This window comes from Nerophis lumbriciformis, linkage group LG33, assembly GCF_033978685.3.
Source record: "Nerophis lumbriciformis linkage group LG33, RoL_Nlum_v2.1, whole genome shotgun sequence".
Classification (NCBI taxonomy): Eukaryota; Metazoa; Chordata; class Actinopteri; order Syngnathiformes; family Syngnathidae; genus Nerophis; species Nerophis lumbriciformis.
This window is the reverse complement of record NC_084580.2, coordinates 1,901,110-1,955,000: the sequence shown is the minus strand read 5'-3', so window position 1 is coordinate 1,955,000 and position 53,891 is coordinate 1,901,110. Positions and strand designations below refer to the sequence as shown.

General features: G+C 40.3%; 3 protein-coding genes across 8 annotated transcripts in view; 1 reads left to right on the top strand and 2 right to left on the bottom strand.

Annotated features, from left to right (window-relative positions):
- Positions 1 to 7,434, bottom strand: part of ark2cb (arkadia (RNF111) C-terminal like ring finger ubiquitin ligase 2Cb) — a 40,666-nt gene extending 33,232 nt beyond the window's left edge. For all 3 annotated transcript variants that reach the window (XM_061928867.2, XM_061928868.2, XM_061928869.2), the window contains exon 1: positions 7,226 to 7,434. In XM_061928867.2, coding sequence (XP_061784851.1) covers positions 7,226 to 7,286 — 61 coding nt within the window. In that variant the 5' untranslated portion in view covers positions 7,287 to 7,434. The remainder of the gene's footprint in view (positions 1 to 7,225) is intronic.
- Positions 7,435 to 22,502: 15,068 nt separating this feature from the next.
- On the top strand, positions 22,503 to 32,130 carry LOC133575653 (ATP synthase subunit alpha, mitochondrial-like). Its single transcript, XM_061928350.1, has 11 exons — positions 22,503 to 22,668; positions 23,131 to 23,206; positions 25,550 to 25,719; positions 25,787 to 25,960; positions 26,044 to 26,210; positions 28,516 to 28,816; positions 28,885 to 29,109; positions 29,183 to 29,290; positions 29,358 to 29,502; positions 31,705 to 31,855; positions 31,927 to 32,130. The coding sequence occupies exons 1-11, from the start codon at positions 22,609 to 22,611 to the stop codon at positions 32,003 to 32,005; spliced, it is 1,656 nt and encodes a 551-aa protein (XP_061784334.1). The 5' UTR covers positions 22,503 to 22,608; the 3' UTR covers positions 32,006 to 32,130.
- Positions 32,131 to 36,683: 4,553 nt separating this feature from the next.
- Positions 36,684 to 53,276, bottom strand: LOC133575885 (phospholipid phosphatase 1-like). Of its 4 annotated transcripts, none has more exons than XM_061928784.1 (7): positions 52,800 to 53,276; positions 49,060 to 49,211; positions 46,285 to 46,565; positions 43,807 to 43,864; positions 42,034 to 42,210; positions 41,829 to 41,965; positions 36,684 to 36,726 (listed from the first exon to the last, which is right to left on the bottom strand). In XM_061928784.1, the coding sequence occupies exons 1-6, from the start codon at positions 52,855 to 52,857 to the stop codon at positions 41,840 to 41,842; spliced, it is 852 nt and encodes a 283-aa protein (XP_061784768.1). In that variant the 5' UTR covers positions 52,858 to 53,276; the 3' UTR covers positions 36,684 to 36,726; positions 41,829 to 41,839. The 4 variants fall into 4 exon arrangements, with proteins under 4 accessions (XP_061784768.1, XP_061784767.1, XP_061784769.1 ...); XM_061928783.1 differs by lacking the exon at positions 36,684 to 36,726 and adding an exon at positions 39,510 to 39,770; XM_061928785.1 differs by lacking the exon at positions 36,684 to 36,726 and adding an exon at positions 39,510 to 39,767.
- Positions 53,277 to 53,891: the final 615 nt, after the last annotated feature.

The window sequence follows — 53,891 nt, the reverse complement described above, 5'->3', positions numbered from 1 at the left end:
AATGTGAGCTCTGAAGTGATGTTTGTTTTAATGTATCTAACATTTAGGGGGGGAAAGTATATACAGTCACGATCAAAAGTTTACATACACTTGTAAAGAACACAATGTCATGGCTGTCTTGAGTTTCCAATCATTTCTACAAGTCTTATTTTTTTGTGACATCACATGGACAAAGATAAGACCTTCTGGAAAAAAGTTATGTGGTCAGATGAAACACAAATTGAGCTGTTTGGCCACAATACCCAGCAAAATGTTTGGAGGAGAAAGGGTGAGGCCTTTAATCTCAGGATCACCATGCCTACCGTCAAGCATGGTGGTGGTAGTATTATGCTCTGGGAACTGTTTTGATGCCAATGGAACTGGTGCTTTACAGAGAGTAAATGGGACAATGAAAAAAGAGGATTACCTCCAAATTCTTCAGGACAACCTAAAATCATCAGCGCGGAGGTCGGGTCTTGGGCGCAGTTGGGTGTTCCGACAGGACAATGACCCCAAACACACGTCAAAAGTGGTAAAGGAATGGCTAAATCTGGCTAGAATTAAGGTTTTAGAATGGCCTTTCACAAAGTCCTGACTTAAATGTGTGGACAATGCTGAAGAAACAAGTCCATGTCAGAAAACCAACAAATTTAGCTGAACTGCACCCATTTTGTCAAGAAGAGTGGTCAAAAATTCAACCAGTAGCTTGTGGATGGCTACCAAAAGCGCTTTATTGCAGTGAAACTTGCCAAGGGACATGTAACCAAATACTAACATTGCTGTATGTATACTTTTGACTGACCAAATTTGGTCACATTTTCAGTAGACCCATAATAGAATCATAAAAGAACCAAACTTCATGAATATTTTTGTGACCAACAAGTATTTGCTCCAATCACTTTATCACAAAAAAATAAGAGTTGTAGAAATGATTGGAAACTCAAGACAGCCATGACATTATGTTCTTTTCAAGTGTATGTCAACTTTTGATCGCGACTGTATATTCTTAAAAACATTGTAAAGAGTCAGAGAAATGGTAACTTTAGTCATGTGGCAGACAGGTTTAAACAGTTGGTCAATAGGTTAAGATTAGGCCAGTGGCACAATAAGCACTCGTTTTTAAACATCTCGAAGGTGGGGGTGCAGGGGGAGTGACAACCAACACGAATGAGAGCAGATAGACTCGTGTGGGGCCCTGTGATGGAAGGAAGCGTGGAAAATCATCTATCTTTTGTCACAGCAGGAGAGGAGGTGGGTGGGGGGGCAGTAGAGGAGGACAATAAATGGAAATCAGCAAGAAGCACACTGAAGGTTAGGGAAAACACTAGATTCTTTATTGAAAATTAGTAATAGGTGTTTTTTGTTTTGTTTTTTTTAATCTCGTTGGTTTTCTAGTAATAATATCAAATCCATGCAACACAAAATAAACAACATAGACTGAAGGCAAGGCCCGTCATGCTCCGTATAGGGTTAAAAAAAAGGAACAAAAGCAGCATCCAATGAGCTACAGCACATGATTCAAGTACAGCAGGGTAACATCTTTACTACAGAAAGATTACATTGGATCGTCACAGGTCAATGTATAGAAAAACAAAACGAAAAAATATGGCTCATAAAATGTGACCATGCATTGAAAGAACTATTACCAGAACAAAAAAAAGTAAAGAGAAACCACAACCAAACAATAAAGACGTTATTGACTAATAGTGGATCTCTTTTTGGCAGTGCAGGAAAATATAGGCATCCCTGTGAAATGGATAGCATTTTGGCCTCTGTTAGTGGGGGGGAAAGTGATGAACCACCAGTGAGCATGTTTTGCCTGCTTTGTTTATGTATTTTGTTTAAAAAAAAAAAAAGAAGAAGTGCGGAGGGAGGGCGAGCAGCCCTAATAATTCAGTGTGATTCAAAGCTCAATTTTTTTGCAAAAGGGTGGGGACAAGGGGACTACACAAAAATGGAGACAGTTATGGCAGGTAGTCGCGTGCAGGTGCAGTGTACCTTACGTTTCTTTTTCAGCGTGTTGTAACACCGAAATAGGCATGCTTTGGAGGGTGCGTTCACACTTGGCGTGTTCGGTTCGATTAAAGCCAGCTCTGGTTACTTCGGTTCATTTGGTCAAGTGTGAACACAATCACATGAACCGAAGCAAGTCAACCAAAAATGGGTCTCGGCCCGCTTGCAAGAGAGCGCTGATGTAGTTCAGTGCACTTGGTAAAGGTTTAATTTATTTCAAACATGCAAAACAATCTAAAAAGCAATACATTGCTACCTTGCACAATCCAACAGGAAAAGGAGTAGTAAGAAGTAGAGCTAAATGAATCAATCTATTTTTCAGCTACTGATAACAGCTGTTCACTTCCTGTGTTGAACATTTTCTTTTAAATAAATAAAAATAATGAACACGTTTTATAGTACAGTTTGAGCAAGGGAATAACACAATATGTCATATTAATGAGTGGATGAACGTACTTAGATGATAATAAATGATATAGTAAATATATTAGAAAATAAATGGTAAGTAAATAAATATTGGAGCAGTGATACAATTACAGAAAAAGCCAGCAGAAATAAATATTTAAGAGAAAATGAATTATGCACTCTCTTTGCTCATTAAAAGTATATTTTAGAAGCTTTATTGTGAGATCTAAGCTAGTAAATATACCGGTAGGTGAAACTCAAAAAATGTGAATATCGTGCCAAAGTTCATTAATGTCAGCAATTCCACTTCAAATGGGATATAAACTCAGTACATGCAAAGTGAAATGTCAAGCCTATACAGTATTTGTTATCATTTTGATCAGTTTTCAAAAACCCAACATTTTCTAAGATTTCCAATTTGATGTTTTCATAAGCTGTACACCATAATCATCTAAATAATTCCAAAAGGTTTGATATATGTTCCTTTGCATGTTATGTGCCAACATCATATTTTAGTTTCTCCTTGTAAATCTGATTTCTGTAATAACGAACCTTTGCACGATATTCAAATTTTTTGAGTGTGTTTGGTGATTATAAGCATTTGAGCAGAAATGCATTTGCTGTTTTAAGTAAATATTGTTACTTTAAAACCTCACTTTGCATTTATAAAACAATTACAATGCTAGTTTTTGTTAGCATGTCAATGTTAGTATAAAGTTAGCGGCATGAAAGCCAACCTGGTTGTATTGCCTTTATTCGATTTATACTGAAGGTTTTATTAATTTACACTTCAAGTTCATATCAATGTACTTTCCTTTGTGTGTTTAGTTTTTAAGTGACTTTATTTTGAATGCTATCGATAAAGTACCTCAAGTTTTTTAACCTTTGATTTATATGATGTATATGCCAAACTTAATTGCAATATTCTGGGAGGGCAGAATAATGTATGTTAATAAAACAGGGGTCTACAAAGTGCAGCCTCCGTTCCATTGTACGAAAAAAATAAGTAGCAACTAGTGTTGTACGGTATACCGGTATTAGTATAGTGCCGCGATATGTTTATTTTTTATTTTTTTAAATGTTTTTGTCATAAAGAAATACAATCATGTGTGCTTACGGACTGTATCCCTGCATACTGTATTGATCTATATTGATATATAATGTATATATTGTGTTTTTTATGTTGATTTAATAAAAAAATAAAAATTATTATTTATTTATTTTATTTTTTTCTTGTGCGGCCCGGTACCAATCGGTTCACGGACCGGTACCGGGCCGTGGCCCGGTGGTTGGGGACCACTGCTTTACTGCACTGCCTTTAATCCCATGACAAAAATAGCAGTGTGAACACTAAGGCCCCTTCTACACTAAGGTTATCCAGGGTAAATCCCACCTAACCTTATCCTTGTCCACACACACACAATGGTCGTTCAGGACCCCCTATCCTTTTCCTAAGGTATTAATGTGTGATTTCCAAAAGCGCCTGTACATGTACAAGAAGGAGAAACACGGGCATGTCTGGATGACTCGCCTCCATCTTTCTAGTGGTTGCCGCCGAGTTACCGAACGAGTTCTTATGAAGCTGGCTGTGGCATATTCTTTCTGATGTCACTTCCTGTGTGGGGCGCGGTCTTTCTGGCGTCACTTCCTCTCCGAACTCAGTTTGTCAACGATCAATGAGTCGATACAAAGCTAAGAGTCGGAGATTCAAGAAATAGACGGCGCACTTACCCGTGTAAAAAATAGTCCGAGGAGGGGGACCTTAAACGATGGTTTAGTGTGGCTAAAACGGGGCTTAGGCTAAATAATTATTCGTTTAAGGGGTTATCCGGCTTAGTGTAGACATAGCCTAAGCGAATCATACCAAAACGCACCTAGTATCTTTTATTGTATTTCTGGTGCTGAGAGGAGTACCGAACCGAAAGTGTGAAGGCAGCCTCCTTCTTTGTCTCATTTTGTCCACCAAAAGTTTTATGCTGTGCGTGAATGCACAAAGATGCGCTTTGTTGAAGTTATTGACTTGTTGGGAGTTCTAATCAGGCTATTTAGGCTAGCTGTATGTACATATCGCATCATTATGCCTCATTTGTAGGTATGTTTGAGCTCATTTAATTTCCTTTACTTTTATCCTTTTTGTATATAATTTAGTTTTGCATGTTTAATGACATTATCTGTATGTAATATTGGCTGCATTTCAGATAGTTGTTTGTGTGCCATGTTGTTCCAGACCACAGCAAACATTACCTAGCTTGCCAAATATTGTAATAAATCTATTAAAAGAAGACAGCCTGCCGTTTCCTTTAACTTGGACACACACATCTATACCTTCGGCCATTAAAAGCCAGTAATTTCCAGAAGTTATCTCACCTTCTAAGTAGCCTCTGATTTACTAATGGTTTTCTAATGTTGTAAAAATTTGTAGAATAAATATTAAATTTCAACATTTCTGTAAATGAAGATTTGCTTCAGCCTGCGACACATAGTCATTTTGATAGTAGGCTAATATAGACACTTACTGTACGTCATGTGTTGTCTTAATTATAACACATATACGGCTTTTCATTTTTTGCGGCTCCAGACAGATTTGTTTTTTGGTCCAATATGGCTCTTTTAACGTTTTGGGTTGCCGACCCCTGGGCTAGCTTATCTTATCATTAGTGGTTTAACAGAACACATTTGACACTTTTTTATATTTTTCACAATTACAATGTTAATGTAATATTTTTTTTTTAACCGGGCGGGATAAAATGATTGGTGTTTACAGCTGTCACTCACTCGGTTTCTTCAACACGTATGCACAGGGAGCGCGTGCACACATACAAAAGCAGTCCAAGACAAGCAACAGTCATGTTGTTGTAGTGTAGACGTAGCCTAAGCCCGACCTGGGTAAATTAAGGCCCGGGAGCCACATGCGGCCCGTTAAGCTTTTCAATCCGGCCCGCCGGACATCCCCCAAAAATTATTTTAGATCTTTAAGATGTAAACAGTAGCTGCCATTATGATCTGCAGTGATGTTTTCACTGCAGATTTTTACAACACAGTTCTAAAGCTTAGTGATATATCAGATATACCAGATTGTAGGTGGGGTTTGCGTTCATATTTCTTTATGTGTTTTTTGCATTTTTGTTGCATTGTTTCGCTTGATTGTAAAATATGTCTATAGAGAGGGGGTGTGACGTTCATATGTTGTCAATATTCAGTTTTATCATTCATAGTTAATATTGTAAATCCCACATTCTTTATTTTCATGTACATTCTGGATGTCCCATTTAGTAAAAAAAAATTTAAAATTCCATTCCGTTTTTTAAGGCGGTCTGTCATAACGTTTTTAGCATTCAATTAGTGTTCCTTAAAAAATAGATATACCGGCCCCCAGGCACATTTTTTTCTCTAAATGTGGCCCCCCGAGGCAAAATAATTGCCCATGCCTGGCCTAAGCGAATCATACCAAAACGCACCTAGTATCTTTTATTGTATTTTTGGTGCTGAGAGGAGTACCGAACCGAAAGTGTGAAGGCAGCCTAAAAAATTGTTTTCCAATGAAAAGACGTACACTGCACCTTGAGTGAAGGAGAAGATGAGCCAAATTCTGGTGTTCAACAATGCAAGTGCAGCCGTTGTTTTTGTTGTTGTTTTTTTTAGATCATGCAAAAATGTATCCACTTTACAGGAATTTACAGTGTGTTGTCTATCAAAGACTGGATGGGAAGGTACACAATGACATTCAATTAAAACACAAAAAAGGAAGCTAAATGTCCACTCAGGGTGCTACTACAGCAAATCTGACAAAAAATCAAAGACAAAAAAAGGTGCTCTAAGATGTTAGCTATGTTTTTTTTTAGTCGGCTTGACATGGTTGGAATACATCTTGAGTGGGGAGGAGGAGGAAGAAAGAGGGAACAGGAGGAGGAGAGAGGTGCTTTGTTTTGTAATACCAATGTCGTCTTCTGATGGAAAGAGGAAATGAAGAAGGGGTTCACAATACAGCTAAATGCAGAGAACAGGCAGAGGCCACGCCACACCACACAGCAGCAGATGATCATTAGCTACACAATGGGGGGGACGACAAAGATCTGATAAATGCAGAATGTAGAGCCAGCCTCCATACTATGAAACAGGGAAATAAGAACAGAAATAAAAGCACAATGAAAAATCACTGATGCCACTGTTGTCAAATTAATGTTACACTGGAGCTTTTACGTGTTTTTTTTAGCCGCTTGCTCGCAACTGTGATTCAATTTGTCAGAAAAATATATTAGTTTAGGCGCCAATTAAAACCAAAATATCGTTCTAAAAATCGCGGTGGTGACAGCAGATGATCTTCAAATGACATCATCCAGGCACAGATAAGCTCACTGGCTGTAGAGACTTCGTCTGTTTTGCGGATTTGTACGGCGCAAGCACACCGTATTGTCTAAAAAAAATGACGTGTGTATTGTCATTATGTGTCACTAGAGCGATACAAAGACTTAACTAGAGAATGGGTCCTGTGCAGGAATGTGATTAGCAAACACATTAGCGAGCGCACAACCGGTGCCGTGCGGAGTCCTTTGTGACAATCGATTCAGGATGTAGCCAGTTAGCATATCTGTAGTGGCGGTACTTTATCGGAAAATACAGCCGCCAAAACACACCATTCGGTGGTTTACGCTCATCTGCAAACGATTTTAATCGTAGCTACGCCGAGTTGCGTTCACTTTAGTGAGCAATTTGGAGCAGAATGTCATAGCTAGCAAGCTGGCTAAGTTGCGGCTAGCTGGTTAGCTAGCCGACAGCTGCAGTGCATATTAAGATAAACAGGGCAACATATGAACAAGCTACAGCCTACCTCGGTTTCTTACTGAGCCGAATACGGGGAGAACCAGGTATCCGACATGCACTAACACCATCCTGGGATCCTTATCTTACGACTCCGCGGGGTTATTAGGACGATGGCGTGGTAGTAGCCCATGCGGATCTACATTCAGGCGGCTGGCTGGCTAGCGGCACACGGTCAGAGCGAAGCCAGGCAACCGTCTGACTGACTTGACAAAGGCAGACATGTCATGGCGTCGACCTAGCGACGGAGGCGCTGTTTTGTCGCTAGACGACCCCATTGGACCCACACTGGGGAAATAACCACATACTGTACAGCAGTGGTTTTCAACCTTTTTGGAGCCAAGGCACATTTTTTTGTGTTGAAAAAATCTAGAGGAGGTGCTGATTAAAACTAATTTGTATACTCTAGCCCAGGGGTCGGCAACCCGCGGTTCTAGAGCCGCATATGGCTCTTTAGCGCCGCCCTAGTGGCTCTCTGGAGCTTTTTCAAAAATGTATGAAAAATGGAAAAAGTTGAGGGGGGGGGAAATTTGTTTTAATATGGTTTCTGTAGGAGGACAAACATGACACAAACCTCCCTAATTTTTATAAAGCACACTGTTTATATTAAACATGCTTCACTGATTCGAGTATTTGGCGAGCGCCGTTTTGTCCTACTAATTTTTGCAGTCCTTGAACTCACCTTAGTTTGTTTACATGTATATCTTTCTGCGACTTTCTAGGACGTGTTTTATGCCACTTCTTTTTCTGTCTCATGTTGTCCACTAAACTTTTAACGTTGTGCATGAATCCACAAAGGTGAGTTTTGTTGATGTTATTGACTTGTGTGGAGTGCTAATCAGACATATTTGGTCGCTGCATGACTGCGAGCTAATCGATGCTAACATGCTATTTAGGCTAACTATATGTACATATTGCATAATTATGCCTCATTTGTAGCTATATTTGAGGTCATTTAGTTTCCTTTAAGTCATATTAATTCAATTTATATCTCATGACACACTATCTGTATGTAATATGGCTTTTAATTTTTTGCGGCTCCAGACAGATTTGTTTTTGTATTTTTGGTCCAATAAGGCTCTTTCAACATTTTGGGTTGCCGACCCCTGCTCTAGCCGTTAAATAGACCCCTTTTTAGACCAGTTCATCTGTCGTTTCTTTTCTTTTCTCTTCTGCCCTCCTCTCACTTGTGGAGGGGGAGACAGGTCCGGTGGCCATGGATAAAGTGCTGGCTGTCCAGAGTCGGGACCCGGGGTGGACCGCTCGCCTGTGCATCGGTTGGGGACATATCTGCGCTGCTGACCCGTCTCCGCTCGGGATGGTTTCCTGCTGGCCCCACTATGGACTGGACTCTCACTATTGTGTTAGATCTACTATGGACTGGACTTTCACAATATTATGTCAGACCCACTCGACATCCATTGCTTTCGGTCTCCCCTAGGGGCGTTACCCACGTATGCGGTTCTCTCCAAGGTTTCTCATAGTCATTCACACCAACGTCCCACTGGGGTGAGTTTTCCTTGCCCTCATGTGGGCTCTGTACCGCGGATGTCATTGTGGCTTGTGCAGCCCTTTGAGACACTTGTGATTAAGGGCTATATAAATAAACATTGATTGATTGATTGATTGATTCTCCTCTAGCACCTCCAAGTCCGAGTCCATGGTTCTCTCCCGGAAAAAGGTGGCGTGCCATCTCCAGGTTAAGGACATACTTGCCAACCTTGAGACCTCCGAATTCGGGTGATGGGAGTGGGGGTGGGGTGTTATATATTTTCAATTATTTGTACAACACTCTTTAGATTAAAACTGAATAAATAATCCGTTCATGAATGAGTATATCCGTTCGGCTACCGTGTTCAATGGAGAAGTCTGATCTACAAAATTTGCAGGCAGCATACCCCTTCCCCTTTGAGTAGAGATGTCCAATAATATCGGCCTGCCGATATTATAGGCTGATAAATGCTTTAAAATGTAATATCGGAAATTATCGGTATCGGTTTCAACCTCCCGATTTTCCCAGGAGACTCCCGAATTTCAGTGCCCCTCCTGAAAATCTCACGGGGCAACCATTCTCCCGATTTCCACTTGGAGAACATAATTGGGGGCGAGCTTTAAGGCCCTGCCTTTAGCGTCCTCTACATCCTGTCGTCACGTCCGCTTTTCCTCCATACAAACAGCGTGCCGAACCAGCCATACAGGTCACACTGAGGGTGGCCGTATAAACAACTTTAACACTGTTACAAATATGCGCCACACTGTGAACCCACAACAAACAAGAATGACAAACACATTTCGGGGGAACATCCGCACCGTAACACAACATAAACACAACAGAACAAATACCCAGAACCCCTTGCAGCTCTAACTCTTCCGGGACGCTACAATATACACCCCCCGCTACCCCCATAACCCCGCCCCCCCCCCCCTAACCTTGCCCACCTCAAACCCCCCTCCATCTCCCGAATTTGAAGGTCTCAAGGTTGGCAAGTATGCTCTAGTACAGTGGTTCTCAAATGGGGGTACGCGTACCCCTGGGGGTACTTGAAGGTATGCCAAGGGGTACGTGAGATTTTTTTTTAATATTCTAAAAATAGCAACCATTCAAAAATCCTTTATAAATATAAATAAAAACCTATCTTTTTTTCCAAATAGTTCAAGAAAGACCACTACAAATGAGCAATATTTTGCACTGTTATACAATTTAATAAATCAGAAACTGATGACATAGTGCTGTATTTTACTTCTTTATCTCTTTTTTTCAACCAAAAATGCTTTGCTCTAAAAAGGGGGTACTTGAATTAAAAAAGAAGCACTGCTCCAGTATACTCTGGACTGAAGCTGTGTGCCTTCATTGTTTTTGTAGCTGTTGTTTTGAGGCATGTTAAAAAATAATAATAATAATGCACATTGTGAAAGTCAAAGTATTGTATTTCCCATAGTTGTAGTGGGTATTAGGATTATCTCAGGGAGAGCATGTCCCAAATTCCAAGCTGCTGTTTTGAGGCATGTTAAAAAAAAATGCACTTTGTGACTTCAATAATAAATATGGCAGTGCCATGTTGGCACTTTTTTCCATAACTGGAGTTGAAGTTGTTCTCTTATTTTGGAAAACCTTGTTTTTGATTGATTGATTGATTGAAACTTTTATTAGTAGATTGCACAATACAGTACATATTCCGTACAATTGACCACTAAATGGTAACACCCGAATACGTTTTTCAACTTGTTTAATGCATCTAGCGGGGCATCACAACAAAATTAGGCATAATAATGTGTTAATTCCACGACTGTACATATATCGGTATCGGTTGATATCGGAATCTGTAATTAAGAGTTGGACAATATCGGAATATCGGATATCGGCAAAAAAGACATTATCGGACATCTCTACCTTCGAGCTGTCCTGGATGAACTGAAATAATTTTTTCCAATCATTTTGTAACTTGCAAGCGTACTTCTTCTTCTTACTCGTCGTCGCCATGTCTCTTCTTCGTTCTTCTGCTTCGTCTCTGTTATGTTTTTGGACATTACAACTTGCCGTAGTTTTGAAGCAATGCATGATGGGAATCCGGATGTTGTGTGTCAGTGTATTAATGTGCCGGCTGGAATAAACACACGCTGAGAAATAGCTCCGTGCCTGCCTACTTTATGGGTTATAGATAAACCTATGGATAACAGAGACATATATAATAGTCTCCTTTTCAGGTGAGAGAGGACGCTAAAGGCAGTGCCTTTAAGGCACGCCCCCAATATTGTTGGCCGGGTGGAAATCGGGAGAAATCCGGGAGAATGGTTGCCCCGGGAGATTTTTGGGAGGGGCACTGTAATTCGGGAGTCTCCCGAGAAAATCGGGAGGGTTGGCAAGTATGGTTGGGGAGGAGACCCTTCCCCAAGTGGAGGAGTTCAAGTACCTCGGAGTCTTGTTCACGAGTGACGGAAGAGTGGATCGTGAGATCGACAGGCGGATCGGTGCGGCGTCTTCAATAATGCGGACGCTGTGTCGATCCGTTGTGGTGAAGAAGGAGCTGAGCCGGAAGGCAAAGCTCTCAATTTACCGGTCGATCTACGTTCCCATCCTCACCTATGGTCATGAGCTTTGGGTTATGACCGAAAGGACAAGATCACGGGTACCATCGGCCGAAAGGAGTTTCCTCCGCCGGGTGGTGGGGCTCTCCCTTAGAGATAGGGTGAGAAGCTCTGCCATCCGGGAGGAGCTCAAAGTAAAGCCGCTGCTACGCCACATCGAGAGGAGCCAGATGAGGTGGTTCAGGCATTTGGTCAAGATGCCATCCGAACGCCTCCCTAGGGAGGTGTTTAGGGCACGTCCGACCGGTAGAAGGCCACGGGGAAGACCCAGGACACGTTGGGAAGACTATGTCTCCCGACTGGCCTGAGAACGCCTCGGGATCCCCCGGGAAGAGCTGGACGAAGTGGCTGGGGAGAGGGAAGTCTGGGCTTCCCTGCTTAGGCTGATGCCCCCGCGACCCAACCTCGGATAAGCTGAAGAAGATGGATGGATGGATGGAAAAATATAGAGGCACACCATCAGCAGAAATCATTAAAAAACGAAACTCGGTTGACAGTAAAAAGTCGTTGTCGCAATCGTTGGATATGACTTTAAACCAGTGGCGGGCCGTACGTTTTCCACCTAGACCTTCAGTGATGTCCGACTTCAATGATTACCTCTTAAAATACCATCATTGCTTTATAAATAAAGTTGATTTGATTTGATTTGATTGATGTCACTACATGACCATTGCTGGGGAAATACTATACAGAAACACGTTTACACACTACTGCGCATTATACAAAATGGGTTATTTTCTGGCGCATTTAAAAATCAATAAACCCGCATCAGCAATTAAAACATATCTTACGCGGTACTGCCAAAATTGCAAAAAAAATATTTTAAACGTGGAAAAAATACAGAAATAAAATATCTGAACTCACATTTCATCGACAGCTGAGCTAGCTTCCGGGGTTGGCCGAGATGCAGAAGAGGCGTGTTGGCTGAGTTCTTAAAGTTTACTCCACACCGGCATGTCTACATCCTAACAACCTAAACGGGGCTGCCGCGCATGCTCTTCACTGTTGTGGCATGTTGGGTAATTGAGTTGTTATGCTACCTGGCTCATACATCACTATAGCTGTGTCCCAATCTGCCTTAGACCTTGAAGGGCTTATTGACAACAACACGTGATCTGATTGGCTATTGCAACTGTCTGTCAACTGAATGTCCTGAAGGCTCTAGGCAGATTTGGTACAGCATGGCAACAATAAGCTAGCTGAATTGTGATTGGATGAAAACTCTATAAACTAAAAACAACAGCGCTGGAAGGAGCATTATATGACATGAAGATAATATGAATACTTTTAGATATTTAGGGAAAGTAAATAAAAAATGACTTTTATCTTTAATTGTGATCATGATTTCTGGTCATGTTAGGCCAGCAGAGAAGGCCTTGCTGGCCCTGACGGCACACCACTGCATTAAACCATAACCAAGAATGCATCACTATAGCTTTTGTCTCAAAGTAGGTGTACTGACACGACCTGTCACATCACAACGTGACTTATTTTGAGTTGTTTGGTGTTTTCCTGTGTATAGTGTTTTAGTTCTTGTCTTGCGCTCCTGTTTTGGTGGCTTTTTTCTCTTTTTATGGTTTTTTCCTGTTGTAGTTTCATGTCTTCCTTTGAGCGATATTTCCCGCATCTACTTTGTTTTAGCAATCAAGTTGTTCAGTTGTTTTTATCCATCTTTGTGGGGACATTGTTGGTTGTCATGTCATGTTGGGATGTACATTGTGGACGCTGTCTTTGCTCCACAGTAAGTCTTTGCTGTCGTCCAGCATTCTGGTTTTGTTTACTTTGTAGCCAGTTCGGTTTTAGTTTCGTTCTGCATAGCCTTCCCTAAGCTTCAATGCCTTTTCTTAGCGGCACTCACCTTTTGTTTATTTTTGGTTTAAACATTAGACACCTTTTTACCTGCGCACTGCCTCCCGCTGTTTCCGACATCCACAAACAATTAGCTACCGGCTGCCACCTACTGATATGGAAGAGTATTACACGGTTACTCTACCGAGCTCGAGACAGCACCGACACTCAACAATGACATAATTTGCAGACTATAATTACTGGTTTGCAAAAAATATTTTTAACCCAAATAGGTGAAATTAGATAATTTCCCACGGCACACTAGATTTCATCTCATGGTGTTCCGCGGCACAGTGGTTGAAAAACACTGCTGTACAGTACTGTACTGCATTTTTCATGATATTATTAGATAAAACACCAAGCTAATAAACTCAATTGTTATTGGGGGGCAATGTTTTACAATTACTTCTCCCCTCTGACTCAGGCACATACACATTTTGTGTGGCGCGCAAGACACGAAAATAAGTTTGGTTCCACCCCCCCATTTCTTTACAAGGAATATGAGTCATTCTTTATCTAAATGTGAATGAATGAGCATACTAGCAGTCGGCATCCTCATGACAGCAGACATTGTACAGTAAGTGATGTTTCATTATGTTTGTTGACTCTTATTAATTCTGCAGTGAGTAGTAATCAGGAATGTTGTTGGAAAAAAAGCAAACGTTGTGATGCGTTTTTTAAATTAATGTGCCGCGTATGCTTAAAATACGTAGATATTAAATGTTACTATAAATGTGCTTGTTACTACATTTAATATATACTTACATCATGTATATAAAACTTTAATGGAGGAGGTGTTTGGATGTTGTTTAAGGGCTTTATAGGTAGAATAGAGCGGCTCCCATAGGCTCCATTGTAAGTGGGCTGTTGATCGCATTTAATTACTATTTAAAATGTTGTTGTTTTTTAAATACATCCGACCTCATGTGTTTCATAATGATTGTGAACAATAGGCAAAATTCCCCCAAAAAGTGTAGTTCCCCTTTAAGGCATCCACATTTTGTGGTATTAATGCATAAAACTGGTATCTAAATTGAAGTGTAGCTCCTTCTCTGAATGCAAGTGCTCCTTGAACATTATTATTATATTTTTTAAAAAAAAAAATTTTTTTTTTACTGTTTTCTGTTTTGTCTAATTTGTAGAACGGTATAGCTATTGTAAAATTATTTGCCTACCAAGTTAACATGGAAGCCTTGTGAGCGCCGTCGAACCGTTTGGGGAAGAAATGTCACAAGAACTCTAATAAATGCATCATCAGATATCAAAATATATTTGGGCGGAAATGATGACAGAGAGTAATTTTTATTCATTAATGAATGGAGGGGGGAAAAAAGGGCTCCAGCAGAAAGGGCATTTTTCTCATGCAGGGCGATGTGTGCACATGCCTGCACTTACTGCTGTCCTTGTTTTGAATGTAATATTGACCCCTTATATATGCATGACCCCTTAAAATGTTACCTTACCAAATGAATAGTGCCCTTTGCCCCTGTGATGGCTCACAGGGGCAAACGCAAAACAACATCCAAACACTCTGGAAATCCCAAAAAACGCACAAACACCATCAAACAAACACAACGGGAAAATGCTGCAACTGAGAAATGTTGCCATCTCATCAACGCTGCAAGATAATAAAGAAATGCGGTCAAAAAATGCCGTAGATGCCAAAAACACGCACACAAATCCCCAAAACAATCCCCAATAAATCTGCAAATTATTTTCTGAAAGGTTTACTAGCCTATTAGAGCAGTTAGACCTAAAGGGTATCAGTTTAAAACTTGAGCAGAATGCACAAAGGAAAGTTGTCTTATTTTTTGAAAATGCCAAATAAAAATGTTTACTTTTGTTTGTCTTTGTTGAACATTTGCTGTGATATTTTACAATAACAAAGAGCAACCAGTTCACATAGCTAACATTAGTGTAGCATAGATTGGATGGATGAATATTTGTGTAGGCCATATGTGTGTATCAGATCCTCTATCTGTGACTCCCAACCATTAATCTGCTGTAAAATATCACAGGATTATGTAATTTTTCCTAATTGGTCCAAAAATAATTTATTTACTACAAATAATGTACAGCAGAACCTCGATGTACGAACCTAATTGGTTCCTGAACAGGGTTTGTGAATTGAAAAGTTCGGATGGTGAAGCAAATTTCTCCATAAGACATCATGCACATATGAATAATGGGTTACAGCCTTGAGAAAAGTCCATATTTTAGTAAAGGTTTGTACACTTTGAACACAACATAAAGTGCAACACAGTACTGTATATCAAACAACATAACAACGTCAACTTTCTCTTTATTTAAAAAAAAAAACAAAAAAGAAGATGGCACTTTGTGTAAATTGTACATGAAAACAAAATACATGATTTGCAAATCCTTTTCAACTTATATTCAATTGAATAGACTGCAAAGACAAAATAGTTAATGTTCGAACTGAGAAACGTAATTTTTGTTGTTGTTGCAAATAATCATTAATTTAGGATTTAATGGCAGCAAAACATTGCAAAAAGGTTGGCACATGGGGCGTTTTTACCACTGTGTTACATGGCCTTTCCTTTTAACAACACTCAGTAAACGTTTGGGAACTGAGGAGACCAATTTTTGAAGCTTTTCAGGTGGAATTCTTTCCCATTCTTGCTTGACGTACAGCTTAAGTTGTTCAGCAGTCCGGGGTCTCAGTTGTGGTATTTTAGGCTTCATATTGCGCCACACATTTTCAATGGGGGACAGGTCTGGACTACAGGCAGGCCAGTCTAGTACCCGCACTCTTTTACTATGAAGCCACGCTGTTGTAACACGTGGATTGGCATTGTCTTGCTGAAATAAGCAGGGGCGTCCATGAAATATACGTTGTTTGGATGGCAACATATGTTGCTCCAAAACCTGTATGTACCTTTCAGCATTAATGGTGCCTTCACTGATGTGTAAGTTACCCATGCTTTGGGCACTAATACACGCCCATACCATCACAGATGCTGGCTTTTGAACTTTGACCCTATAACAGTCTGGATGGTTCTTTTCCTCTTTGGCCCGGATAAATGGCTTTCGCTTTGCATAGTAGAGTTTTAACTTGCACTTAAATATGTAGCGATGAACTGTAGTTACTGACAGTGGTTTTCTGAAGTGTTCTCTGAAGATATTACGGACCATAGATGGTGAAATCCCTAAATTCCTTGCAATAGCTCGTTGAGAAATGTTGTTCTTAAACTGTTCGACAATTTGCTCACGCATTTGTTCACAAAGTGGTGACCCTCGCCCCATCCTTGTTTGTGAATGACTGAGCATTTCATGGAAGCTGCTTTTATACCCAATCATGGCACCCACCTGTTCCCAATTCGCCTGTTCACCTGTGGGATGTTCCAAATAAGTGTTTGATGAGCATTCCTCAACTTTCTCAGTCTTTTTTGCCACTTGTGCCAGCTTTTTTGAAACATGTTGCAGGCATCAAGTTCCAAATGAGCTAATATTTGCAAAAAATAACAACGTTTCTCAGTTCGAACGTTAAGTATCTTGTCTTTGCAGTCTATTCGATTGAATATAAGTTGAAAAGGATTTGCAAATCATTGCATTCTGTTTTTATTTACGATTTACACAACGTGCCAACTTCACTGGTTTTGGGTTTTGTACAAGCCAAAACGACATGTTGCTGTCCTCTGTATACACTGCTGTGCCACACACACAGAGGTCCCTTTGGTGCCCACAAAAACAAGCAGAATTCACAAAAATCCTTAAGTTTACCAACTATATTGCTACAATAAACGTTTTAAAAAGTAGAATCCACTTACATGAACATTGGCTAAGGAGCAGCTGACGAGGAAGGAGCAGACGGACAGAGGGAAAGAATGGAGGCATGGGGGGGACGGGACCGTGTGTGTGTGTGTGTGTGGGGGGGGGGGGGGGGGGGGGGGGGCTGAAAGAGACTTTTCTGCTGTGAAATAAGGTTGCTTTGGCATATTTTTCCAGAAAATTCCAGTCTCATCACATTTAAAACTTGCTGTAGTATGAAGCCTGCTTCATTGATTCTTCCATACTTGTAAGTGCCATTAATGCACTCATCGCAAATAGTCTTTTTTTTTAACTCCTCAGTGATCTCATCCTTCTTTCCATGCTGGTCTGTTGTCTTTTTATGACTCATATATTGAGCTAGCAAAACGGACAAAAATTTTATAAACTAAAAAAAAAAAAAAAAAAAAAAAAAAAAGGCAGACACGATGAAGCGCTGAGAAATGACTGAGCAGCAAGTTACTCGGAGGGCTGCGCCTCCCCAAAAATGCTACATCCTGCTTTTTGCCTGCAGGCGGCACACAAAATGAATGAATGGATGGAGCGTTCCTATCCAGAGACATGGTTCGCACATGGAGGCATAGTTGGCCAGAGCAAAAGTTTGTCAATCAAAAAGTTTGCAAATAGAGAATAGAATAGAATTAATAGAATGCCTTTTATTGTCACTAAACACAGGTACAATGAGATTAAAAGCAACTCCAGTATCAATGTGACAGTCTACAAATATGCAAAACATAGGAAGAAAAGAAAGAAAAATAGTGCAAAAGGAGGTAAGGTGCACAGTCCAGTCCTGAGAATGAATGTTTAGAATGTGTTGTTTACAGGAATACATATACTACTATATCCCAGTGACGTGCGGTGAGGTTGATGGTTGGTGAGGCACTGACTTCATCACAGTCAGATTTACAAACATATGAACCCTAAAGAGTATCTTATTCACCATTTGATTGGCAGCAGTTAACGGGTTATGTTTAAAAGCTCATACCAGCATTCTTCCCTGCTTGGCACTCAGCATCAAGGGTTAGAATTGGGGGTTAAATCACCAAAAATGATTCCCAGGCGCGGCGCCGCTGCTGCCCACTGCTCCCCTCACCTCCCAGGGGGTGAACAAGGGGATGGGTCAAATGCAGACGACAAATTTCATTACACCTAGTGTGTGTGTGACAATCATTGGTACTTTAACTTAACTTTAACTTTACACATACAAACTGTAGCACACAAAAAAGCACATTTAATAAAAAAACGTTATTATGGTTTTACCTTTACTTAGAAATTAAGTCCATGCGCCGCAAAAAAGCCCTCACTTAAACTTTCCACGTGCAAGATTGAATCTATTTAAAAAAGTGTAACCGAGGGTTTATAAATGTCGCCTATACTGTATGAAACTACAAAATAACAAACACGGAGGCTCCAGTTTACACGAGGACCACTTTATTTACCTTCTTTCAAAAACCTCCGCAACGGGACATCACTTCCGCTCTCAGTGCCTTCAAAATAAGAGCTCAAGGCATATACTGTATAACAGCGCATAACAGGAACTTAGCATCACAAAGAGGAAAGCCCATGAAAATAGGTTACAAAAGTTATTTAATAAGAAGCCAAAAATTGCAAAAACAATAATGTTTGTGTTGGAGGAGTTGAGCATTAGATACACCTGCAGATTGCAGGTGTACCTAATGTTGTGGCCCTGCAGTCATTCACAACTCCTCCAACACGAACATTATTGTTTTTGCACTTTTTGGCTTCTTATGAAATATTTTTTTTAAATAGATTCAATCTTGCACGTGGAAAGTTTAAGTGTGGGCTTTAGTTGATATAACAACTCTACGGCGGGGGTGCAGGAGGCGGGGTTACTGGAGCCTCAGCCAGTGCGTCTTTTGCAGCCGTTTTATGATCGCTCAGCACAAGAAATACGTTACACACATACAATTGTTGACAAAATACACTGTACATTATATACCTCAGCTAACTAAACTATGGAAATGTATAATATAGTTCATATAGCAATACAGTCTCACTGCACAGTAGGCCAGCAGTTAGCCGAGTCCGGAATCCATGTTGAGGCACTGAGTGACGTGCCTCCACTGGCTGCTGTTCACCGCACCGTCTCTTCTCAGTATTTGAACGGCAAATGTGAAAATTCAGCGATTTTGAATAAAAATAATCTAAAACTGGTGAAGTTAAATGGAAAATAACTTTATAGTATAATCACTGGATACATATAACAATTTAATTTTTTTTTTTTCTTTTTACATTTTTTTTCTTTCCATGATGGCAGGTGAGGCCCCGCCTCACCTGCCTCTAGTGACTGCACGTCACTGCTATATACATATATGCAAAAGCATTCAGATTGTGGGTGGAAAGTAAAAATTGCACACAGAGAGGTGCTAAACTATAAAATCAGTGCCTATGAGAGTTCACCGTGGCTATGGCTTTAGGGAAAAACTGTTCTTGAGTCTGTTTGTCTTAGACCTGATGAACCTGTAGCGCCTTCCTGAGGGCAGCGGGTCAAACAAGGGGAGTTTAAATTGAAGTTCAACTATATCTTTTTCATATATGGCATAGATGACAAAAGATTCTATGCCAACGACATACAGTGACAGTGACAGGCAGATCTCTAAACGCTTTTTCACTAGATGGAAGAAGGTATATAATTAATCTCACTTGATGCCAACTTGCCATTTATACAAGATAATACAGTTTGTGGTGTATTTTTTGAACTCACCGTAGTTTGTTCACATGTACAACTTTCGCCGATGCTGCCACTCCTTCCTTGTCTCATTTTGTCCACCAAACGTTTTGTACTGTGCGTGAATGCACAAAGGTGAGCTTTGTTGATTTTATTGATTTTGCTGGAGTGCTAATCAGGCACATTTGGTCAATCCATGACTGCAAGCTAATCTAGGCTAACATGCTATTAAGGCTAGCTGTATGTACATATTGCCAGGTCCACTACTAACCACATTTTGGAGTACGCGGATGACACAACAGTAGTGGGCCTCGTCCGTGACAACAACCACATGAACTACAGGGAGGAGGTGAAACATCTGGTAGACTGGTGCAGAACCAACAACCTGGTCCTGAATGTCAACAAGACCAGGGAAATCATCGTCGACTTCAGGAGGCACCAGTCCAGCCTCACTCCACTTTTCATCAACGGCATAGCAGTGGAGATCGTAAGCAGCACCAAGTTCCTGGGGGTGCAGATAACTGACAATATGACCTGGTCCCTACACACCGGAGCTCTTGTAAAAAGAGCTCAGCAGCGCATGCACTTTTTGCGTCGGATGAAAATAGCACAGCTCCCTCCCCCCATTCTCACCACATTCTACAGAGGCACTATAGAGAGCCTACTGACCAACTGCATCTAATTTATATTTGCATGTCTCATGTCACATTATCTGTATGTAATATTGCCTGCATTTCTTATAGTTGTTTGTGTGCCATGTTGTTCCAGACCACAGCAAAAGCTAATATAGACAATTACATCATGTGTTGCCTTCATTATCATCGGCGGTCACTTGAACGAGTATGACGATCCTCCTGGTAAGGGTGTATCCCTTTATGGAGGATGCCTGTGCGTGACTTTGTTTAACGTGGGGAGACTGGTGCACAGACAGTCACCACACGATCCTTGACAGACTCGGGTCAGGGTCCAGTGGCATGGAGTCTAAGACGATTGGGGACCCTTTTCTGCTGCAGCCTTCTTCCGCCATCGCAGCCGTTGTGGTAGTTCTTAAATCTACCGTCTTCCGCCTGCTCCGCCGTTGAGGTCTTCACCGTATCCCTGGCTAGGGGGCAGTCAGGTACTAGGCCTTTGCCAAGGGCCACCTGGGGTAACAGTAGTAAAGGGGTTAACCTCCTAGTGCCCCAAGACCCCATAGAGCAGGCCTGGGCAATTATTTTGAGTCGGGTGCCACATTTAGAGAAAAAAATGTGTCTGGGGGCCGGTATATCTATTTTTAGGGACACTAATACAAAACCTCACAATTGTCTGATTGAATGCTAAAAACATTATGACAGACCGCCTTAAAATACGTAATGGAATTTTAAATTTTTCTATGAATGATAAAACACTGAATATTGACAAAATATGAATGTCACACCCCCTTTCGATTGACATATATTACAATCAAGTGAAACGCAACAAAAATGCAACAAACAGTGAAATATGAACGCGAAGGGTACAAAATAAACCCACCTACAATCTGATATATCTGATATATCACTAAGCTTTAGAACTTTGTTGTGAAAATGTCCTCCCGCGTCTGTGGAAACGCTTCCCGCCCACACTGCTTGGTGCCTCGTCTGAGCTGCTGTGACGTAGATTAGCATAGTAACTAATTAGATGACCATAGTAACTAAATAGATTACCATAGTAACTAATTAGATTACCATAGTTACGAGTATATCATCCAAAAGTGCAGATTCCAACCATTGAAATACTTTGTTTAGTTCAAGACTTACGGTCATTAGAAAACATCACTGCACATCATAATGGCAGCTACACTTTCCATCTTAAAGATCTGAAAAAAATATTTGGGATTGTCCGATGGGCCAGATTGAAAAGCTTAACGGGCCGCATGTGGCCCCCGGGCCTTAATTTGCCCAGGTATGCCATAGAGCAGTGGTTCTCAACCTTTTTTCAGTGATGGACCCCCTGTGAACATTTTTTTAATTCAAGTACCCCCTAATCAGAGCAAAGCATTTTTGGTTGAAAAAAAGAGATAAAGAAGTAAAATACAGCTCTATGTCATCAGTTTCTGACTTATTAAATTGTATAACAGTGCAAAATATTGCTCATTTGTAGTGGTCTTTCTTGAACTATTTGGAAAAAAATATATAAAAATAACAAAAAACTTGTTGAAAAATAAACAAGTGATTCAATTATAAATAAAGATTTCTACACATAGAAGTAATCATCAACTTAAAGTGCCCTCTTTGGGGATTGTAATAGAGATCCATCTGGATTTATGAACTTAATTCTAAACATTTCTTCACAAAAAAATCAACTTTAACATCAATATTTATGGAACATGTCCACAAAAAATCTAGCTGTCAACACTGAATATTGCATTGTTGCATTTCTTTTCACAGTTCTTTTTGACAGACATTTTAGTGATAAACCTGAGCTTGTGCTTCACTGAGTTTATGAACTTACATTCATATTTTGTTGAAGTATTATTCAATAAATATATTTATAAAGGATTTTTGAATTGTTGCTATTTTTAGAAAATTAAACGTACCCCTTGGCATACCTTCAAGTACCCCCAGGGGTACGCGTACCCCCATTTGAGAACCACTGCCATAGAGGAGCCTCCACTGCCGGATGCACTTTAACGTCATGCCCAGGACACTGCCTTCATTATAACACTTATATAAGGCTTCTAATTTTTTGCGGCTCCAGACAGATTTTTTTTTTTTTTAATATTGCAATATGGCTCGTTCAACATTTTGGGTTGCCTACCCCTGGTTTAAACAATAAACATTAAGGCTGAAATATATTTCTGGCGCCTTTAAGACTTCACTTGTAATTACACATTCGTGGCGACAGGGAGTGATAATGGGACGACTGGTAAATGGGTAGAAGAAGAGTTCATTCAGCCATTACTCACTCAGCCAGGTCGAAGCCGCTAGTGGTGGAGGACAGATCATTATCAAGCAGACAAAATGCTTTCTGTGCGAGTTGCAGCAGCGTTGGCCAGGACTCTCCCTAGAAGGGCTGGATTAGTAAGTATTCAACAAGCATGCAAAACGTTCTCCAATTGCGTAAAGATGGAAGTATGCATTCGCTGTGTGCGTGAAGGGTAACGTCGCATTAATGTCAATGCCAGGAGGCCTCAAGCTGGCTTAGTTTGCTGTAGTAAACACTCTCTAAAATGCACGTTACATACATATAAGTACGTTTTACATTTGTAACCGTGAATTGGGCGGAAAATAAGTTTGTTATCAATGCCCTTGTGACACCAGTCTGGGCAGTCACGCAAATGTTAGCATGCATGCTAACTGTAGCATTAGCTAGCCACCCATTCAACCAAGCTCTGAAGGTCAGCAAGGCTAACAGTGGCAGTCAGTGCTGCAATCCGTTACACCTTTTTACTCATTTATCGTGCATGCTTTTAAGGAATGTAAGTTGCAATATTGTTTGCTGTGTATGTGTATTTGCAATTGAATGTAACTTGTTTAATTCAGGTGTCAAAGACTCTGCCAGCGGTCTGCATTGGGGTCAACCACCTCCACACACACAGACCATGGCTGCAGAAAACTGGTGAGAAAGTCAACAAATATGATTAGAATGTATAAAAAAATATATATTCTTTTTTATTATTATTATTATTTTTTTTAAATATAAGACCATTTCTACTTCCCTTTTGGAATTGAATTGTAAAATATCAAAACTATCTCAGGCTATGTCTACAATAAGCCGGACAACCCCTTAAACCAGGGGTGTCAAACTCAAATACAGAGTGGGCCAAAATTTAAAACTGAACAAAGCCGCGGGCCAAGGTTGAACAAATTAACCTTTTAATAGGGACCCAAACAAGTTTTGCATTGAATATTGAACAAGCAAGGCTTATATAACTTTATAGTGACATGCAAAATCGAGTTTCAAATAATAATAATAATAATAATCATTAAAAAATATCAATGGCATATCAAATACAATTTAAATAAAAATGTAATGCCTCTTTTCTATTTGCAGCCTTCTGAGGTAAATATCAACATTAACTTTTTCCACAAGCTAATAAATTTGAAAATAAAATAACAATGAATAAACCAACCATTCAGGACTTTAAACTGCTCAGTTTGCAACACACTGATCTATTCTGATGTGCCCAAGCCAGATACCTGGCATCTTTTCTTGGATGCTAATTCATTAATGTCGGGGCTTTGAGCTGAGGCAACCTTAATTATCGAACGAAGGTGTTCATCAGTCATATCTCGTAGTACACCTGGACCACAGTCTTGGGGGCGTGCCTTAAAGGCACTACCTTTTAATGTCCTCTACGAGCTGTTGTCACGTCCGCTTTTCATCCATTCTAACAACGTGCCGGCCCAGTCACAAAATATGTGCAGCTCCTGCACGTACACACACGTGAATGCAAGGCATACTTGATCCACAGCGATACAGGTTACACTGAGGGTGCCCGTATAAACAACTTTAACTCTGTTAGAAATATACGCCACACTGTGAATCCACACCAAACGAGAATGACAAACACATTTTGGGAGAACATCCGCACCGTAACACAACATAAACACAACAGAACAAATAGCCAGAACCCTTTGCAGCACTAACTCTTCTGGGACGCTACAAAATACACCCCCCTCAAATGTTATCCTTTTTTTGTAAACTGAATTTATTAGGAAAAACATGAAAAAAAAAAAGTATTCTCCCCCCTGGAATCGCACTGCGCCCCTCCCAGGGGGGCCTGCCCCACTGTTTGAGAGGGACTGCCTTAAACGAATAATTATTTAACCTAAGCCCCGTTTCAGCCACACTAAACCATCGTTTAAGTTAACCCTCCTTAAACAATTTTTTACATGGGTAAGTGCGCCGTGTATTCTTTGAATCTCCGGCTCTTAGCTTTGTATGGACTCATTGATCGTTTACAAACTGAGTTCGGAGAGGAAGGGAAGTCAGAAAGACCGCGCCCCACACAGGAAGTAACGTCAGCCAGCTCCATAACAACCGGAGCAAACCACTGGAAATATGGAGGCGAGTCATCCAGACATGCTCGTATTTATCATTCTTCTACATGTACAGACGCTTGTGGAAATCACACATGAATGCGATTGCAGCTATTTCGGATCTCAGACGGCAAGAGAACGTTCAAATGTTGAGGTCAGCTGTGATTCTACTTACCGAAAAACTTTGTCCATTTGTCGAAGGAGAGTCAACGAAAATGCGGTCTCCCGTGGATGTGATAAAAAAGGTAGCGTGGGCTTTGTAGTACTTGGCCGACTGGCAAAGCAGACTATCAGTTATTGTCCGTCATGTATGTCGCGGACTCAACGTCAAGGTCCAGAGTATATAAAGTCACCAAAAAGGAATGGACAATGAAGGTGAAGGCAAAAGAGTGAGGAGTGTCCTGACCAAATATCTATATCCCTAGATTGATTGTTGTAAAATGTTCTTTGTCACATTTTTTACGTGTCTAATAAAGATTTGATTAATTTATGATGGCTCAGGTGTGATTCACTTCAATAGGGCCCCACAGCACACTGGATTCCAGGTAATTGAAATACCACAACACTGGATATTGTTCAGATAAGTTAAATTTAAGAATTTGCACACAAAGCAACACTGGAGGTGACTATGACGTGCGCATTTTCCTCGCATGCGTACTAGGTCGCGTTGCGTCATGGGGGGGGGGGTCTTAAACGACCATTGTGGACAAGGATATGGTTAGGTGGGCTTTACCCTGAATAACCTTATCCGGCTTAGTGTAAACAGGGCATCAGTTTACAGAGTAAGTATCAATTTACAACAATGCAAACTTAGATTTTGTTACTTGAAACTAGAGGTTGAGTTACAATATTGAACTTATGCTTACACATGATTTATTTTTATTTTGACTTAGCGAATGCCTGTTTTTGTCGTTCAAAGGCACAGCTGAGGTGTCCTCTATTCTGGAAGAGAAGATCTTGGGAGCAGACACCTCAGCAGACTTGGAAGAAACGGGACGTGTGCTGTCCATCGGTGACGGTATTGCTAGGGTGTATGGACTGAGAAACGTGCAGGCTGAAGAGATGGTGGAATTCTCCTCTGGACTCAAGGTATGTCTGGAAAGACACTAAAACCCTGAAAGAATTGAGTAAAATTTCCGCGGTTGTTACCCACCAGGGTATGTCTCTGAACTTGGAGCCCGACAACGTTGGTGTTGTCGTGTTTGGTAACGACAAGCTGATCAAGGAAGGTGACATTGTCAAGAGGACTGGCGCCATTGTGGACGTCCCCGTTGGTGAGGAGCTGCTTGGTCGCGTAGTGGACGCTCTGGGTAACGCCATCGATGGAAAGGTCAGTGAAGCCACTGACTTCAAGTAACATGGGATATATCACTAAATTAGATTTTTTTTTTTCCTCCCATCATTTCTCCGTAGGGCCCTCTTGGATCTAAGATACGTAGGCGTGTAGGTCTGAAGGCCCCTGGTATCATCCCTCGTATCTCTGTGAGGGAGCCCATGCAGACGGGCATCAAGGCTGTTGACAGTCTGGTGCCCATTGGCAGAGGCCAGCGAGAGCTCATCATTGGAGACAGGCAGACTGGGTGAGGAACCTTTTAAAAAGACGAGGTTACACTTAGAGCTGTGCATATTTACATTCAAACACCATCTTCTTAAACCACTGTATTTTTAATTATGTGCACCATCTGCTGGCTGGTGCCTGCTGATATACTCCCACTTTGTACTTCTTTAACCAGCAACATAATACTAGGCCTGAGCCGATAACTTTTGCTGGACGATATATTGCTGTAAATTCAGCATATTGGCTTGTTTGTTTGTGCTGATAGGTTTGATTTGGTTTGAAGCCGAAATATTCCCAATATGAGACAATTGCTTTGCAATTATCTTTCTCACCAGCGACAAGCATGGCTCTGTCTCTGTCAGAATCTAGCAGTCCCGCCTTCACTCACAAAGACCAATATTGTGAATGACTGACAGGAGGGTTTACTCTGTTCATCCAATTCTGCTGTTGAACCAACAAGCTCAGGTGCTGAGCTTTGCAGAGTGAAATGTCTTACACCCTGTTTGGAAGCAAGACATGAAGAAAACACACACAGAACATGGCAATTTGCTGAGTTAATTTTTATTTATTGTATCATTGATTGACCCTTTATTTGCCCCGGCCTACCTTATATTACTCCAATTTGTCTATCGATTCAAAAATGTGGCTAGCCATAGTTTTCTTAGGTAGCACACAGTTAGGAATCAATAGCACTCTCTGCTGGTTAATGCCAGTTGGTACACTCCAGTACTGACTACCGTATTTTCCGCACTATAAGGCGCACCTAAAAACCACAATTTTTCTCAAAAGCTGACAGTGCGCCTTATAACCCGGTGCGCTTTATTACGATTAATTTTCATAAAGTTTCGATCTCGCAACTTCGGTAAACAGCCGCCATCTTTTTTCCCGGTAGAACAGGAAGCGCTTCTTCTTCTACGCAAGCAACCGCCAAGGAAAGCACCCGCCCCCATAGAACAGGAAGCGCTTCTTCTTCTACCCGCCCCCGGAAGAAGAAGAAAAAACGCGCGGATATCACCGTACGTTTCATTTCCTGTTTACATCTGTAAAGACCACAAAATGGCTCCTACTAAGCGATCCGGTTCATAAAAAGACGCAATCTCTCCATCCGCACACGGATTACTACCGTATTTCACAGCAACTGAACCGCACTGTGGAACGGGAGCACGTACGGTGAATATTCGCACCACAGGGAATGAGAAGTCGTCCTTCACTGTGGTTCTAGCTTGCCATGCTAATGGCCAGAAACTTCCTCCCATGGTGATATTCAAAAGGAAGACCTTGCCAAAAGAGACCTTTCCAGCCGGCGTCATCATAAAAGCTAACTCGAAGGGATGGATGGATGAAGAAAAGATGAGCGAGTGGTTAAGGGAAGTTTACGCGAAGAGGCCGGGTGGCTTTTTTCACACAGCTCCGAAGGCGAACACACCTTCACTAAGACGGGCAGACAGCCTCGGACGACATACGCCAACATTTGCCAGTGGATCGTAAATGCCTGGGCAGATATTTCGGTCACAACTGTGGTCCGAGCTTTCCGGAAGGCAGGATTCACAGAACAACAGCGACACTGACTCCCGATGACTTCTACGAGACGGAACCGGCCATTTTGGATACCACGCTTGCGCAACTTTTCAATTCGGACACCGAAGACGAAGAATTCGAAGGATTTACGAATGAAGAATAACTTCAGAAGGTGAGCGCTATGTTTATTTTGTGTGTTGTGACATTAACGTTCGAGCAACATTATGTTACTATTGCTCTACACCATTTTGAATTTTACTATGTTTGTGATTGCACATTTGCGTACATTTTGGGACAGAGTTGTTAGAACGCTGGTTTTCAATATATTATTAAAGTTTGACTGAACTATCTGACTGTTTTTTTGACATTCACTTTAGCGCAGCGTTTTTTTGACATTCACTTTAGCGCAGCGTAGGCGCGGCTTATAGTCCGGGGCGGCTTATTGGTGGACAAAATTATGAAATATGTAATTCATAGAAGGTGCGGCTAATAATCCGGTGCGCCTTATAGTGCGGAAAATACGGTACACTTCTTTAGCCAACAAACTGAGATAGCTTCAAAGCAATTGGTGCATAATCCATCAGTTTTCTACCGCTTGTCCCTTTCGGAGTCTGGAGGTGCTGAATAATTTACACAAACTTGTCTGTTGCCTTAAAGTATGGCTAACCGCCACTTCTTTGGCCAGTTGAGTTGTACATTTTTAAATGTGGACTGCAATTTTTCTGTCGACAGCAAATTACTTGAATGTGTGTCAACAGTGACCACCAAGTTGCACCTATGCGAAGTGTGACTGTTTATTCCATCTGCAGCAAAACCGCCATTGCCATCGACACCATCATCAACCAGAAGCGTTTCAACGAAGGCACTGACGAGAAGAAGAAGCTCTACTGCATCTACGTGGCCATCGGACAGAAGAGGTCCACCGTGGCTCAGCTGGTCAAGAGGCTGACGGACGCCGACGCAATGAAGTATACTATTGTGGTCTCGGCTACTGCCTCCGACGCCGCCCCCCTGCAGTACCTGGCCCCGTATTCTGGCTGCTCCATGGGCGAGTACTTCAGAGACAACGGCAAGCACGCCCTCATCATCTATGACGATCTGTCCAAGCAGGTTAGTGTGACTTAAATTCGTCTGCTTCCTGTGAGAGGACACATGACTCAAGTGTTCTGTCTCGCCAGGCCGTTGCCTACCGTCAAATGTCCCTACTGCTGCGTCGGCCTCCCGGCCGCGAAGCCTACCCCGGCGACGTCTTCTACTTGCATTCGCGTCTGCTGGAGAGAGCCGCCAAAATGAATGACAACTTCGGAGGCGGCTCCCTCACAGCTCTCCCTGTCATCGAGACCCAGGCCGGCGACGTGTCCGCCTACATCCCCACCAACGTCATCTCCATCACAGACGGGCAGGTTTGTCCCCCACTTGTCTTTTGTCCAATCAATTTCACCGGTCTTTTTACATGAACTTTCTTCACGGATATAGATTTTCTTGGAGACAGAGCTGTTCTACAAGGGTATCCGTCCTGCCATCAACGTGGGTCTCTCCGTGTCCAGAGTGGGTTCTGCTGCCCAGACCAAAGCCATGAAGCAGGTGAGTCCGAATGTTTCCTTTCGTTTAACTTGGATGCTTTTATCTAGAACCATTCTAATCTTCTTAGGTGGCCGGTACCATGAAGCTGGAGCTGGCCCAGTACCGTGAGGTGGCCGCTTTTGCTCAGTTCGGTTCAGATTTGGACGCCGCCACGCAACAGCTCCTCAACAGGGGCGTCAGGCTCACTGAGCTGCTCAAGCAAGGACAGTACTGTGAGTGTTGGCTAAATGATTTCTGTGGTTTTAATAAAAACAAAGAATATGCAGTACAGCGGAACCTCGATTTACAAACTTAATTGGTTCCCGAACAGGGTTCATAAATCGAAAAGTTCATATAGTGAAGTACATTTCTCCACACAATGCTACACTGGGTTGTCAAATTTGCAGGACAACGCTAGAATGTGTCATCACTGTTTATTATCACAATACAATGATACAATTAAAAGCTCTGCCGTTGGCCACATTTATATTGTAAATCGTATTATCGCTCTTAGGTATTCACGGGAAGAGCAGGATTGCATTACCTTTACCCGTACATTTACAATTCAGCATTTGTGACCTCACAGCAAGTGGCGATCTACTGTATACAACAAATGTGGTTATATAACTAGGCAATTGGATCAAATTGGTCCTCATGCAAAACATGCTAATTTCCTATTCTGTACATCATACTATAGAGCAGTGCTTCTCAAATAGTGGGGTGAGGCACGGTGTGATGCTAGGTGGGGCACGTGCAACATGCTTCTTTTTTTTTTTGCCGCACCAGAATATGAAGAAGCGTATGGAGCACTTGGCTTCACTGTAACCACACTGGGAGATGAGGAAAGACCGATGTGTGGTTTGCTCTTAATGTTATTACCGTATTTTCCGCACTATAAGGCGCACCGGATTATTAGCCGCACCTTCAATGAATTACATATTTCATAACTTTGTCCACCAATAAGCCGCCCCGGATTATAAGCCGCGCCTACGCTGCGCTAAAGGGAATGTCAAAAAAACAGTCAGATAGTTCAGTCAAACTTTAATAATATATTGAAAACCAGCGTTCTAACAACTCTGTCCCAAAATGTACGCAAATGTGCAATCACAAACATAGTAAAATTCAAAATGGTGTAGAACAATAGCAACATAATGTTGCTCGAACGTTAATGTCACAACACACAAAATAAACATAGCGCTCACCTTCTGAAGTTATTCTTCATTCGTAAATCCTTCGAATTCTTCGTCTTCGGTGTCCGAATTGAAAAGTTGGGCGAATACGGGATCCAAAATGGCCGGTTCCGTCTCGTCGAAGTCACCGGAGTCAGTGTCACTGTTGTCCAGCAGTTCTGTGAATCCTGCCTTCCGGAAAGCTCGGACCACAGTTGTGACCGAAATATCTGCCCAGGCATTTACGATCCACTGGCAGATGTTGGCGTATGTCGTCCGGCGCTGTCTGCCCGTCTTAGTGAAGGTGTGTTCGCCTTCGGAGCTGTGTGAAAAAAGCCACCCGGCCTCTTCGCGTAAACTTCCCTTAACCACTCGCTCATCTTTTCTTCATCCATCCATCCCTTCGAGTTAGCTTTTATGATGACGCCGGCTGGAAAGGTCTCTTTTGGCAAGGTCTTCCTTTTGAACATCACCATGGGTGGAAGTTAGCATGGCAAGCTAGAACCACAGTGAAGGATGACTTCTCATTCCCTGTGGTGCGAATATTCACCGTACGTGCTCCCGTTCCACAGTGCGGTTCACAGGAATATCAGTTGCTGTGAAATACGGTAGTAATCCGTGTGCGGATGGAGAGATTGCGTCTTTTTATGAACCGGATCGCTTAGTAGGCGCCATTTTGTGGTCTTTACAGATGTAAACAGGAAATGAAACGTACGGTGATATCCGCGCGTTTTTTCTTCTTCTTCCGGGGGCGGGTGGTTGCTTACAGTAGAAGAAGAAGCGCTTCCTGTTCTATGGGGGCGGGTGCTTTCCTTGGCGGTTGCTTGCGTAGAAGAAGAAGCGCTTCCTGTTCTACCGGGAAAAAAGATGGCGGCTGTTTACCGAAGTTGCGAGATCGAAACTTTATGAAAATGAATCGTAATAAAGCGCACCGGGTTATAAGGCGCACTGTCAGCTTTTGAGAAAAATTGTGGTTTTTAGGTGCGCCTTATAGTGCGGAAAATACGGTAAGCTTACAATGCAGAGGTATAGTTATAACAATTTTGTAGACAAATGATACTATTTATGGTGGCGAGTGGGTGGGGCACGAAATATTTTCTTCTTTCTTCTTCCACGTAACAGAAAATAATTGAGAAGCACTGCTATAGAGGGATTTTAAAGATAAAATAAAAGCAATTCACGGCTAATTCAAACTCAAATGAACATTCATTTACATGTTTAGTTGCATGAGTGAAACGCCTAAAGTCCCATGTTTCCACCTGCTAGCTCCCATGGCCATCGAGGAGCAGGTGACAGTTATTTACGCCGGAGTCAGGGGTTACCTGGACAAGATGGAGCCCAGCAAGATCACAAAGTTCGAGAAGGCTTTCCTGCAGCACGTCCTCAGCCAGCAACAAGACCTGCTCGCTGCAATCAGGTAAGACCTCTCACTGAATGTTTGTAATTCTCACATTTGAACTTAAAATGTAAACCAAAATGGTGTTTCAGGGCTGACGGCATGATCTCGGAGGCATCCGATGCCAAACTGAAGCAGGTAGTTCTGACCTTCCTGTCCAGTTTTGAGTAAAAGCAGGTCAGCACTTGTCTTGCCTTCAGTGTCAGTCCCCCTTCTAAATATGACTTCTATGTATGTGAACACACTGAAGGCCTCCATGTACAGATATGTCAAAATAATAAAATTTTACAAACCTACCAAGCTGTTAAATTATTGTCCTGAGCAGATTGCAGCTTAATTAGAGAACATGTTTGGATGATGTGAAGCACTTCATAGCACACATGATGCGCTCGGCTGATGTAGGGATGCAAACGTGTGCGGGTGAAGTGTGTTTCTCTTTGTGTTTTTAGAGGAAGAACTTATCCTACGACAGCGTCAAATGTTTAATATGGTAATAAATTGTGTAACATAAATAACATTGTTTAATGTCTTTACTGACTGGATGAAATAAAACAATGAAGTTGAGAAAATATATGTAATACTTGTAAATGCTCTAACTTTGACAGAGGCAAACAACTGATGCCTAACTGTATTGTTTATTTTAAACACAAATGCAATATACATAACTTTTTGAATGTTGTTGCTATCCACAAATGATTAGAAGCACAGTTCTACTTGCATATCATGCTGTTCCACATTAAGTCTTGTTACAGTGTCCTGCTGGAAAACGTTGAAAGGATTTGAGAGACAGTCCCTCTGCTGGATTAATGTGACAGCACTTTTTTTTTTTCATCCCCCTGCAGATCGCACTAACAAGTCACTTTCTGTTAGAGGTACCATTTTTAAAAGACAACTTTAAAGCAGAGAAAAGCGAACAAGTATGCAGAGATAGAAGCAAATGCAATATAAACCACTATAGTGTCAAATAGTAAGATGTGTATCTGGAATGGTTAGCATGAATAAATCAATCTTTCATTGACTTGTATCACACAATATGCAACAAAGTTAAACATGTATTATAATTGATTAAAGACCCAACTGGCCACAACATTGGGTACACATGTACAAACCCCGTTTCCATATGAGTTGGGAAATTGTGTTAGATGTAAATATAAACGGAATACAATGATTTGCAAATCATTTTCAACCCATATTTAGTTGAATATGCTACAAAGACAACATATTTGATGTTCAAACTGATAAACATTTTTTTTTTGCAAATAATCAACTTTAAAATTTGATGCCAGCAACACGTAACAAAGAAATTGGGATAGGTGGCAATAAATACTGATAAAGTTGATGAATGCTCATCAAACACTTATTTGGAACATCCCACAGGTGAACAGGCAAATTGGGAACAGGTGGGTGCCATGATTGCGTATAAAAGTAGATTCCATTAAATGCTCAGTCATTCACAAACAAGGATGGGGCGAGGGTCACCACTTTGTCAACAAATGCGTGAGCAAATTGTTGAACAGTTTAAGAACAACCTTTCTCAACCAGCTATTGCAAGGAATTTAGGGATTTCACCATCTACGGTCCGTAATATCGTCAAAGGGTTCAGAGAATCTGGAGAAATCACTGCATGTAAGCAGTTAAGCCCGTGACCTTCCATCCCTCAGGCTGTACTGCATCAACAAGCGACATCAGTGTGTAAAGGATATCACCACATGGGCTCAGGAACACTTCAGAAACCCACTGTCAGTAACTACAGTTGGTCGCTACATCTGTAAGTGCAAGTTAAAACTCTCCTATGCAAGGCGAAAACCGTTTATCAACAACACCCAGAAACCCCGTCGGCTTCGCTGGGCCTGAGCTCATCTAAGATGGACTGATACAAAGTGGAAAAGTGTTCTGTGGTCTGACGAGTCCACATTTCAAATTGTTTTTGGAAACTGTGGACGTCGTGTCCTCCGGACCAAAGAGGAAAAGAACCATCCGGATTGTTATAGGCGCAAAGTTGAAAAGCCAGCATCTGTGATGGTATGGGGGTGTATTAGTGCCCAAGACATGGGTAACTTACACATCTGTGAAGGCACCATTAATGCTGAAAGGTACATACAGGTTTTGGAGCAAGATATGTTGCCATCCAAGCAACGTTACCATGGACACCCCTGCTTTTTTCAGCAAGACAATGCCAAGCCACGTGTTACATCAACGTGGCTTCATAGTAAAAGAGTGTGGGTACTAGACTGGCCTGCCTGTAGTCCAGACCTGTCTCCCATTGAAAATGTGTGGCGCATTATGAAGCCTAAAATACCACAATGGAGACCCCTGGACTGTTGAACAACTTAAGCTGTACATCAAGCAAGAATGGGAAAGAATTCCACCTGAGAAGCTTAAAAAATGAGTTTCCTTAGTTTCCAAACATTTACTGAGTGTTGTTAAAAGGAAAGGACATGTAACACAGTGGTGAACATGCCCTTTCTCAACTACTTTGGCACGTGTTGCAGCCATGAAATTCTAAGTTAATTATTATTTGCAAAAAAAAAGAAAAGTTTATGAGTTTGAACATCAAATATCTTGTCTTTGTAGTGCATTCAATTGAATATGGGTTGAAAAGGATTTGCAAATAATTGTATTCAGTTTATATTTACATCTAACACAATTTCACAACTCATATGGAGTACGGGGTTTGTAGATATGCTGAGTTTTATTTTGAAAAGTCCAGTTGTCCGCTTTGTATTATTAAATTAACCTTTTTTTGTTTAATTCTATTGCTAGTGGACACTGCCTTAATCATCTGTCTTGTTACTTTATATCAGTGCATTTAATTTATAGTAATACTCCAGCGACTTCGAGAGGGACAAGCGGTAGAAAATGGATGCATGGATAATTTTGATGAATACTAATTATTTAATGTTATTCTAGCTTCAGTCGTACAGTGAATTGCGTCACACCTTCGTGAATGATTGAAACACTGAATGTCTGGCAGGATGTGGGAGTCATGTGACCAAGAGTCATGTGACTCAGTCATTGTGACAGCAGGAGAGATCTCCATGCAGCATCACGTGACCGCTTGTACACTCAAACATCCATCCATCCATTTACTACCGCTTATCCCTAACCAGTCAGTTAAAATGTCATCAATGCTAAAAGTCGGCTATAACATAATAATACATATAGGAGAGCATCTATTGACCACACACTCAGCCGCAAATACATATCACAAGAAGTGAAAGTGACATTTTAAAAAGGTATCAGACTGAGATGTTGGTTTTTGCAACCACAAAAAGATTTCACTTCGTCATTCTTACCCACGTGACATCCCACCATTTTCTGACTACTTCTATAATCACTTCTTGAATATACTTTATTGCAGTTACACCACTTTAAAGTGGCAGTTTACAATATTTGATCAAATTGATGAATATATTTAAATGTGTGATCCGTTGTGGTGAAGAAGGAGCTGAGCCGGAAGGCAAAGCTCTCAATTTACCGGTCGATCTACGTTCCCATCCTCACCTATGGTCATGAGATTTGGGTTATGACCGAAAGGACAAGATCACGGGTACAAGCGGCCGAAATGAGTTTCCTCCGCCGGGTGGCGGGGCTCTCCCTTAGAGATAGGGTGAGAAGCTCTGTCATCCGGGGGGAGCTCAAAGTAAAGCCGCTGCTCCTCCACATCGAGAGGAGCCAGATGAGGTGGTTCGGGCATCTGGTCAGGATGCCACCCGAGCGCCTCCCTAAGGAGGTGTTTAGGGCATGTCCGACCGGTAGGAGGCCACGAGGAAGACCCAGGACACGTTGGGAAGACTATGTCTCCCGGCTGGCCTGGGAACGCCTCGGGATCCCCCGGGAGGAGCTGGACGAAGTGGCTGGGGAGAGGGAAGTCTGGGCTTCCCTGCTTAGGCTGCTGCCCCCGCGACCCGACCTTGGATAAGCGGAAGAAGATGGATGGATGGATGGATGGATATTTAAATGTACAGTCATTCCTCGCCACATCACGCTTCAAATGTTACGGCTTCACTAACAATTTTTTTTTAAAGCATATTGTAATTTTTTGGGGATAAATAGACAAAATATCAATTCCACGGTTGTACCTAACCAATCAGAGCGCGCTGTTCAGGAAGCATTACTATATTGGATTAAAAGAGTGTAAAGGTGACTAAAAGGTGATTTTTAATGTCTGGAGGGCTCTCGTATATAGAAGGTCGAGAAAAGGTTTTTTTATGCTTTAGCTATTAAAAAAAAAAAAAATTATAGTTAAAATTCATATTTTACATAAATTAATGTATCATGTCATGTTCGAACAGATAAACGAGGGACACCTGCCTATATGCATTAAAAAAATAAGGCACTTGGAAAAAAATACTTTGTAATAGTTTGAATTTGTGTGCATATATGGAAAATATAATTGGGTATAACAAAAATATAGTGTAATATGTATACATTTCAGCAATATATTATCTAGATTAAACATGATCAAATATTCTAAAAATAAATCCTGACAAAAGTAAAATGGCCCTACAATGCACTCAGGAAAGCACAACTAAATATGCAGTAGTGTAAAATATGTTGTAACAATATAAATTCCAAAATAAATGGAGAAGGAGAGTCAACGAATTAAATAAATAAATAAAATAAATAAAAGAACACCATCCCTACAATTAAACATGGTGGAGGTTCACTGATGTTTTGGGGTTGCTTCGCTGCTTCTGGGAGCGGATGCCTTGACTGTGTGCACGGCATCATGACATCTGAGGACTACAAAGCGTCAGAGGTCATGGGTCTTCCAGCAGGACAACGACCCAAAGCATACTTCAAAAAGCACACAAAAATGGCTTAAGACAAAGCGCTGGAGAGTTCTGAAGAGGCCATCAATGAGTCCAGATCTCAATCCTATAGAACATCTGTGGAGAGATGCAAAAACAGCAGTCCCTTCAAATCTGAGAGACCTGAAGCAGTTTGCAAAAGAAGAGTGGTCCACAATTCCAGTAGCAAGGTGTAAGAAACTCATTGATGGTTACAGGAAACCATTGATTTCAGGTTGTTGTTTTTTTTGCTACCAAAATTTTAAGTTGAGGGCGCCAATAATTTTGTCCAGTCCATTTTTGGAGTTCTGTGTAAAATAATATCAGATTTTGCTTTTTTCGGGGGCAGTGGGGGTTGTTTTGCTTCAATGCAAACAAAAGAATAAACATGTAAATACCAAAGCATTTGTAATTTCATAAGTTTTCTGGGAGAAGTGGTGCATTGTCTGACAGAAATGCAGGGGTGCCAATACTTTCGACCATGACTGTGTACATATATATATATATAAATATATGTATATCCAGGGTGTACCCCACCTTTCGCCATAATGCAGCTGAGATAGGCTCCAGCGCCCCCCGCGACCCCGAAATGGACAAGCGTTAGAAAATGGATTGAGATATATATATATATCCATCCATCCATCCATTTTCTACCGCTTATTCCCTTTGGGGTCGCGGGGGTCGCTGGAGCCTATCTCAGCTACAATCGGGCGGAAGGCGGGGTACACCCTGGACAAGTCGCCACCTCATCGCAGGGCCAACACAGATAGACAGACAACATTCACACTCACATTCACACACTAGGGCCAATTTAGTGTTGCCAATCAACCTATCCCCAGGTGCATGTCTTTGGAAGTGGGAGGAAGCCGGAGTACCCGGAGGGAACCCACGCAGTCACGGGGAGAACATGCAAACTCCACACAGAAAGATCCCGAGCCCGGGATTGAACCCAAGACTACTCAGGACCTTCGTATTGTGAGGCAGATGCACTAACCCCTCTGCCACCGTGAAGCCCTGGTATAGCTACAATCGGGCGGAAGGCGGGGTACACCCTGGACAAGTCGCCACCTCATCACAGAGCCAACACAGATAGACAGACAACATTCACACTCACATTCACACACTAGGGCCAATTTTGTGTTGCCAATCAACCTATCCCCAGGTGCATGTATTTGGATATATATATATATATATATATATATATATATACATATACATACATATATATATATATATATATATATATATCCCGCGACCCAGAGGGGGACAAGTCGTAGAAAATGGATGGATGGACAATTGGCTAGTACAGCCTTACAAATTACAGATGACTAATTCTGAAAGAAAAACAATGACAAAAATGTCTTATATCGTACTTGTAAAGACATGTATGCAGGAACCAAATATATTTTTATATGAATATATTTGAACATTTTAAATATATTATGCTAAATATGCAAAAAATGACATCCATCATCATTTTTAAATTGTCTGATATTCTGAATCTCCTTTTGAATAACTGACAAACCCTGGAAGGGACATTCAAGTACGTCCTACAAAGTGTATTGTAATATATTATTTTTTAAAGAATATACTAATATTTAGATATTAAAATCAGACAAAACATACAATGGGCTTATGATACTTTCTAATAATGAATACAAATGATGTGTCTTATAAGGACCTAATTCATGTTTACAATGGTGATGCGTTCACTTCCCCTCATGCATTCCTTCACAAACCTACAAATAACCAAATAGCACAGCTTCCTAAACTCCTAAATACACTTTTTTTTTTTTTTTTTTACACAAGCCTGTGTTTCATGTGTTACACAACAACAAGAACAGCAGCAGATGTCTTCAGGCTTTTACTGCAATACTTTTCTGCATGGCTAAACTGTGAGTCTGACTGAAACCAACACAGCTGAACTGTTATGAGAGTGACAAGACAAACACGCTCATGATTGCATGCAAGTGGTTTCTGTGGTCCAAAACTCACTGAGCAGTAAAAAACTGCTGTTGCTGAAAGACAACTTAACAGACTAACACAGTGATTCTCAAACTGTGTTATTCATGCTCCATCTAGTAGTATGCCGAAAACTCACCTAATTGAATATTAAAACACAGAGTTACTGTTTAAACTGTGTGTAATGTTACAATGGCCAAAAATATTAAATATACTGTACTTGTTAAATAAAACCGTAAAACCGCCTTGTTTTTAATGAATATTTAGGCATACTACGCTACTGTATTTTAATGTTAGTCATTATGTTGGTACTTGGAGAGCCAAGTGTTTTCTGAGAACCACTGCACTAACAGGATCCTTTTACTATTTTAGAAAAGTTTAAATTTAGCAAGTTTTTTGACGTTTTTGTAGTTCTACTTCTTTTTAACGATACACACACAAAAAATGCTGCATTATTTTGATAACCCAATTTATGAGAATTGGAGTTAATTTTATGGAGAGCAATCCATTTTTTGGATTGTAAGGGTATTATTTGAACTCAATTTCTGGGTTTTCAAAATTATGAACCATTTTTGGGTTGTTTTTCAACATTTTTTGGTAACAGGTTTTTTTTTTTAAAAAGTTACTTTTTTCTTGAAGGGAATTTTATTATGGATTAATCTCATAAACATTATGTACAATCACCCAACATTGAGTTAGCATAACTCAACTTTTGGGTTAAATAATTCAACCCAATAGTTTGGTTGGGAATAATCCAACATGAAGTTATCATAACTCAACTTTTTGGTGAAATAATTTAACGCAAAAGTTGGGTTGAAAAAAATTAACCCAAAATGTTGAGTTAACATAACTCAAATAAGGGGTTCATCATTTTCTGAACCAGCAGTTGGGTTAAAATTGGGTTATTTTTTAACCCAACATTTTTTAGTGTTTATGCTCATGTGGAGGGAGATGTGGCCAGCGCTGCCTGCAGGAGCAAAGGTCACCGCCTCTGTCCATGGTGCTGAGGACAGAGCACCATCAGACGGGGGCGTGGCAGAGCTGACGGCAAGACACAGGTGGCAGGTGATTAGATTTCACAGGTGGTACGTGTTAATCCAATCATCTGTTGTCTTTAACCGTAAGCGGCCGGGAGGAGGAGGGGAGAGAGGACACGGACGTGGCTGAAAAGTCGCGTCCTGCTGGAGAGAGAACTTTGTTAAAACAGATGATTATCAAAACCTTGTTAAAACCTGCACGCTGGGCTCCTGTGCCGTGTCTGACAGTGGGACTGCGAGGAAGCAACTTCCACAGCTTGTTTATCTGCTTAATAGAGAATTGTACTTAATCACAAATACATCAATAGTTCAAATACAATTACATCTACATTATAAATATAAATATGCAGACGAACAACTTGACTGTTTAAATTTGATCATGTTTTGGAGTGCATGAGAAAGTGGAAAGTAAAATGTAACTCTCTTTGACCAAATAGTCATTTATGAAGAAGTTTACTGTATGGTACAACATAACAACAACACAACCAATGTTGTTATAGTGTTAGGGAGCAAACTGCTAATTCAGCATCAATACAGCTTATGATTTCAGTGTAAACATTAACACATATAACACGTTTCATGCCAACCGCTGAGTATCACAATTTACTTTTTAAAGCACGTACAGAGGTAAATGTGCAGCTATTGCCATCTTGAAGAGTTATATTTAAGAAAACTCCATAGGTAGGTAGCCTACAGCCAAAGCTGCTTTTTTGACCCGGCTGTAATTAGAGACTATGAGACTATTACTTTATTTCATTATAGCTTTTGTACCCCTCATATACTGTAAGACTATGTAAGACATTATCTTTGTAAATGCATTTTTTTTTTTAAATCAGACTTTTGTGGGAATGAGATACACTATATTGCCAAAAGTATTTAGCCACCTGCCTTGACTCACATATGAACTTGAAGTGCCATCCCATTCCTAACCCATAGGGTTCAATATGATGTCGGTCCACCTTTTGCAGCTATTACAGCTTCAACTCTTCTGGGAAGGCTGTCCACAAGGTTGCGGAGTGTGTTTATAGGAATTTTCGACCACTCTTCCAAAAGCGCTTTGGTGAGGTCACACACTGATGTTGGTCGAGAAGGCCTGGCTCTCAGTCTCCGTTCTAAATAATCCCAAAGGTGTTCTATCGGGTTCAGGTCAGGACTCTGTGCAGGCCAGTCAAGTTCATCCACACCAGACTCAGTCTTTATGGACCTTGCTTTGTGCACCGTCATGTTGGAAGAGGAAGGGGCCCACTTCAAACTGTTCCCACAAGGTTGGGAGCATGGAATTGTCCAAAATGTTTTGGTATCTTGGAGCATTCTAAGTTCCTTTCACTGGAACTAAGGTGCCAACTTCTTCAGCAGATAGAACACCTTTGGGATTATTTAGAACGGAGACTGAGAGCCAGGCCTTCTCGACCAACATCAGTGTGTGACCTCACCAACGAGCTTTTGGTAGAATGGTGGAAAATTAATATAAACACACTCCACCACCTTGTGGACAGCCTTCCCAGAAGAGTTGAAGCTGTAATAGCTGCAAAAGGTGGACCGACATCATATTGAACCTTATGGGTTAGGGAATGGGATGGCACTTCAAGTTCATATGTGAGTCAAGGTAGGTGGCCAAATACTTTTGGAAATACAGTGTATGTCATCCAAAAGAATTTGGGATTGACCAGTGTGTTTTATTCCCTGAGAGGAAGACTGGCCGCGCGCAACACTTTCCATTGTATACTTATTGCAAATGAAACACACACACACACACACACACACACACACACACACCAAAATTAGAAAAATGGAAGCCGTTTTAATTCCTCACCTTCTCCAACAGCATCCTCACAATACAAACCTATTTTGTATTGTGAGTAAGTATTTTGAATAAAAATGACAAAAAAAGATGACACCAGCAGTCACGATCTAAGGCAGGAAATGATGTAAAATACATATAATACTCATGTTTTTTTGGTTTCATTTAAGACAGTGGAGGTTTTTGTGAGTCATTTACAGTCTCTCAGACAAGCCTGCTTGCAGCGAGAACACAAGACTCCATTCTGGTCGCAGCCAATGGAATTCCATTCATTCCGAACATGTCCACCTATAGCATGCATGAACTTTAAAAAGGCACTCCTCCTATAGGTAACATGCCCCCCCCTCCCCACCCACTGTAACTCTGCATCTCAGTAAAGTGCATAAGCAGCTTGGGTGCACCTTTGATCTGTTTAGCCAGTGCTGCCGTAGTGGTTGGAGTTGGGTGGGTTCTCCTGCAAGCAGGTGTGCTGTCCCTTTCCCTCCTGGGTGACCCCCGCCTCAACGGGTTGCTCGAAGAAGTTGGACACACAGCACACCTGCGGTGTTAAAAGGGATCCTGTCATTCCCCAAACAGGGAGCGGGACAAAAAAGGGCGTTAACTCACAGCGAAGATGGCAACGGCGCCGCCCTGCAGGAGGCCGGCGAGCACGTCGCTCCAATGGTGCTTGTAGTCGGACACGCGGGACAGACCCACGTATATGGCGGTGGCGAGCAGGAAGAACTGCAGGGTGGGGCGCAGGAGTCTTACCCACTTGGCCTTCAACCTGGCTTGAATGTACAGCTGCGGAAAATTATTTTAAAATTATTATATACAGTATATTAAAAAACACTTTCATTGACACTATATTGCCAAAAGTATTTGGCCACCCATCCAGATGATGAGAATCAGGTGTCCTAATCACTTGGCCCGGCCACAGGTGTATGAAATCAAGCACTTAGGCATGGAGACTGTTTCTACAAACATTTGTGAAAGAATGGGCCGCTCTCAGTGATTTCCAGCGTGGAAGTGTCATAGGATGCCACCTGTGCAACAAATCCAGTCGTGAAATTTCCTCGCTCCTAAATATTCCAAAGTCAACTGTCGGCTTTATTATAAGAAAATGGAAGAGTTTGGGAACAACAGCAACTCAGCCACCAAGTGGTAGGCCACGTAAACTGACAGAGAGGCAAAGAGGTCGCCGACTTTCTGCACAGTCAGTTGCTACAGAGCTCAAAACTTCATGTGACCTTCCAATTAGCCCACGTACAGTACACAGAGAGCTTCATGGAATGGGTTTCCATGGCCGAGCAGCTGCATCTAAGGCATACATCACCAAGCACGTCGCCACTGGACTCGATAGCAGTGGAGACGCGTTCTCTGATGAATCACGCTTTTCCATCTGGCAATCTGATGGACGAGTCTGGGTTTGGAGGTTGCCAGGAGAACAATACATTTCGGACTGCATTTTGTCCTAGTGTGAAATTTGGTGGAGGAGGAATTATGGTGTGGGGTTGTTTTTCAGGAGTTGGGCATGGCCCCTTACTTCCAGTGAAAGGAACTTTGAATGCTCCAGGATACCAAAACATTTTGGATAATTCCATGCTCCCAACCTTGTGGGAACAGTTTGGAGCCGGCCCCTTCCTCGTCCAACATGACTGTGTACAAAGCAAGGTCCATAAAGACCTGGATGACAGAGTCTGGTGTGGATGAACTTGACTGGCCTGCACAGAGTCCTGACCTGAACCCGATAGAACACCTTTGGGATGAATTAGAACAGAGACTGAGAGCCAGGCCTTCTCGACCAACATCAGTGTGTGACCTCACCAATGCGCTTTTGGAAGAATGGTCGAAAATTCCTATAAACACACTCTGCAACCTTGTGGACAGCCTTCCCAGAAGAGTTAAAGCTCTAATAGCTGCAAAAGGTGGACCGACATCATATTGAACCCTATGGGTTACGAATGGGATGGCACTTCAAGTTCATATGTGAGTCAAAGCAGGTGGCCAAATACTTTTGGCAATATAGTGTATTACAAGTCACATTTTTTAATATGAAAAAGAACAACAAATTGTCAAATAAAGCAACAAAAAAACATTTTGTTCGCGTGTCACTTGTTGCTAGGCAGAATGCACCATCACTTCTGCGCCCAAACACAATTTTCAAAAATGCTGTTTACAGGCTTGTTTCCTTAGGGCCAGAGGGCTCTACTGCCTCACACAGCCAAGAAAAGACAGCAAGAGGTGGCATGGAAGGAAATTACTGCAAAACCAAAACCACAAAGGAATATTCCATTTTATAGAAGCTGTTTGTTGTGTACAGTGCATACATACATACATACATACATACAAGTGAACATTATTTATAGTCCGCATATGTTGTGAAAAGATTGTACTTACAACAAGAAACAACATGCAGTACATGGAGAAAGATGAATGACCGGAATAGAAGGACAGTCTGCAAAAGATCAAGAATAATTAACGTTATGTATTGTTTTACACCTGGAAAACAAAGTTGATTTGCTGGGATTTTCGTTCACCTAGAATGTATGTAAACAGAATATATATATATTATATATTATACATTATAATACACATATTTCATATGACCTTTAATTACTGTATGTTTTTATAAAATGATCAATGTATATTTAGTAATTATTGGATAAGATGTATTACTTTTTCAAATCAAAATCTGAGTTTAAACACACACCCACATACATACATACACATATATATATATATATACATACACACATACATATATATATATATATATATATATACATATATATATATACACATATATATATATATATACACACATATATATATACACACATATATATATATATATATATATATACATATATATACATACACATATACTTATACATATATATATATATATATATATATATATATATATATATATATATATATATATATATATATATATATATATATATATATATATATATATATATATATAAACAAAACCCAAAACCAGTGAAGTTGGCACGTTGTGTAAATCGTAAATAAAAACAAAATACAATGATTTGCAAATCCTTTTCAACTTATATTTAATTGAATACACAGCAAAGACAAGATACTTAACGTTTGAACTGGTAAACATTGTTATATTTTGCAAATATTAGCTCATTTGGTATTTGATGCCTGCAATTTGTTTCAAAAAAGCTGGCACAAGCGGCAAAAAAGACTGAGAAAGTTGAGAAATGCTCATCAAACACTTATTTGGAACATCCCACAGGTGAACAGGCTAATTGGGAACAGGTGGGTGCCATGATTGGGTATAAAAGCAGCTTCCATGAAATGCTCAGTCATTCACAAACAATGATAGAGCGAGGGTCACCACTTTGTGAACAAATGCGTGAGCAAATTGTCGAACAGTTTAGGAACAACATTTCTCAACAATCTATTAGCAAGGAATTTAGGGATTTCACCATCTACCATCTACGAAAATCACTGCATGTAAGCGGCAAGGCCGAAAACCAACATTGAATGCCTGTGACCATCGATCCCTTAGGCAGTACTGCATCAAAAAGCGACATCAGTGTGTAAAGGATATCACCATATGGGCTCAGGAACACTTCAGAAAACCACTGTCAGTAACTACAGTTCATCGCTACATATTTAAGTGCAAGTTGAAACTCTACTATACAAAGCGAAAGCCATTTATCAACAACACCCAGAAACGCTGCCGGCTTTGCTGGGCCCGAGCTCTTCTAAGAAGGACTGATGCAAAGTAGAAAAGTGTTCTGAAGTCTGACGAGTCTACATTTCAAATTGTTGTTGGAAACTGTGGACGTCGCGTCCTCCAGACCAAAGAGGTAAAGAACCATCCGGACTGTTATAGGTGCAAAATTCAAAAGCCAGCATCTGTGATGGGTGTATTAGTGCCCAAGACATGGGTAACTTACACATCTGTGAAGGCACCATTAAGGCTGAAAGGTACATACAGGTTTTGGAGCAACATATGTCGCCATTCAAGCTACGTCTTTTTCATGGACGCCCCTGCTTATTTTAGCAAGACAATGCCAAGGCACATTCAGTACGTGTTACAACAGCGTAGTTTAATAGTAAAAGAGTGCAGGTACTAGACTGGCCTGCCTGCAGTCCAGACCTGTCTCCCATTGAAAATGTGTGGCGCAATATGAAGCCTAAAATACGACAAAGGAGACCCTGGACTGCTGAACAACTTAAGCTGTACATCAAGCAAGAATGGGAAAGAATTCCACCTAAAAAGCTTCAAAAATTGGTCTCCTCAGTTTCCAATCGTTTACTGAGTGTTGTTAAAAGGAAAGGCCATGTAACACAGTGGTAAAAATGCCCCTGTGCCAACTTTTTTTGCAATGTGTTGCTGCTGGAATTTTTCATTTTTTTTTAACTGAATGAGAAACCCAGAATATATATTAAAATAAAGAAGAATGTGGGATTTAAAATATTGACTATGACTGATAAAACACTGAATCGAGGAGGTGGTGTGGTGTAATATTTGTTTAATATATAATTTTAGGATTTTATCTTTGTAGTATATTTGTAGTTAATAAACTCTGAGGATTTCACCCAGTAAGTAGTACTAGATAAGGTTAAGGTTTTTTTCTAGACAAAATAGCTAAAAGGACACATTTTTCCACAAGAATTTAGTGGAAAATTACAATCAATAGTTTTTAATATATAATTGTTTATATTAATTGACATTGACATATTTTTAATTGACATATTACTATTACTGATGTGTAGCACAATATGGTCATAAGTTTACTTTTGAACAGAAATAACACAGAAGGAGATACATACGACTGTTTTGTACTAATTACTGTGATTTTTTTTTTGGGTACAAAAAAAGCTGTTTACCTGGCCTCTTCCACTAGGAACGTGTCCCCAGTGCAGGTGAAGTTCTGCACGTATCCTCCTGCTTTGCAGTTGATGCGATCCCACAGCGGGTTGCACACCGCCAAGAAGTGCGGCCGCAGACGCCCTATGGAGTACTTGGCGATGTCCGTCAACGACTGACTGGCTGCCGCCCCGAACAAGTAGCAGCCTACCGCCTTGTAGACACATGCCACGTATTTGGGGCCCATGGTCTGGTTCGTGATGCGAGACAGGTACACGGATAGACACTCGCCACAGATGATCTAGTAATGGAGGACACCGAATGAATCATTATTGTAAAAATAGCTGGCAACATAAGTGAGTAACAAAACAATTGTCTCTTGTCGTCAAGCATGGTGGCGATGCTGTAGCATTATGGTCCGGGGATGCATGCGTGCTGCCAGTACTTGGAAGCTGCGGTATTTTCACATTGCGAAGCATAGTATGACTCCCTTCCCTTGGAAAACTGGTATGCATGGCAGTTTTGTAACATGATAAAAAGCCGCCAGGATGATACTGCTTTCAAATTTGTACACTGACTACTCTACTCTTAAAGGGGGACTTTTGTTTGAAATTTTCCCTATCGTTCACAATCATTATTAAAGACATGACAACAAGACCTTTTTTTTTTTTCTTTTTTTTAATGCATCCTAACTCGGAAATAAACCAATGGGAGCCAATGGGAGGTTCTCTATTCCACCCATAAAACCCAATAAAAAACATCTAAAAACCACTAAAAATACTCCATTTACATTTTGTGACTTGAATATTAACCAAGTATTAGTGATATTGTTATTATAAGCGCTAACTAGGGCTGCAACAACTAACCGATTAAATCGATTAAAATCGATTATAAAAATAGTTGCCGATTAATTTAGTGATCGATTCGTTGGATCTATGCTATGCGCATGCGCAGAGGTTTTTTTATTTTATTTTTTTTAATAAAGCTTTATTTATAAACTGCAACATTTACAAACAGCTGAGAAACAATAATCAAAATAAGTATGGTGCCAGTATGCTGGGTTTTTTTTCCCAATAAAATACTGGATAGGACAGAAATGTAGTTTGTCTCTTTTATCCGTTTATTAATCGATTAATCAAAGTAATAATCGACAGATTAATCGATTATCAAATTGATCGTTAGTTGCAGCTCTAGCGCTAACGCAAACAAACTATTTATAGAGGTGCCGTGATCATGAGCTTGTGTGCCAATGTTGACACGATCGACTGATCAGCTGCTTCCTCGTTTCCTTGCATGTCAAACTTTATTGTAGATCATAAATCATGCTTCTCACCTGTGAGGACGTATTCCGAAAAGTTGGTACACTTTGACAGCTAATTTAGACCCGGAAATGGCGATAACGAGACGAAAAGACGCTTGGTTCCACCCCCCTTTTCTTTGCGAGGATTATGAGTCATTATTCATCTAAATGGGAGTAAATGAACATCCTAGCAGTCTGCATCCTAATGACAGCAGACATTGTACAGTAAGTAATGTTAAATGATGTTTGTTGTCCCTCAAAGTTTGCAGTGAGTAATAATCAGTGATGTTGTTAAAGAAAGCGAACGTCGTGATGCGTTTTTGAAATTAATGCACCGCGTATGCGTACCGTATTTTTCGGACTATAAGGCGCACTTAAAATCCTTTAATTTTCTCAAAACTCGATAATGTGCGTTATAACCCGGTGCGCCTAATGTACGGAATAATATTGGTTGTGCTTACCGACCTCGAAGCTATTTTATTTGGTACATGGTGAAATAATAAGTGTGACCAGTAGATGGGAGTCACACATAAGAGATAGGTGTACACTGCAATATGATGGCAGTCACACATAAGAGATTTGACTCAAGTAAACAACACCAAAATGTTATATGTTCCATTGAAAGTATAGAATATTACACACAGTTCTCAAAAATCTATCAAAATGTTGTAGTACGACTTTGGTAAGGTATGAAGCCGCACTGCTTGATGGATTATACTGTGCTTCAACAAATGAGTATTATTATGGTGTGTGTATAAGGTAAGACATATTATCTGCCGTTTTGTTTCGCAATATTATGCAAAAGCAACTTTTCTTACCTTCTGGTACCTGCAGATCTGTATTTGGGATCTGCATAAGTCCTGAAAATTTGCGCGTGTCCGCCTTTGTAGTCTGTGGCGACAACGTAGTCGGTAAGCTTCTTCTTTTTCTCTGGCTTCTTGTTATGGGACATTCATCCTCCGCTGTTGCCATTTCTAATATAAAGTAGTGTAAAGTTCTTATTTATATCTGTCAGTAAACTCGCCATGAAAGCGCTAAAACATACCGGTATAGTAAGTTTACATTATTCACCCAAGGAACTTGGAGTTCACCCAAGGAGTTTCGGTCGGACGGTTTTTCACAGGACACATTTCCCGCTCATCGGCAGTGCGCCTTACTATGGTCCGGAAAATAGGGTAAATATTAAATGTTATTATAAATGTGTCTGTTACTACATTACATATATATACTTACATCATGTATATAAAACCTCAATGGAGGTGTTTGGATGTTTTTTTAAGGGCCTTATAGGCAGAATACAGCGGCTCCCATAGGCTTCATTGTAAGATGACTTTTAATCGCATTTATTTACCATTTTAAATGCTTTTTTTTTTTTTTTTTAAAACATCCGTTGCCATGTGTTTCATAATGATTGTGAACGATAGGCAAAATTCCCCAAAAAGTGCAATTCCCCTTGAAATGTAACTTTTAGATTATTGTCCCTTTCCATACTTACAACAATGAGCGTGAAGGGGATCATGACACCCCCCAGCAGCTGGTAGGATATGGTGTCCTCTTTGAGAGGGTAGCGGATGGACTTGTCGTCACAAAAGAAGCCTCGTTTGAACGGACTGTGCTGAGGCGTCAGGACGAAAAAGGGAAGTCCCACTAGGAAAGATGAAGAAAAATACATTGTAGTGGGTTTACATAATGTATACACAGAACTTTAGTTATGGTTTAAGAGTTTCAGTCAGGTTAGGGTTAGTCAGTTTTTGCTGAGGGACACATATCCTGTGTTGTGGTTGTGGTACTAAGAGGCCACTGCGATACACTGCTCTGTTCCTGCTTAAAAAGTCTAAGTGTTAATGTCATAGAAACCACTAGCTCCGTCTTTTGAGACTCCTCCTTCAACTCCGGTCCTCACGCACTAGATTATAATTAGACCATTTATGATACACAGAATCAGAATCAACGGGGTGTTGCCCGATGGGATACATGGTGGTAGTCTACAAACACATCCTTTGAGTTATAGTACTACAAACATATTTTGGTGGACTATTTACGAGTCAAACAAGCAAAAGAAAATGCTTACATTAAATGAATACAAACACAATAACCTAATTACAACATCAAATTAATTAATTGCATTTAAAAAACATGCCCCTTTACAAAATCTTAAGGAATACAAAGTGAGTTAATTTTTATTTATTTATATATATATATATATATATATATATATATATATATATATATATATATATATATATATATATATATATATATATACACACACATACAGGATATGACTATGTATAAGACAAAACTAAATTAAAAGAACATTGAAAATACAGAGCACAACTAATTATCAAAATATACAATACAAATAAAATGTTAGATAATATTAATACAAAACTGCTTAGAACTGGCTCATAAACAAACTAATAAAAATAAAACTGCATAGGGCTATTTAAAAAACAAAACTAAATAAAAAATACCTTAATTAATCCAGAATACAGCTAAATCTCAAGACATACAAAACAAATACAATAAAAAATGTAAAGAAAATAAAAATACATAACTGAATAGAACTTACGAACAAAAAATAAAACTGCAGTACAAAATAACATTTCAAAAATAAATGTAATTTTAAAGAACACTTTTTTTTTTTTTAAATACATTGAAGTCAATGTTTAATGTGTTTTAAATAAGGAATATAAAAAAATAAATGTATCTCTTCAATTGGAGCTCATCAGAGTACATTGCATGTGTACCTAATGTTGTGGGATTTGCACATGACCGCATCACCGGAGCATCTCAAATGAATATAATTATACCTTGCAATGTGACTGTCCTTGTAAAAATATACAATCCAAATGAGAAGGGCATGACATTTGAGGGAACCGTTAATCTAATATTTGAGTTGATTGAATTATGTCACATTTCTAACTGATGGGCTTTCATTAAAAAAGTGCCATTGCAGCAGACAGAACACAACAACAGAGTTTTGTGTAACTGGAGGCCACTTTTATAGACAATGACTAATTATATAATCAGTCTATCAAGTGTCATGATTATGCCTTATTGTGACATTAGAAACATTCTGCAGGTAACATCTGTATAACTGGAGGCCACTTTTATAGACAATGACTAATTATATAATCCGTCTAGTGTCATAATTATGCCTTATTGTGACATTAGAAACATTCTGCAGGTAACATCTATATAACTGGAGGCCACTTTTATAGACAATAACTAACTATATAATCAGTCTAGTGTCATAATTATGCCTTACTATGACATTAGAAACATTCTGCAGGTAACATCTGTATTCAGTGTTGGGACTAACGCGTTACAAAGTAACGCGTTACTGTAACGCCGTTACTATCGGCGGTAACTAGTAATCTAACGCGTTATTTTTTATATTCAGTAACTCCGTTACCGTTACTACATGATGCGTTACTGCGTTATTTTGCGTTATTTTTTATGTAGTATCGGCTAGAAACTGAGAAGATCTGAGTGTCGCTGCTGAAGAGGCGACAAAAAAGAGGCGCGCCGCGCGCTGTCTGTGTGTACGTGTGTGTGTTTGAGTGTGTGTGTGGGGGAGGGGGCGTGTCTGTGTCTACTATCAAGACGTCATGGCGAACCCCGAAGCCGAGTTTCTTAAAATGGAGATATTTTCAGTACGTTTCTTTTATCGACCACAAAGAAAAGAACATTTTAGCTGAATGTAAGTTTCAAATATGCTGAAACAGCGACAAAAACAACATGCTTCGACGAAGCTAGTAAAGAGACACACTCACCTCCACCTCCAACAGCGGCTGGATTTTAACGAGGCACTGCACACGTGAAGGTACACACACTCTGTCAATTCTCTTATATACTCTTTCATTTTAAACTTTTAGAGTGTTTGATTATCACATCACTCTAAATGTTTAGACTATAAAGTTCACAAACCTAAAGAGGGATACTAGTGGGCCAGGCTAATATTTCCTTTTCTCTAAACTAAGTGGGGAAATGTGTAGAGTGTTCTGGGCTTCAGACATGATTTTATTTCAGAATTCCTTGAGAAAACGCCTGGTTAGGCTTTATGTATGTAGTGTGTGCCTTTCTTGTTTTACAGCTATGTTGTTATTATGCTGTTTGTTACTTATGTATGTTAAGTTGCAGCTATTTAAAATAGTTTTGTCAATTTGTTCTGGTCTGAAACAAATTGGCCCTTTAAAACATATCTTTGTCTTTGTGTGTTGTATGTAGAGCACATTGCTTAGCAGAGTTCAATGATGCAAATGCATGTCAAGTTGAACAACAGATTGTATTATTCTCCAGTGCAATAACAGTACTAAAATTAAGGCTAAAAGGGCATTAAATGGGGCCTTAAAAAAATTAAAAAATATATATATAAGTAACTAAATAGTTACTTTTCACAGTAACGCATTACTTTTTGGTTTAAGTAACTGAGTTAGTAACTGAGTTACTTTTGAAATAAAGTAACTAGTAACTGTAACTAGTTACTGGTTTTCAGTAACTAACCCAACACTGTCTGTATTACTGGAGGCCACTTTTATAGACAATGACTAATTATATAATCAGTCTAGTGTCATAATTATGCCTTATTATGACATTAGAAACATTCTGCAGGTAACATCTGTATTACTGGAGGCCACTTTTATAGACAATGACTAACTATATAATCAGTCTTGTGTCATGATTATGCCTTATTGTGACATAAACATTCTACAGGCAAAATAAATGTTTATTACTGGAGGGCTCTTTTACAGACAATTACTAACGTTTGAGTACTGTCGTCATGATTACTCATTTCTGTGACATTGCAAAACATACTGCAGATAAGATTTGATGACAAGACTTAAACACATAAGCAAGAGAAAAAAACATTGATAAGTCAAAGTGAAATGCATGTGCTGCACTGATTTTATATATATATATATATATATATATATATTATATAATTGTATAAATATAATTACTATATTATATTTTTTTTACGGGCCAGTCCTATGCAGTTTTTATTTTTTTAAAGTCACTGCACCTTGGCAGGTTTTTTTTATGGTTACAAACCAAACAGTGAACTAAAAATAGTACTTTGCCTGGGGGGAAAAAACACACAGGGTCTAACTTTTTTCCATCTTGCTGGCTGCTATATAGCAGGAATATTCCCCACATTAAGCTTTCTTGGTGCAAATAAGGTTCGACTAATATACTGACAAAATAATAGTTTTGAGAATATTTACATACCAAGGATGAGACAAGTGATGTCCAACAGGATGAATGGCACTCCAGAAGCTTCAAACATCTTGTAGCCTCTTCTTCCTCCCCTCGTTTTTCGGGAAAAAATAAAATTGTATTTAAAAAAACAAAAATCTTCCTCTGTCTGTGTCTCCGTTTCTCCTACTCCTGCCAAGACCACAAACACACCACTGTCATGGCGCTTCAACAACACTACGCGACAGGATCTTTCTTAGCCCCCCAAAAAGTAAAAATACACGTAAAAAGGAATTCACGCAGGTAGCTTTATTCTTCGCCTCACTCTTGTGAAAAATGTTCCGGGGTGAGCATCGCTTATACCCGCCAGTACTTGAGGAGAAGTTACCGGTGTGACACAGAAACTGGCGTATGGTTCCTGTCCGATTAATGATGCCTTCGCTGAAAATTGGGAAATAACAGAATGACTATCTGCTACCGCCTTTGCATGACGTTAAAATAAAACAAAAATAATGGTAATAAAAATATTCAATACATGTGACATTTTCAGCTTTAATGGATTTAATTAATTTAATTTAATTTAATTTGGACACAGCATGTCTGAGCTATAAAAATGTTTGTGGCGTATTTTCCGTTGTGTTACTTTCTATAGAATGCATCACGGAACGCTGTGCCGCCCGAGAGCCAATCAGATGCCAGTACGACACTTATCGTCCCATCCTGACAGCAAGTCCCCGCCCTCCTCGCCTGTCAATCAACCTGAGCTTCAGTCACTATTATTAGAAAGGCGCTAACGTTGCACTCTTTTGATTAGATTGAACCAGCAGGGAATTCCATGCGTGTTTCCCCATTGTCACTCTTTCTAAAATGTTGCTGTTGATTGAAGCTGAATGTTGCACACTTGCAAGGACGCGCCATTCGTGACACTGTGTTGCAAAGTTTAACACGTGGAAGGCAACTGCGGTTGATGTGTGTCTTGCAAAAGGGTCACCTTCAAATCAAACCTGATGCATTTTGACTGCAAGCTGCATTTATAACCTCCTAAGTTTTAGTCTGTAGTATAAATATTGTCATTCTTGGTGGAAAGATGCAATAAAACTGTTGGTTGGTTGAAGTTTATTTCGA

Bases quoted from the DNA above. Each gene is read 5' to 3' on its own strand.
- LOC133575653 (XM_061928350.1), top strand. From the start codon at position 22,609: ATGCTTTCTGTGCGAGTTGCAGCAGCGTTGGCCAGGACTCTCCCTAGA. The intron at 23,207-25,549 runs GTGAGAAAGTCA...TGTCGTTCAAAG, and splicing joins ACCATGGCTGCAGAAAACTG to GCACAGCTGAGGTGTCCTCT. The intron at 28,817-28,884 runs GTTAGTGTGACT...CTGTCTCGCCAG, and splicing joins ATGACGATCTGTCCAAGCAG to GCCGTTGCCTACCGTCAAAT.
- LOC133575885 (XM_061928784.1), bottom strand. From the start codon at position 52,857: ATGTTTGAAGCTTCTGGAGTGCCATTCATCCTGTTGGACATCACTTGT. The intron at 46,566-49,059 runs GTAAGTATGGAA...CTCCATTACTAG, and splicing joins TCCCCTTCACGCTCATTGTT to ATCATCTGTGGCGAGTGTCT. The intron at 42,211-43,806 runs GTAAGTACAATC...AATTTTCCGCAG, and splicing joins ACTGCATGTTGTTTCTTGTT to CTGTACATTCAAGCCAGGTT.